Below are 72,089 nucleotides of genomic sequence, written 5' to 3'. Positions count from 1 at the left end.
ATTGTTTTTTCGTAGTGGGTCTTGCTTCCCGTGATGAACCCGGATAAAATCTGATCAGCGAGAGCTGAACGTGCCAGCCCGGCCACTCCATTACAGAGTGACAGAATCTTATTACATACCCCATTGCCGCCTATAACTGGGTTTCCCACCAAGCTCTCTTAAGACACTTTGATTCACAATCACACCGCTGTGAATACAAAAATCACTCACTGAACATTAGTGCTCACATATGCACCTCGGGAGCGGCTACTGCTGCTGCTTTGAATGAGTAATTGTCTTCACAGGGTTTCCTTTGTTTAAATAGAAAATCCTTTCCAGAGTGAGGAGTTAGTGAAGCAAACAGAAACATTAATTTTCTCATCCAACGCTGCAACATGACTGAAAATCTGTGAACGTGTTAAAGTCTCTCGAGTGAAGTGTGCTTGTGTAATAAATATTTGATTGATCCTTTAATAAGTGAAAAGCACTGCTTGGGGAAGACATTCCTGCAGTGTGACTTCAACTGTCAGAGAACACCCTGCAAAAAAAAAAAGAAAAGATGACCTAAATATTTGCCGTTAATTGCATCGCCAGACACTCAGAACCATATTAATTAATACTGGCTTTGGCGGTGCAAGGATTCAAGAATTACTGCTCGTGGTTTTTGATTACTTTTCAGCGACATAAAGAAATAGAGGGAAAAAAAATATCCATCTCCTTTTGATTCTTTGATGCATTGTAAACTTTGATTTATATAAAAAGGTCCATGTTGTTACTCTTTCATTCAAATAAAATTGGAATCCTTTCTGTACCTCTCCCAACTCTGCTTTAGTTCAAGTCCTACAGTTCAGTGAGCGACAAAGCCATGATTTCCCTATCTTTGAATTGTTGGAAAATGTAGCTCCAGCGCTCGACAGCTTCCGTCAGCAAAAAAATGTAACCTTTGAATTGACCTTGCAATTTCATTACAGTCCTTGTTTTAATAATTCATCCTCTCTCTTATATTACCTCAGTAACACATCCAGCAAAGACCATGTGAGATAATTTAGCAAACTTCAAAGAGAGTCTTGGATATGAAGACTCCATGTTGGGGAAATTTGCATATATTGCAAAAACATTTACATATTTTCTGGGACACAAACTAGGAATTAGTCAAAAATTAATAATGTAGCACTGGATACGATTGCAAAATGTTTTTTTCCTATAACTGCTAATGCCCCCCTTTTTGATTGAATGTTTACTACTTCCATTCGGAGTGGCAGAAGCTGGATACGCTTAGCACTGACTGCAGATGCAAATGGTTCAAATGACAGTTGCTTGGAAAGTGGAGCCAAGACAATGCCTTTACCCCTCAGTGGATGGCTGCAACAAAGGTGTGGTGTTGGTGTTTGGTTAGTATTCAGTAGCAGCAGAGAGAGCATATGGTTCAGGGAGGCGGAACTGTGACAGGTGCTTTGTGTGGGACTGGTTGCTATTCCCGATTTGCAGAAGCATGGACTTGGAGAGGCTGAGTCTGTTCTTAAGACTACAGATATGAGTCACACATTTTAAACCGCTGAAAAGCTTTGTGTTTTACGCATAAATCGATGTTAAAATAAGGACTGTTACCAGTTGTCATCATCAGTGCATCCCTGAGAGAACCCACAGGAGCAAAGTCCACAGTTAAAAAAAGGCAATAAATGTCAAGTAAATTTTCCATATGTCTGTTCAAGTGGGAATTCAATACCATGACTCCACTGCCTGGCAGCAAATGAAGCAAAACTCAGTCGCAAAGACTATCTCATGCCGTCTTAATCAAAAACTGTTTCATGAGTTACTGCCACAATTGACGATGATATGTCACCATCGTTACCACTACTTAAGTCATGGATATCTCCTTCAGATGGGAAGCACCTGATTTATTGAACTGCTTCCCTTCTTGGTGCATTTCCAGGTGGGATCTAAGCAGCAAAATCCCTTTTCACACAGAGATTGCGTAATAAATCTGCTGCAGAAAAAAAACAACCCTTCTCTTCACTGCCTTTGTTTTGACTGAACTATTTCAATCATTTTTCCATTAACTTCTTTGTTGCAATCTTGTCTTGATTAAAAAGAACCCTGTTAAAGAATCACTACTGTAGGATGTAGTTCATATCTGCGAAGTGATATTCATCCATGACAACTGATATTCCTGGACTCAATGCATGCTATGACAAAAATTCAAAATAAGAACAGATTTGCTAGCACTGCAGCAGAATAATGACCAGTAAAATAGTGTCCCACACATTCGTCATATTTCAAAAGGAAAAAACAAAAAAACAGCAGCTGAGCAAACACGACCTCCAATCTGGCAAACACAAATGAGCACACAATGTCACAGACTGGCCACAATGGCAGTTTGTCCAGCAGGGAACTGGTGCAGCGGGAGCCAGAATGTAAGACGCACAGAAGCTTCAGCTCTGCCCTGAATGTTATTTTACTTAGAATTATTCCTACACATGCTACGATGGTTTACTTTATTTGATGTAATTTCTCAGTCTTACATTAAAGAAGATGCATGTTTTGGACTCTCTTTGTGCCTTTACCTAAGGTCTCTCTGACAGAAGAATGACTGTGATTTATCTTGTTAATCACTGTACACTGGTTCTAGTTTCAGGGCGGCATGGTGGCTATAACATAGAATGTTAGGGAACTTAATAAAACTCTAAAGCGCATTAAAAACCTCTCCTCTGAAAGCTTTGGTGACACTTTGAGACACTGTCTAGTATCTGGGTACCAAAATGGGCAAGTGATCTGCTCGCATCAGAATTGGGTGAAAATCATTTCCACTTTTGAGTCTTGTGTTACCGTTACTGCAGCAGTGCAAGATGGCAACGATCAAATGAGGGGAGTGACTTACATTATGTGTTGAAATGCCCTTGAGAAAATCAATCTGCATGCACACTATGCTCACATAAGCTAATAACAAAGCAATATGGCAGCCGAGATGTTTTTAGGACATTGCAAAATGCTTTTCCAGAGAGTGGTTCATCACCATCTGGCTCAGTTGAACTGTGAGGTAATTGTTTTGAAGAGGCGGGTTTGTGTAATTAGGGATAAGCAGAAAATAGTTTGTAGGACTTGAATTACGCAACCGTGACCAACAGCACACATTGAGGAACAAATTATTAGCAATTCTGTGAATTGAATCACCATCTCCATCTTTTGAGAGCATAAAAGTCATTTTTTGTATATTAGAAAGATTGTTTTCTAATGGACTAGAATGAGATCATCGTGTTTGCAGAATGATTTGCAAATGTTTCCAGCTCATCGATTTGCACATTTACAGACAATTGTGAGGATGCAAACGCATAATGGAAATATGCACCATGGCTAGAATTCATATTATCAAAGGAAGACTAAAGCTAAAAAATAAAAAATACATACATAATCTAATTATATAATTAAATTATGCTGAGTCAGCATCAGCACATGCACAGAAATAGATCAAATAACAAACAATGTTATTTACTGGATGTTAAAACATGTAGAGATATATTCTTTGCATTGAATGACCAGACTGAACAAATCATGATTGAACTGACATTCCTACATTGACTGTTTTTATATGACTAACTGAGCTCCAGTTTTGACCGGACATGTTACACCCACCTCTCCCTCTCATCAGAATTCACAGCGCGTCTCATGTCCTCAAATGCACTTGATAAGACTTATCCCACTCAAATTTACAGCAGAGGGGAAACTGTTGGATTAAATTGCTCTTAAAAATATCGTTCCCATGGCGAATAAATATTCAATGAAAAGGTTGGTGACCTTTTGAACTATCGGCAACAAAAAACTAATATTTGAGTTTATCTGGAGGCATTAATTGTAAATTTTTGGTTGGAATAACAACAGTACTGTATACAGTATATTCAGCTGCTGTAGCTTTGTGTGTACATCAGTGGTTTTTAGAGAAGCGTGGACCTATTTGGTTTAAATTACTTATGCAAATTACAGAAGGTGTTCTCCGGTCTGTGAGTGGCTGCGGCCGAAGGGGGTGTGGACTACCTGGCAGCGGTTAATGCTGATGGTAAGGAGGGCTGGGTTTAGGGGATTATTGTGTTTATACTGAAGTTGAAGTGATTTGACCAACTACGTCTTATTAGTCCTGCATCCTTTTCCCGACATGCTATTGAAGCATGAAGGCAGGTTACATTCATTTTCATTACCAGCAGACAAATTGTGTTGGAGGGACTTAATCAGATTGGGTGTTCTGTGGTTTCTTAAACAGCATTGCGCTCCATCATTTGGGGGAGTTTTGGATTTGATTACTTGATTGATTAGATCACTTTCTAATTAAATCAACAGAGTAACTACACTTTGGGTAGTTGATAGATACAATTTTATATTTCAATGCATGGACACAAATAATTTGCTCTGGGGTGTGCATAATATGTTTATAACCTCTTCAGAATTCATATATATTCTTAAATGAGCACTTTTGGCCCTGGACTTTATAAATGATTGAAATAGTGATTTTCTGAATACAATTCTAAAAATCATTCTAAAGGTCTTTGTTAGTGAATCGACCATGAACACTGAAAAGCAGGATTCAATGCCGAGGGTTGTTTTCATGATTGGACTGTTGGTTTTTGCCGTCAGACTATTTAATCTTGAGTTTCTCATTAATGTGTGCAGGACATTAACGTTGACATATAGGCTGCGTAGTTTGTTCATCTCAACCTTAATCTCCATGTCTGAGTGAAGGATTATTGTGGGCAGAAAGATTTTATGCTGGTTGGTAAAGCAATATCTACATGTTGTAAGAGAAGAAAACAAGGTGTGAGGATAACATTTATTGAATCAGGCAGTCTCCAGAGATTAAGATTAAGATCTCTTTTTGAAGACAGTGGAAACATGCAAAACTGAGAAAGCACTTCATCCTAGCCATTCCAGTTTAAAATTTAAGATGAAAATCACCCAATGACAAACCTTTTTTTTTTTTTAATCAACCCCACAGTTGTAGAGGCTATTAGCACATGCACAAATTAGAATTTTGAGTTGACGATGGCTCTAGTCTAGAATCTTGATGAACAAACTAAGCCTTACCGAAGTTATTAGGAATAATCCTGATTGGAGAACAATGAATGTCCTGGCAGCTCAAGACATTTAATTTCATCATAATCCATCTAGTAACCGTTTTTGAGATATTTCAGTCTGGACCAAAGTTGCCTAGATCTACCCTGTGACTTGTATTTGCTACTTTCTTTCTGGAAAGTAATTGAAAGAGTGTAAAGATCACAGAAACAATCATGATGTCATAAATCTGCAAAGAGCTGGATGCTGATCTATTGACCTACAAATGCGGGTCAATAGTACTTCTCTAAACATTCTTATGCACAGAATTGACGGGCATGAACGTTACAGTATGACGTCATTCACTTAAAATAGGGATGGCAATTTCACTGTAGAGTAAAAATTCCAGTCACAGTATAAATATTAATCATTATTACTATAACAAAATTGATTGTAATTATCCTTATAGTTTATAAAATGTCTAATAAAAGCCAGGATTTACATTTACACCCATTCATTCATATATACTGTACATTCAAGGCCCCATTTCCTCATCTGGAATGATAACCATTGATAAAATTGCTCAGACACGGGGGGGCTGCGATGGAACCACATGCCACCTGATAAGTAGAAGAGGCTCAACTTCTTGAGCACAATGCAGGCAAACGGAGAGTAAATTTGCAATTTCCTCTGCTGAATAAATGCAGTGAGGTCAGACTCTTGGCCGCTATGAAACAACCCTGGCACATTGCTTCACCCGGCATTCTGCTTTTCAATGTCATGTTTAATGACACACGAAGACTTTAGGTGGAATCAGTTCTCTTCTGGAGGACAATTTTACCCGGTGCTGTAATTTTAAATATATATATAAATGTACTAAATCAGTACACTATGGTTTAATTACAATATTTAATACATACATATTTACAGAACCACAATGTGCTGATTGATGACATTTGCAGATCTTTGTGCTACAGTTGACATTCTGAATGTGCTCGTTTTGCATTTGTATTTTTTTGTAAAATTCCCTGATGCAGCTAAACGATCGAAAGGTCAGGATTCTTTCCCCAAAGGCGTAAAGGCAGCTGTCCACTATTCATTTTGCTTGAGTTATCGCATTGTGTTGCAGAATGCTAATATATCGCTATAATGATGACACCACTGATAAAGTTAGTTTGAAAGAAGGGTAGGAAGATAAAATAAAAACTCGGCAAAATAGAAAGAGTTTTTCTTCTCAAAGGCACCGATGGTTACAACAGCACAAAGATGATTGCCACCAAGATATTTTTTGTGATTAATAATATAATGAAATGCTAGCATATTAATTGTAAGAAGGTTAAATGCCCTATGTGGTGTTGGAATAGTAAACATGGATGTTCCAATAGATTTTTAGCAGTACTGAGTCTGGTAATTTATTGATGATCCTTCAGCAGAGATACCAAGGAAGCAAGAAGAAACACATAAGTGAGAAAAACTAATTAGACAACAGAAATGCAGCACATTTTCATGTTTCATTATCAAACATGCACACACAATGTATGGTACACTGTGTAGCATTGTTCCTGCGCTACCTCCACCCTCTACCTAATGCAGAAATGGATCATCTAAACTAAACAGAGAAGAATCTTCATACTGTAAATATATATATAAAAAACAAATACACTCTGAGAAACTTGAACTTAGTACAAGAGGTGTTGTTTAAAAATGCATAGGCCATTACAGTGAAACATGTTCTTCTGTACTCCTGGCCTTGAAAAAGCAAACAAGTTTTGCTCTGAGGTTAGTGCTGCACTGTCCCTGCAGGAGATAAGAGTTGGTTGCTCAAGCGAATCAATGGCTGCAGCACAATTTCAGCTGACACCGGTTTAGTCCCATCCTATCAAAAAAGATCTATTTGTAAGCCCATGGTTGAGTTTCTGCAAGGCAGTAAAGTGAGCAAAGTGTCAGCGCAGTCACACTCAATCCAAGTGAGAGGGAACAAAGCTCATGACTGATAATGTGAGCAACCAGAACTGACACCATGGTGTGATTGATTGATTGAAATCTGGAGTTGATCCTGAAATGTAATAGTTGTTCATGTCAGCTATAAGAAGACACAGATAGTGAAGAGCAATTTTTGGTATCTGGGTATGCTGATAATATGACTTTTATGTGTGTCATATAGACAAAAAAAGCATTTAGTGCAGGCTTGATGTATTTGACTTGAGTTCTGCTGGTACTTCAGCTGCTGGAGGCAGCCCCAAAATGTTAGTATTATAGTCAGTGTAAAGAGATTCATGTTGACACCTCATGCAAAACAAAGGAGCATGAGGATGTGAATATTCTGTCATTCCTTCATTTGATGTTAACTAGTATGAACACTGAGGAGGTAAATTATAAAAGAGCATATTCTAGGTGGAGGAGAAAAACAAAACCCTTCACTCGAGCTAAACTACATTTTCAAGTTAACCGATTTAGAATATGACAGGCTGAAACAGATTTCTCTTTGGGGGGCTACTACTGCTTATTCATGCACACCTATGACACACAGTTGTCTCAGAGGCTTTAACTCCATGCACACACACATACCGCACATATATATATATATATGCACACCTGATCTCACACTCTCCTCCTGTTGGCCCCTGGCTAGAGAACTAACTGAACACTACTTTTTTTTTTTTTTTTTTTTTTTTTATAACCTCTGACAACCATCCAACCCTTCTCTTATTTGTCCTTATTCAAATCCTGCCGGCTTGATTTGCATATAACCCCATCAGAAATGCTGGATCTGACAGCGGGTGCCAAAAACAGAAGACTCAGGTTCACGTATGAATTTCTTATTAATACATTTTGGATTAAGAGAGAAAAGAGGTTAGGGGGGAGAAAAATATTGAAAGGGGCATGTGTCTGAAGCTCTTTCATCTTCTTCATGTGCTAGCTGCACACTTGTCGTGTGTGCACTGTGTACACACACACTGCTTGATAAATAATGCAGCAGGCACACTGTGTGTGACATACATACTAAAGACATCAGACTTAAACAGCTCCACAAATACCCCAACACAAAGAGATGTTTGGATTTATACACTTATATTTGACATAACACATTTGCCTATTAGCCTGAACTTTGACCCAAGCCACACCTAACAGCCTTATCGTTTAAGCAGCTTCAGAAGTAAAGTCCAAAGCAAAAATGCAAATACAAGAACTCTCTTAGAGAAAATTGCAGCGCTGTCAACCTGTGGTTCCTAATTATTTCAGCGCTGACCTTATCACAACTTCGACATTATTGACGTTGAAGTCTTTTAGCATAAATTAACTTTTTTTGTATTGTGTTAATTGTACACCAATACTAATTCCTCAGTATTATATGCAGTAGTATAATCCACAGCTTTGCTGTATTTTGCTTCAAGATTTATTAAGACTTAGACTTCATAAAAAAAACACTCCTGTATGCATCATAACATAAAAAAAATCACAGCGTTTATTTGAGTAGTGTGGAGCATAAGAACGCCAAGTGCAATGGCCAACAATGAATTAAATCACTTTATTTATTTAATCATTAACCAAAATTATCGACTGATTTAAAGAGGTGGGGAGCTGGTATGAACAGGCCTGGCCTGATCACGCAATCGACAGAGAAACGGTTGTGACGGTGCAAAACAGGATGACATCACCCGTCTTCTTGCAGGCACCACTGGTTCAGGTCTTCTAGTAGCTGGTACAGCTATTAAATCCCCTTCACATAAAACAAGTCATTTTACTGGTACGACCCCAACTGAGATGCCTGTGTGAAAAAAAATACAGTATGCTACCAAGGTTGAACACGGAGTTAATATGTTGTTATTTGGCAACGAAAGAACAAAGTAATGTCTTTCCAGCTCAATGCAAGACTGGAGCCAGTGGAGCTACAGCGTCGATTCCCAAAACAATTACTACCAACTTCAAGTCGAGTCACTCCGCCAACTCTTGTGAGAAGAGAGGGAGCACATACACATGAAAATATTGTATGAGCATCTCCAAAACAAATAAAAAAGAAGCTTTCAGGGTGGAAATTAATATACACAGGCGCGGTCTAAATGTTCTATAACTATATTAGTATTTAGCCTAATTACTTCCTCAAAGCTGATGACAAACTGACGTGCTGGTAATGGAAACTGCAACACACACATGCATATGGATGATATATGGATTTCATATTGTAGATTACAATAGCATGGAATTCATGAGCACGCACGCACACACACACACACACACACACACACTACATGGACACATCTGCATATTTCTTCTCATCCACCTACTTGTCAACATGAAATTAAATAAGTGCATTTTGGACAAGGCACTTGGCACCCACACACTTCCATTTCAGAGCTGCTTTCATAACTCTAGAGCTCAACTCTACCAGCACACTTTGAGCAACCGCCATCAAACGGAGCCCCTTAGTACTCTCGAACACATGGAGGCACATCCCACTCAAACGCATCCCGTCGACCAACGGCCAACCCTAATGGACGCGGCCCTCCTCCTCCGTGCGAGTGCACAGTTAAATATGATTTGCTCAAACTCAGATAAACAATACTGTTATGGAGCAGCGGAAAAGTCTAATATTTCAGTTAAAAAAAAAGATTCTCCATAATTTGATGATTTATAATGTAGTAATAGTAATAACTTCTTTTTATCTGCCTTCTATTTTTTATGATGTGTAAATTGTAGTTGTAATAATTGCTACTTAAAAGGTTTGATCCCCTCTACGGTTAACTGTATGCGGAGAACAATTGAAAGTGTTAAGTGGGCTCCGGAGAGACTCCAGCTGCATCTTTGTTAAATTTGTAGTTTGGATGTTCACAGTTGCAGTTTAAAAATGTGGAAGGGCACCTTGAGCGTCGATGGAGGACCACTTGCCCCAGAGGATGACAGAGACATTTGTCAAACGGGAAACCCCCGTGAATTTCCTGCAGCTATCCGCATGTTTAACCCCCTGTGCTCTCTACCCCCCCCCCCCCCCCCCACCGCCACCACACACACACACACACACACACACACACAGCACCTGCTACTGTAATGCACCAAAGGGATCTCGATCATATGGAATTAGAATGAGGTGGAATGAGAGAGTGAGGTAGACAGAGCCAGGGAGAGGGAGATTATTTAATTAGGGAGGAGACAGGGAAAGGACTGAGTGACATCATTTCAATGTCGCCTCTCACTCCCTCCTCCACTGGTACAGTTCACTGTCAAGAACTCCATCTGTTTGATCCATGAAACACACACACACAATCACTGTCACACATGTCTCCTCAGAACAAATTAATTCACACCCTTCCCGCTCCAAGAGATACGGGTGGTTTAGATACAGTGTCACGTGAAGCCATTCCAATTTTGTTAATTCGCTGTCTCCATTGGCAAAGAGATAAATGTTTTCTTGGCTTCTGATATGAAATCTAGAATTAAGTGGGTTATGTCCATCCAACCATTTGTAATGAATTAACATCCATTAGCGAGGAGACAGCTGGTCACACCCACCTGTCATTGCCATGAGTGGAAATGGAAAAGGAATTTCACAGATGTTTAATTACATATATATATATTTATATTATCTAAAGTTTGTACAAGGTGTACAAGACATCAAGACTGAAATAAACACCTCCCCCAGTATGAAGCTTTAGATCTGCTGGGTGTATATAATCATCATTGTAAAGTTAAAAGATCTCAACTCTTGGTCCGTTTACTTTTGTCCTCTTTCTCAGCTGTTGATGCGAGGGGTCAGCGTCTATCAAATATGTGATTTATTTTGGTTTAAATGATGTGTTCACAGCAGATTGTTCCCCCTTGGAAACAGCTACGCGGGATGTGAAAGGATTTGAGCAAATCCAGAAACAAATACTGGAGAAGCAGGAAATAAAAAATTAAACCAAGAAACACTATTTTGTTCTGTGTCGCAGTCCAACTCCAGCTGTACGGAGCAGAGCAGTCTGTCAACTGTGCTATCACAAGCTGCCCCATGTGGAGTCCTGTGAAAATGAACGAGTCGTGATGGTTGAGACAAGCACATCAACGTGGTAACGCAATCCAACGACACCGAGCTCTGTCCATCAAGTAGATCCCGTTGACATCTCTCGTTTTCACCCTCTTTGCTTCCTCTGTTCCTCTGGAGACTGTACCTGGAAAAACATCATGTGCTGTTCTTTGACTGGCCAATGGCAGATGTGTTTCCTTTGAGCCACAAATCAAGGGAAATATTCTGGTAACTAGTAAATATGTGAAAAAGAAAGAAAATCGGAAATGCATGTTCCACCTTCCATTGCTCGTGTTTTAAAATCTTATATTCATTTTACACAAGTTCTTTGATTCTCAGCGATGATGCGACCTCACTTTAACAGCATAATGTTTCTACACTCGCCATCTTCGTTTAGAAAAAAAAAAAAGCATTTTGTGAAGGGTTGTCAAGTGGTGAAGTGGTGAAGAGCTGCGAGCCAGAATCAAACCCATGGCCACCGAACAAAAGCTTCCGTACACGGAGGGCACTTAAACCGCTGCCCTGGCATACTTGAAATAACTCTGCTTCTGTCGTTATGCATTCAAATACACTTAGTACAAACACACACACCTGGAGCAGTTGGGGGATGGTTGGTGCCTTGCTCAAGGAAGCCTTGGCAGTGCTCTGGAGGTAGACTGGCCCCTTTCCAGTCACCAGTCCACACCCCATATTTTTTATCTGGGCCGAGACTTGAACCGGTGACCCTCGGGTTCCCAACCCCCCCCCCCCCCCCCCCGTCGGGTGACACACGTGGCTATAATGGCCAAAAGCAAATTATTTTTTAATGTTAAAGTCCTGATCTTGTGTCCTATTTATTACATCGCCCAGATCTATAAAACAACTGGAGGACTCTGCAAAAGTGAATCTCCCTGATCATTTGGGGAGAATCCAAATTCTGAGAAATATTCCACCCTCACGTAACAAATAGAAAAAAAAAATAAAAAACATCAACACAAGTCAGCATTATAAGAAAGATGAGCATGAAATTTAAAAAAAGCCAAGACTTCATGCTGTTCATAGGAAATTAGACTGGAGAAAATTTGAAGTACTCTGCAGGAAATAAACAGATGGCTGGGGACTGAACGGAAGGAAGCGCTTTGAAGTTGTGAAACTAGTTTATGGACTAGAACACACTTGATTGTGTGTGTAGTGTGCAGAAATATGAAGGCTGGTGTTAAATATGACTTTAGAGAAAGTGTCCGTCTCTGCAGTCTCTGGCTGGCTGCACAGGAAAGTGTGTCCAGTATATAAATCATTTTCCATGCGTGGAATGTCCTTGCAGTGACACACCTGCTTGAGATCATTCCTTCAAGGCTCGGCTCAGCTGGTCATTTAGCTCAAGGGGGTTGTTCGACACACTGACACACAATATTCATCACAATTACACAGTTGCCTTCATTTTTTAGAGTGCTGTGATCCTGTCATCTTGACTGCAATTTTGTTTTTCCACATTAGCCTTTTTTCACAAATGGGGAGGAACAGAGCTTTTAAGGGAACCTTTTGAGACCATTATAGCAAGGAGGCTGTAACTCAAAATCAGATTAATCAAACATGGTAAAAAAAAAAGACACAAAAGATTGAATCAATCCCAGCGTCTCAGAGATTGTAGCTCTTCTTTCAAGCAGACAAGAATACCAAGCCGCCGGTACCAGTGCTGGCGTGCAGGAGAAAAAGAGGAATTCCACCTCTTCTTTAAGATGTAATAGAGATGGAAAAGAGGTACAGGCTGGAGTATTGAATGGGAAAGTCTGGAGGAGGAATGGGGAGATTAAAGAAAGTAAAAGAAAGCAGTTTAGAAAAATATATATTACAATATTTTGGAGGTTATGTGAGCAAGTTCTTGAGCAGCAGAGGAAAAAACAAAATCAAAAAAAACTTTGATGTATGGATGGCTGAAGCCTAACCCCATCCACCTAGCAATGACACGAGTGTTTCATGAGAAAAGGGCCCCAGTGTTCTTGATGAGGGAACAGTGCGAACCTCTTTTCAAGTCCTCAGATGGTTTTCAGACAGTCAGGGGAGTAGCATTTGCAGGGCTTTATGTAAAATGCCTTTTTTTTTTTTTTTTTACAAATGTCTGAAAAATGTGGAATCACTGCTGAGACAAATATTTTGTCCACAAACATATTTTTCTGTGCCCATCTGCATTTTCCACCCTTGTGGCAGTCTTCAATTCTGTCCCTGGTGTCTTTCGACAGCTCTTTGGTCTTGCCCATGGTAGGCGGCGTCTGACCGGTTGTGGGGTCGACAGGTGTCTTTATGCAGCTAACGACCCCAAACAGGTGCGACCAATTTAGATTAATAAGTGGAGTGCAGGTAGACATTTTAAAGGCGAACTAACACGGTCTCTGAGGGCCAGCAATGAGCATTGTTGCTTATTTGCAGCCGTACCATGCAAATAAATTATTTAAAAATCAAACAATGTGATTTCTGGATTTTGATTTGTTTTAGATTCTGTCTCTCACAGTGGAAATGTACCTATTATATCAATTTCAGAGTCCTAGATCATTTCTAAGTGGGAGAACTGGCAAAATACTTATTTACATGGAGGCTGGAGGCAAGGGACGCAGTGACATGACAGGGGCAGTGCCATGGCAGAAATAATTTAGTTTTCTCGTCCACGGAAATATAATTTCATATTAAACAGCGTGCAGCTCCTTTTAACTGGGCTGAAGAACGCGATGGGCTTAGCGAGGATTAGACGACAAGTGCAAACAAATCTCCTCGGCTGCAGTAACTACAGACGGACCAGAGTGAACCGAGTCTCATCGTCATCATCGTCCATGGACGGACGGACGGCTCCATTTCAAAGCCGTCGCTTCATGTTGAAATTCTAATCAGAGCCGTAGCGACAAGCAGGTTTGAGTCGGCTTTCAAAGATGAGCTCAGCAAATGAAAGCAACTCGAACTGAATGTTATCTCTGCTGATCTGGTCAGGTTTAAATGAGGACCGCAGTCATTCACTCACAACCGCGACCATAATGCCACACCATTATGGACCATAATCGCCTGAATGTAGTTCAAAAGGATTTGCAAGTCTCCATCCACATTCAATTCAACATCCTATTGTGTATAAAAAGAAATGTTGACATGAATAATGTTTTATTTTGAGTATAAATATTTGATCTCTCCCAAACTCGTCCAGGTAGGACGCCTTTGGCATCAGATTTGGAGCATCTGAACAAGAGGAGGAGGAGGCGGCGGAGGAGGAGGAGGAAGCCTGCTACCTGGTTATTAGACAAACAAGATCTCCTTGTGCTAATTGGAGCCAAACAAATGACAGTCCTCCTGCTTTCTGTGAGACTATTGCCAAAGCCTCAGCTGTGTCGTCTCACATCCCTCTGGCCGACCTGATGGCCTGTCCACTGGATGAACTGGGCAGCAGAGAGATGATAAGTAGGCTGCAGTGATGGATGACAAATGCAGGAGGCTCTTTCAATCAATCTGCCATCCGTAGTTCCTCTCTCACCCGCAGGAAGCGGAACTAATGTCGTCGCTGACACAGGTGGGTTCTTGTCACCGTGCATTTGAATGTGTGTTGTACATTTATGCATGAACTTGTTTTTGCTGTTTGAGGGCGTGAGAACGAGGTGTGAATTGGTCCGTTTTTCTGCAGACAGATGTGCGATAATGAATACATGTGTGTCCCGATGTGTTGAAGTTAAGCAGGCAGACTGTGAGCACGTGTTTCCTGGATACCGGCTGACATTTCATCCATCAGACAACATAAACGCTCACTGCAGCGGCTCCTAATCCAAAGCATGTGTGCCGTGTGTTAACATGCTTGATCTTGTGTCTTTTATCATTTACAGACATTTGGACACGTCTCAGGAAAAGCAGATCAAATAAATAATGACGGAATTCCATTTCGCTCTTTCCGAATCATTGTGTTGGTTTTGTGTGTCATGCCGTCATTGTCGACTGGGACGTTTATGTATAAGGAACACCGAGGCTGTGACCAATCAGGGCCTTTCACATGTATGTGCATTAGAACTAATGTATAGGACACTTTTGTTTTCCATCATTCTTCCGTCTCAGTGAAACAACACATTAGAAGTAGTTGTCTGAAATGGAGTTTTCAATTTTAAAATGTTATATTTTTTCATGACCTCATTCTGGATCAGATCCATTAGACATTTTGCATGATAGTGCATATCCGACTTTGATTTTTGGTGAGTAAATCCCTATTGTCCCTGAATTCTATCCAATAGATCCACACCCATAAAGTGCAAATATTTAATCCTGTGTGAGTTTATCTCAGCAGCAATTTGATCCTGGATGGGAAAATCAGCAGAGAGCGTTACTGACTAGCAGCAGAATCACCTGTATACTCAACACTCATCACAAGGCCTCACAAAGACTAACAGACCTCCAAGGTTGCCAAGGCCTGGCTTCAACTCAAGACTGGCGGCTGCACTCAAAACATACAATGCATTTTTCAAGGGCATGAATTTCCCAACACAAAAGCAAGAGTTTTGCTGTTTTTCTTTGCGGGTGAGTCAGCCACAATCGCTTTGTGAGCTATGAGAATATTCTATCGTGCTGAATGCAAGGTTTAGCTGTGCTTCTGCAGCTAATAACCATGCAGTCTTGCAGCAAAGGAAGTCTGTCTGAGACGATCAGTTCTTTTAACATTTCATTAATTTGGGGTTTATTATTTTGGTTTTTTTTTTTAGCCTGCAGTTTCCTTCATCTTTCTTTCTACTCTACAATTTACGACTTCATCACATCTTTGGGGACAAAAGGCAAGGACACAAAAAGAATGCATTTTCCATTGTTTGGAAATCAGCACAAATAAAACTTGCAGGAGGAAAAGCTGGCAGTGACAGCTCTGGCATCTTTGAAGAATTGCTGGGGGGGGAATTCAAGGAACACTGCTGAAGTATAAATCGAGACTGGTTTAGGATGTCTCCAAGCTCTTCGTCATGATAAAATCGCAGGTCTGATCGAATCTCTGGACTATTGTCCCCTCCTGAGCTGCTCATTCTCCTCCATCAACTCATATTCACCATGTTATTACTCAAGATAATCTTGTATTAGCATCTTCATTGCTTGCCATGCTGGTCGGCCTCATTGTGGGCTGCTGTGTCACCTGGGCCAGGAGGCAAATTGATGCAGGTGATTAATGCTCGCTGAATAGAGTTGATCATAAATAAACAAACAACATTTGCTGTCTGTGGAAACAGCGGCTGCCTCCAGCCATATGCTGTGCAAATGATGCTGCTGTTCCATGCGTGTTGGCGTCTGCGTGATTTATGGACATGTTTGTGAGAGACATGGTCAATCTAGTTTGTTTTAATAAATGCACCTTTACTTATTGCACACCTGTTCACAATATGTCAGTGATGCGGATGTGTGAAGGCTGGATTGCTTTCAGATACAACAGATACAACTAAGCATCGATGTTAAAAGATGTTTTAACTTAAAGGGACAGCTGTTATCTGGACTGACAGCACCCTCTACGGGTTAAACGTGAACATTGCTGTCACTCTTTAACATGTATTACTTTGCAAAACAGCATTACCATAAGGCCTCACTAAGTCCTCAGAATTTTTTTTTCTGCCGTCACTACATAACAGCGCGTTCAAAAATGCTGAATCATGCGTTTTGGATTTTATGAAAGGCAAACATATTGTCTTTTGACCTTATAGGAGTGAGTTTTTAGCCTTAAATGAGAGAGATGATCCTTCCCAACCATACCTTCTAAAGACCCCCTTTCTCCCCCGTGACTGCCTTTTCTGGACTCTGCAGAACACCCACCCACCCATCCAAAGCATCTGAATCGCAAAAGCTTCTCACGGCATCCACAGATTCCTGAGAAAGAGCACACCAACCTCTGGCAACCATCCATAAAGGTCTTATTTCATACGTCTTCCATTCTCCAGAATGAGATCACCCTGCTGCGTGGAGAAGGACGACTGTTAATGAGGATACACTAGTGATTGTGTCAAATGTTGCAAACTCAATTCCACGGCACTCGGGCTGTTGTTTACTTTTTCATGAAATTAAACAAACAAAAACGATAGACCTTTCCCCACGGTGACCATCCGCAGATGTTACTTTTAACACGATCCCTGGCTGCGTTCAGGGTAGATGGAGCAGTTCCCAGGGTCTGTTATTACGTCTTCTGGCACACGGGCAGAGCGTTCCAAGAACACGAAATGAAATGGAGTCATTTCATGTAATGAGTTCCACCTGTGCTTTTCCTGCCAATGTTTAAATGCTTGCCATGAATTAGCGGATCAAAAGTAATTTATTACTGCTCGGCTGCAGGATTGGATCTGGTAACACCGTATTGTTAACCTTCTCCAAATCTCCTATAGATACTTGAATGCCATCACATCAACCTCTCGTTCTGTGTTGTGACGTATCAAAACGCCCAAACTTAAGCTGTTTAAATAATAGAAACAAAACATTTTTTTAAAAACTTTATTTAATAGGGAGTCTTGAGCATTAATATCTCATGTCCCCCGACCACCAATGTTTACTTTTATGTGCTTTTCATATCTTACACATCACAAAATAAGACACATATGGCGGCAGATTAATACACGGTCTGTAAGAGAAACAGTTTTTTTTTTCTCCCATGAAGCTTCACCTAACATACCGGTACACACATTTTGCAGTATTCATTTGCTACAGTTCCATACTTTCCTGATGTCAGTCTCGCGCACACACACACACACACACACACACAGCCACACACTTACTACTTTCATACGTACTTAATACTTTTGACGTGGCAAGTTTATATTCTCACACATACTCACGGAAAATATACATCACAAGACAAGCTATAGACCCAATCAGCCAGCAGATCACAGGAATGACATCACTGGAACAGAGGCATCTAGACATGAGAGGACACGAGTAAGCTATCCGTACCGAAATAATAATACAATAAAAATAAACAGGAAGCCCATTTTAATGATGATCGCAAAGTCTGATTTCAAGTGTTTATAGTTTTTGGGCATTAAAAGTTGACTAAATGATATTAATGGTTATGTAATGTACGGATGCATTTGGTCACATCAAAATCTGCAAACAGTTATCATACGAAAATCCTGTTTTTGCTGTTACGGCGTGAAACGAGTCAGATATCCTGAATAAAATCTAATTCAAATGACCACAACTGACAGAATGGTTCTGTGAGCTGTAATTTGATTTACATTTTGTTCGTTATCTTCCTGAAGTGGAGTCAATTTTGACAAACAATGTAATCCTTTTACACATGAGCTGGCTTTTCCCATAAAAATGAAGCATAATTTGATCAGTAACTCTCCAAGTATTACATTTATATGCAAATGCGTTTTAACTTAGAATCAACATTGCTTGGATAAAACAGTATATTTATAGTATAGTACAAGTGTCTGCTTAGAAATGACGCTGCTTAGACTAGAGGCTAACTATTTTTTCATGAAAGGAGAACATTGACATAAAAAAGATTATCAATTGCACATAAAGGTTGGTTAAAATATTTCAATGACATAATAACAATGGCATATATGCCGTTTGTTTTTTTTTTTGGGGGGGGGGGCAATAAAAAAGCTGGCGAGAACATAATAGGCAGATTTGTGCACAAATATATACGTTTTAAAAAAGACCCTTGCGTTTCTTTAGATTCTTTTGCTTCCAGTTTGGCATGGCGTTGAACTCAACTCTGTTCATCTCGAGAAGTCTCTGGAAAAAAACATGGAAGAGGACAACGACTGTCAGTTAACATCTGGCACAGCTGTTACTTTTAGTATTGCATTTTTATTAAGTCATTTATAAAATGTCCTTTGGTTACACTGACAAAAGGGCCCCACCTTAAAGTCCTCTTCAGACAGGTAATCCTCCAGGCGTAGAGGGTCCACTCCTTCTGGTGGTGGTTTCCTGGTCAGCTCCTCGATGCTATATTCTTGCTTACTGAGTTTAGACAGCACCTCCTTCACTAGCATCACCTTGTTTTTGGAGCTCTCAGCCTGTTTACAAGGCAATACAAATTAGGCAAACAAACACAAACCTAAAATGCTGTAGTTCACACAATACTAAAAATATGTCCAAATGCTATTTATGGAAGAAATGTTGTCGCATTTCTCCTCAGAATTCTTCCTTCACTTAGAACGTAATGTTATTCTGCTTGCCAGGCAGGGAGATAACACCTTATCTGACAGATCTGGTTGAGTGAGATGATTTGGATTCTTTCTGCCGACTGATCTTGTCTCCCCGAACTTCAAACGCGGTCTTACGCCATAGAAACACAGACGTGAGAATGAACAACAAAAGAAATCTGACCTGTGAAGTGATACTAGGTTCCTTCACCCAGTATGGGAAGATGTTGGTGAAGGTAAGAGGCTCGCAGCCTGCTAGCACCAGATAGGCCAGAGGGGGGCGCCGAGGGTTCTTCTCTAGAAACCATTGCAAAAAACGCTTTTGAGTTTAAAACTAAATCAGTATTTCTAGACTATTTCAGTTATTCTTAGATAGGTGTTGATCAACAACCATTAGATGATTTAATAGTCTTATAATTGTTTTAATGTGAACAAAGACAGTAAAAGAGAGGACTGATTAAAAAAATCAGCGTTAATCCCTGTGAGCTCCGACCTTTGCAGTACTGCAGCACCGTCTCCATGGCACACTTCCTCTCATTGTTCCAGCGTATCTTTGCAGAGCCAGTGCACTGGGTGTCTTCAGGCTGCCAGCCTTGCCACAGATACACCTCCATCCGGTTATCCAGCAGGAACAGGGCTGGGAAAGCCACAGCAGGAGCATTAGCTACCGTCTTACAGTAGTTATGGGACGGTCATCGTCCCGTCTCACTGAATATTCATATCGATAATGTTTTCTGCAGATACAAATCATGTGATACGTAATTCTAATGACCATTTCTAATGTACACAATTTAAACTGTATCATCGCTGCTTTTTGTGGGACCTGGCTGTTGTGCAGAGTAGAGGTTCTCTTGCAGGAATGGCATCGCCATGATTCCCTCCGTCACCCTGGCAGGACAAAACTTCTCCTCCCACTCAAACACGCCAGAGCTGGCTGTCAACCGGAAAAGCCGGGGGGTGTAGTTGTACTTCCCTGGATCTGGATAAGGAAAGCACGCACACACCCCTCAGCTCTGCATTTGATTACATCACACAAGATCTTAAAGGGATCTTCAGAAGTAGTGACAGTAGAGAGGGGGGTGTTGGTACCGAATACCTCCTCATCAAGTAGTGATTCTTTTTTCTCTTATATTTACAGTCATCCGCTGTTTATCACAGGTGTTAAGTTCCAGGACCCCACGCAACAAAATAACCAAAATGTAAATATTTGTATATACCGCAAAATACTGCAATATATGAATACATATGGGCAAGAAAACCTTGCAATAGTGAATCCTCTGAAAGTGAAACGCGATATAGCGAGGGGCGACTGTGGAGATCCATCATTCTTTGCTTTAATGTGACATCTATAAGCCCATTTGTAAATCTTTCTTTCTCCTCATGCTGATAATCGTGCGTGTGTGTGAGAGAGAGAGAGAGAGCTTACCTTGCAGCATACAGTCATAGGCCTTCTTGTCCTGCAGACCCAAAGCCTTCACGAAGACTGTGGGCTCAGATCCTTCCTCCACCTCCTCCACCTTTATGCTGCTTAGACCCAACTCTGAGGGACACCTTGAAGATACAAACACAGAAACTTGTAAACGCCCACATTACCCACGTGATAAATAGACCACCCACTAGTCATCTACTTATCCCTCCCTGCCTGAGGGAATTACCTTTGTGTTACTTTGTCAGCAGCTCTTTTGGCAACCTGTCTGGCTCCTGTGTGGGTTTTACAGCCATGCCACAAGAATAGATGACATTTCTGAGCATTAAGGAGCACCAGACAGGCACGCGAGCGCAGACTGGCGCGCTGGCAGACTACCTCCACCAGCGAGGCCTCCCTCTCCACTTCACCACGGACACAGAACAACCTCCAACCACCTGGAGAAAAGAGGAATGCTTGAAAGGTGGAGGCTAGAGAGGCTGCTGTTGTTGCCTATTTGCTAAATGTGATTCAGTATTTTAGCTCTTAAATAAATTGCACCTGTGTTTCTGTCCTCTCTGCTCCCCTTGTGGATCACCAAACCTCCCTGGAAAAGCTGAAGGAAGCACGGCGGCTCTTTCCCCTCACTCACTAACACCTGTACAGCCAATCAGAATCAAACACACTGATGGATATACCAATGAGTAGAATTTTATTTTGCTAATAGAAATACATTGATTGGATGAGGCTGTGATGAATTATTTCTCACTTGTGATCCCCTGTGGCTGCCCAGCTCCACTGTCATCAGAGCTGAGGTTCCTTTCTCACTGATGCTGGACTGCCTGCCTTGCCAGAAAAAACATGCCGTCCTCTCTCTTCCTGGAGCCCCGGCACTCAGCTCGCCGGGTCTCTGCCGCTTGCCCACTGACAAACACAGAACCACAGGAATGAAACCAGGCGGGTACAGTCACAGCTTCCGTTCCTCTGTTCTGCAGAACTTCAAAACGCTAATCATCTCAGGTCTTGACATTTCAACCTCCCACAGTGTCAATATGGGACTTACCAAGTGTGGTGATGGAGTACGTCCAGCGGATGATGTAGGCGTCGCCGTTGTGAAGTTGACCCAGACTCTCTTCCGGTAGCTTCTCCTCACCGTGCTCTTTAATGTGCCAGGCATCTACAGCCACTGTCGTCAGCTCTGCCTGCCTGCCGTCATCTGCCCTCACCACACCGTGGCCCCGTTGGACGTCCACCCCCTCCAGAAGGGTCTTCACCGGCTCTGGCTCACTGTCCAGCAGGTCCTTGGCGTCACACGGCTGCAGGTCCAAGTCAAACGGGGAGTGCTCCATGGAGTAGATTGGGCTCTGCAGTGATTTATCAAACTGTTAGAGGAGAACATTTCTTAATGGAAGCCGCCAACCCCCCCCCCCCCCCCCCCCCCACACACACACACACACACACACACAATCAATATACCTCAGGCAAACTATTACAATCGAGTAGTGCACAAACACACATTCAGCTGAAGCTATTTTTGGGTCAGTCTTATCGAATCTACCTTGACTTCCTCAGCTTGACTCGCTTCCTCCTTTTTCCTCTCGGCCCAGTCCAAGAATTTCTCTTTGAACAGGGCCGTCTCATTGTGCTCGGACAGCCGGCCAAACAGAGTCCAGCCCGGACGATGCTCTCCCTGCCTGCAAATCACGCACATAGGAATCATTTAAAAATCCCCCCTGCAGCTGCACTGGCAAGAAGAAACCACTAGAGCCTACAATAACACAACCCACTTACAAACTGGACAGCCATGCTCACTTTATATCACATATAACAATGGTATTACTCACAGAGGCACATCCTTATTGGTGCAGGAGGCATCTAAAGGGTTGACCCTGCAGTTGCCGTAGTCATAGCTTCCACTGTACAGCTGCTTTCCCAGTTTCACAGCAACCTTTCTATCACCCAAGGGCACGTCTTTCCCATGCCATACGTAAACTTCACTGCCAAAGTCAAACACTAAGACCTGGGATGAAGCGTTGTCAGAAGACAGAGGACAGATAAACGTCAACTCCAACATTTAAATGATTATGTTTCAGCTTTCTACCAATGATCCAGTATTATTTTTGTTTTAGCATGTGAGGTCATTGTTCCGGTGGCGGTATTACCTCTTTGGAATTGAGCAAGGAGACACTTGGGATGGCTGCCCAGGCATCTTCATGAGGCACCAGTTTGTCTCCGTGGAGTCTGTACACACCATTAGAGTCTAAAATGCCACTCTCATACAGTTCATCCTCCTCTGGCTCCCCGGCTCCTGTCACACACACACACACACACACACAGCAGAACAAAAGAGCAGGGCGTGTTGCCGGGTTTCAGGGAGGCCCTGAGATCACAGACAATTCCTCAATCGCACATAAAGTGTGTATGAACCTCTGTATTGGGTCTTTCCTCCCAAAAGGCTCCAGAACTCTTTAGCCCATCTGTTTTCAGTATTGATACCCTCCTCCAGCACCGTCACCTGGGAGGCCTTACACCCGAGGTCCCTCTTGGCCTGAACGTAGGACGCCATCTCTGATGCCTGATGGAAACATACTTCACATGTCACGACTGTATCTGATCGTACCCGTCTTAACATTTGGACAGAAAGAAGGGTCTTCTTGAAACAACTCCGTCTGTGTGTGTGTGTGTGTGTGGGGGGGCTACCTTTGCTTTCTCAATGATATTGGCAAACTCTCCACTCCACATGAAGCAGTGCTTTGGCGTTATGAGAAGGAAGCAGTCCCCGCTGTTTAGAGAGTGGGTCGCGGGCTCCATCAGGCGGACCTGGACATGCCTTCGACCTGTGGACCAAAGAGTTTAGAGCCTTAATCCGGGACAATTTTGCTTTGTAAACCTAAGATTCTTTAAAGAATGAAAGATTCAGAAACCCACTTACAGCTGGTCAAGGTGGAATGTCACTTTCTCCTGAACAGCCACTAAGTAGTTTTATTTTTCGTTTAATCTGGTGCAGGCTACAGAAGAACTGTTGAACACGTTCTTCATTTGGAGGACGCGTGTAGCAAGACAGAAACTATTTGTAAAAGGACGGATGCATTATTTTTAAATTCAAAAGGCTAGAATTCAGAAGCACCAACACAACACTTCTGCCAGTCTACCCCAGGCCAGCTGTGGCTACAATAGTAGCTTCACCACCACCAAGCATGGAGTGAATGAATAATGCACAATGCAAAGCATCTTTGGGTGTCTAGAAAAGCGGGGTGCCCAAATTCTTCCATGGAGGGCCGAGACACTCCAGGTTTCCTTTCCATCCATCTCTCCAGCAGCTGATCTCACTCATGAGATCCTTCTCTCAAGTTGAAGGTGTTGATAATTAAAATCACCTGCTTTAGTAACCGGGTGGAAGGAAAACCTACAGAGTCTCGGCCCGTCTGGGGCACCCCTGCGCTATATAAATCCAATGCATTATTATTATTAACAATGTACCAGGGATAAAAACATGGAAATGCAGGCACATCTTTGCAGCCACCTTTGCACACTGCTAGTGGATCACAAAAGATGATTAATAAGTGATGCTGATGCTTGACTGAATTCATTTTAATACGTGCACACACACAGTTTCTGTGCTTTCAGATTTGCATTTTAATGAAAGGTTGACCATGAGCATGGGCAGCAGTATGCTCTCTCCATCACACCTGCATTCAACCGCTTTGTATATAAAACAGGTTGCGTTCCTGACCTTTGATACGGATGAGCATGAGCTTGTTGTAAGGCAGCGTGCTGTTGTTGGTCACGACGTCGGTGGATTTGACACTGCGCAGGTTGATCTTGCGGAAGTTTTCCTTGCTTGCGAGACCTGCCAAGGCCACATCAGCCAGGTTTGTTCTGGAGTGTTTTGCCACTTTGAGGGAGAGAAAATAAGAGATCAGAGACTGTGTTTTTAATGATTATCTTTCTATGCTAATTAGGTCAAATAAATCATGATCAGATTTATAATATAGATTATCAGAGACATTTCATGTTTAAACTCTAAGAGGCTCAAAAGTACAGTAAATGAAGGCATCATACCTTCTGAATAGATAATCAATAGCTATGCACAACTTTTACTTCCATGCAATACATTTATTGTGCATAGACGTAAATGGCCAGCTCACTGTCACCTTTCTGTAGAACCCAGATTTATTAATGACAATGACATACACACGTAACCATATTTATAAGGCCTCAGTCTTACTCCTCTCAACTTGGATCCTCTTGGTCTCCACGGAGGCTACGTTAAGCCTTTGCTCGGTGTAGACCTGGCGGATGTCGTTACGAGCAGCCAGAGCACGCAGAGGATTCCGGGAGCCCTGATTCCTTCTGGCTGGACGCACAGCTCGCTTGTGTTCTGCTACCAATGAGGTGAGCCTGAAGACCAGAAACGCACAAAATAAAGGGGAGGTGTTTTGTTTTTAATTAACGCAAACAAGGAACTTAAATTACAAGTTAGTCGTTTCCCTTATCATGGGGGGTCTTTGTTTCTGATGTCGTTCAGGAGAGGCACATGCCATAATAAAGAATAATAATTTGTCTTTAACGTTGCACGAAAAATGACTTTTGTTTTGTCATTCTAAGTTAAAATGATTTTCAAACACCTGATTAAATATGTGGATTTGAAAGTCGAAATTAATGTTAACAATAGATAGAACATTATCGGTGGCAAAACAGTACATTTCCACTGATAAGGTGTGCAAACATTTGTTAGGAAGGTTGGATAAAAATGTCTTTCTTCGCATTGTGATTATTCTAAACTGACTTTGGTGTGTCTGCTTGGATCTGGCTGAGGTCTTCCTCTGTAAGAATCAAACTGGAGTCTTGGAGTGAAACAGGGGAGATTGCTTTGTAGAAGTTGCCGAACGTCTCCTCGTCATCCAGGGTCATCACCTCCTTCTCCGTCTCCGCCGTCACCTCGATAGTGGACGTCTTGCTTTTGCTCCCTCCTGAGCAGAAGGAATGTTAGATATAACATTTGTGTTGGATCAAAGTCACAGTTAGGTGATGCTTGTAGAGAAGGCGCTTAACAACGTAACAAACGGGGGGAATGTACCTTTATTGTGGAGCTTGTCGAGGAAAGACTCAAGTTTATCGAGCCTTTTATCTCCTTCCACTTTGACATCAGATTTTGTTGTGATTTCTGTCAAACAACACCAAAACAAATACCCAATTACTTGTAACTTAACACACTATTACTTTTTTGGGGGGGAAGGGGGTCAAAAACTATAAATATTCAAATGAAATCTGTGGGATTCTTTGCTAAATAACATCTTGTTGGCACACTTTTATAAGTGCCACATTCATGAATCCATACATATAAAACACTGACAATAGTTGTTTGTCGAGGGAGTTGGGCGGGAGTGTAAGCTACCGTCGTGTGGCTTCACAGGCGTGACATCAGCCCTCTTGAGAGGGGACTCCTTTCCGGTTTCTGACACAAGACCTGGATAAACACACAAAGGAAATGAAGGCTGCAACTATTACTCACTAATGTGTTCTCTATTTATTGACTCATTATTCTCTCATAAATAAACGAATAAATACTTTATATCTTCTTAACATACCTTTTCTGGCCATGCGCCCAGCCACAGTGAACTGGACGGAGTCATTTGCTGCTCCACTGCCTTTATTCTTCCACTGCTCCTCCTTGTCTTTAAGGATCTTCATCCTTTGTGCCAGGGGCGTTTTGTCTCCCACTTCTACACTGGACTTCTAAACATTACACACACACACACACGACTAAAGATACAGCGAGGTGATAGCTTGATGACGTGAACGGAGGTTGATGGTGAAGGAACATAATGATGCTACCTCTTTTTAAGGAATTCATTTATCAAAGCTAAATGTTTTAGAATTGCTCGAGGTGGCTGGGAGTTTTTCACAAAAGCAAGTATTTCCAGATGTTTTCACTGTGCTGCTCAAACATTATGTTTGGGCCTGATGATAAAACACCGAAATCGCTGTTAAAACACTGAAGTTCTCCATCACACATTTCTCCTTCCATAATTTATTCCCGCTGCCATTTCTTCACCTGAACTCCAGCGTTATACATTAATCAAAGGAGGTTTACTGGCACCTTTGGTCCCACTGGACCCTTAAACCTGTTACTATAATTAATGATATGCCACGCTTAAAAGTTTGAAGCATTTTATGGGCCTTGCTTGGGTTTTTCCTGGCTGCCACCCCTTATTCCTTTGCTAATAATGAGTGTGCACTGCCATGAGTGGTGACTTCCTTTTTACAGTCAAAGACAGAATTATCTCCCCACAGGATGAACCCGCACAGTAAATAAGAATAGAGAAAGCATTTACAGTATACTGCAGACCAGTGCGCACAGCAGAGGAATGAAGTGCAAGACACATTTAGCGTCCCAAATCCGAACAGATTGGACACGCTAATGTTGTTTGAGGAGGATCTGCTGATACTCACAGTATCATCTTTGCAGTAAGCCCTGAGGAGACAACCGCATGATTTGTGATTTAAATTCTATTTTATACGCCCTGACCTCTGGGTTCTTGATTCATTACTGGGAAATGCAACAGCAATCAGATAATACGTATACTGAACCTGGAGATTTGATAAAATTGTAGACATTCCACATCTTCACCAGTACCCTTCTGGTGCTAGCTCATGGCGGTTCCATTACACAAATGCTTGGTTTCATTAAAGGCTACTAATATGACACATCCTCCGACATGCAGAGATGTCTCTGCACATTTTCTGATGGTCTGAAGGATTACCGGGAGCAATTTCTTGCACCATTAAACTATTAATACTCACACATACCACTCTTAATTGCTTCTACGTTACCTTACATTAAAAAAAAAAAAAAGAGAAACCCCCCCCCCCTTACATTACTGTATCTTTGCACAATAATGCGTATTCATGCATGCAAAGTACAGCTTAGCAAACACACATGATAAAAAGAAGACTGAGACAGCCCCTCCAGCTGGAAGCCCATCTCTGGACTCAATCAGAGAAGGGAAATACCTTGGCCTAACTGGACCCCAGAGAGAGGAGAGGAAAGGAAGGGATGTAGGCCTCAAGCCCCCACAGGAAACGGTTTTTCACAGCGCTGCCTTACTGTATGGCACAGGCAGCGCCTCAGCCAAACCACTGACACAGATATCGACCAACTGAGGACCAGAAAACCACATTCAAGTAGCAATAGCGCGTGTTGACATCTTGGATTTTTCTGCCTGCAGTAATACTGGGAGGGTGCGAAACGCTCTCCATGGCACAGACTGAGAATAATAATAATACCATTATTCCAGGATCATGCAAAGAGGCATGCAAAGAACATACGTTTGCACACACTCACCTGAAGCAACAAAGTTGAAAGAGGAAAAGGGTGGAGTCCTCAGGTAAGGACAGAGGAAGCTGGAGGGGGGAAAGGCGAAGGGAAGAAGAGGAAGGGAAATTATCAGAGGAGTTTGGAGGAGAAAAAGCATTGAGGTCTAATACAGCTGGAGGCGCAGCTAATGAATATACTGAAGAGGATGTCCTTTTTAGGGGGGGGGGGGCAGAGAGAGAGAGAAAGGAAAAGGTGAAACACACTGTGCAGGTGGAGAGCGCAAACACCATAAACTGAAAGCAATGCATGTGAGAATCGCTCCATTTTTTTGAGGGAATGAAACTCAAATCAGGATTTAGTGGAAATGAAGGGAAGCAAAAGCTTGATTCTTTAAACTGTATAAACTCTCTTTAAACTACGCTGTAAGATTTTAAAGCTTTTAACACACTTGAATTATCAACTCATCCTTCCCTCAGACACATCTTCTGGGAACAAAACACACCGAGGAACATTCCAATCATTCAGCTCAATCGACTGGATCGTCCGCGTCCAATGACCAATCACATGAATATCTCCGCTATATCTACTAACTGCAAACTTGATTACTTCTTCATGTAGGTACCATTTATCATCCACTAATGATCTGCTGCAAAGAGGCAGACAGGCCTCTACGTTGATTTTACGACAAGGCCTCATATTAATGCAGCCGTGGCGTAAAGAGCAGTTTAGCAGGCTTAACAGGAAACAGCTGGAGCCAGCTGAAGTTGACCATGGCCTCGACAGTGCATGCGACATTCCCTGGTCTCCCACATATCAACCAGCAACATCTGCTCTGGCTTGGTGGTGCAGGAGATGACACGGCACACCTCAAACACTTAAAAGCGTTGGCTTCTCCTCAAGAGAGAAATGCAAATGTTACAAATATAATCGCATGCAAGTTAATGCCCCATAGCTAATAGCTTCATGTCATCGAGGGCAATAATTTAGTCAGAGCATGTATTATGATGTCAGTGTCCCAGCGGTGAATGGCAGGAGCTGTATTGCACGGACCAATTCAGTAATGGCAGACTCAAAGACATTGTGGACACCAGTTAGGAGTTATTTCAGTTCCTTACAGGTTTTGAACTAAATTATTATGGATTTTGTGGCGATTCATCATAATTAAGACGCACCACACAAATCTGAAATGGCCTAAGTTTTCAGTATTTAGCTGACTTAGGATTTCCGTTGCTTCGGACGTCTTTACGTCTGGGAAACATGGCTTTTTCCAGAGTTTAGAGTGGATTTATTCTAAGGTTAGGTCATGCTTGGAAGCAGGACCAAACCAGAAATCCCCAATGAGGATAATTGATCTTGACAGACAATCACGCTGAGAGACAGCCTGCGTGAATAAACATGACATCACTTCAATCTTCGAGTGCAGCTGATTGTTTTTGAAGACATTTCTCGTGGCACACACAAGTGTTTTTCCACCGCTACAGCACCATTCCCTACTCAAGGTGGTTGTAACAGTGTGTGTGTGGTGTTGTTTTTGCCCTTCAAAAGGCAGTAAGGGTGGGCTATGACCACTTCGAAATATGTCAGTAATTTTAACATGCATCTATTAAACGCTGAAAACTGTACAAACCCAATACTCCGGTTTTTTTTATGCCCCTATATACTGTACATTTGAGAACTATTAAAACGTTTCTCATGGAGTAGCTTTTTTATTCACTTATTTTTTTTACTTTGAGTGCAAAGAGAAAGGAAGCAGGCTGTGTCGTGAACATTCTTGTAGGTGTTTGGTCAGGTTTTGTGTGGGGGTGGAGGGAGGGTATGTCTTTCTGTCTTGTTGGGAGGCGAGCTAAGCCCTGGATCTGGAGCTTAAGCATCACCACTCCAAAATCTGCTGCACCCCCAAGCAATACAAACCTCACACTGTCTTGGCAGCAAAGCAAAGGAATAAGCTGATTCAGCAGAAGGGAGAAATGTGCTGCCAAATAACACACGCACAAAAAAAAAACCCTGAGAATCCTCATGATATGTTGGCATGTGCTATTTACTGCCCGTTCATACACCAGGGAACACAGACACACACAAAATTTACTTGACTTAGAGTCTTCTTGATCCTTTAATCATGCTGGCCAACCGCTGACTAAACCACAAATTTCAATTTGCTCAAGTAAACTCTGACCTTTTTCTTCCAGGAGTTTTCAGCATCTTGGAGCTGACTGAAACGATCAGCCAGTGATGTGTGGCTGTGCCCAGATGGCCCGGCCTTCCTCGGTCTGTCCTTTGGCTCATATTCACTTGTGAGCTCTGCCAGTCTGAGGAGAAAAACAACAACAATCGTTTAATCAATTAAATGAACTTAATAGTTAAATGTATTAGCTGGCATATAATAAAAAAATGGTGCCATTAAAAAGCAGTTTTAGAATGATGCCTCTGAGTTTGCCACACTGTTACTGAATTCATCCAGTAACAGTGACCCATCTGAAGATCAAAGATCAAGATCAAACCCACCACCATCCTCCTGCATTGAATATATTCATCACAGAAGTATAATAAGTACATTTAAGAAGTGCAAAGGTGGATTTTATCATTCAGTGCTGGTTAGGATTAGTTTGTTTTCCCGTTTCACTGTCAGATTCAACCTCTAACAAACACGATTATAACAGCATCTGACAGCCTGAATGACGGCGATGACTTCAGTACCACAGCGCATGCACAGGTGTAAATTAAATAAAATAATAGAAAACATGTTCTTGAAATTACTTTCCTTTGCATTGAAACAAGGCATTACATACAGACTTAAATACTCATTACAATGCATACTGCGTAATGTTGAATACTTCTCGTGACCTCTGTTTGACTGAGGAGCCTTGGCTTCCATCGAGGCTGCTCTCCAGTTCTTCAGCATCTTCTGATATCGTGGACGTCTGCTCCGGGCTGTCATCGGGCGAGGGACTCTGCATCTCCTCAGAACTGCCTCTGCTGCTACTGCTGCTCTCCTCATCCCGCTGTCCGTCAATGCCAAAGCACCTTCCATCTGTGAAGTCGTCGGTTAATGACTCATCCTCTATGTCATTTTCTCCGCTCTCTTCATCAGTTTGCTCCTCCAGCTCCTCCTCGCTCTCAGGGTGGCTCAGTGTGATGCTGCTTTGTCGGGCCAAAGCACACTCAGATGTGGAGCTCTCGCTGTGGTCCGACTCCACGCTGGTGGAGCGGCCTTTCTTTAGGATCCCCTTAATGCCTCGAGTTCCTGAGTCTTGGCGCTGCAGTGAAGCAGGCTGGAAGGGAGGAGATGGAGGTGGGGAGTCATCTTTGCTCTTGCTAATAGGGATAGTTTTTGCAGGCTGCTGTAGAGAAGGAGAAAGAGAAAACCAATTTAAACACAGCTATAATATAAATAGTATCTGGAAAAGATAACTGCCTTTCCAATACCATATGAAGGGTATTTTATGGGCTTCCATTGGAGCATTTAACTCTAACTAGACAAAGATGTCCCTTTGCAGTTCCCAAATAAACAATGAAAACCCCATTATTGCTTGTTTTAGAATTACAAATAAATGAAAACATAGTCACATTCTTCTGCCCAAACTACGCTTTCAGTGACCAACTGCTCTTATCAAGAAACCCAGGGTTACTGGGTGTCAGCTCAACAGCCTGATGGGGTTATGACATATAAATAAATAAATCTGAATGAGTTGTGTCATGAAAAAGTAAAAAGAGTGGTGAATAAAAAGAGAGAGATCAAAAAAGAAATAAATGTTAATTGGTGAAACGAACAGAGTAAAAAAGAAACGTCAGCAAAGACTGACTGGGATTGATTCTTTGTCAATAAATCAACAAGTTTTGTTTTAGTCTTACACGTTTGCTCTGGCTTCCCATAAAACTAAAAAAAAAGAGTCAACAGAAAGCATATGTGACATTGACTAATGCTGTTAATGTGCAACAAAACGTGAACAGCTTAAAAATGAGTTGCTTCAAAATACAATTATTACTCAAACAATTACCCATACGAACACACATTTTTGCATGTGTTCACTATCTTTTTGCCGAGATGATGCAACGGCAGCTGGACGACCTTTTGACCGGTCAAAAGTCAGGACGGAGTGCAGACAGAGGAGATGAAGGGAGCGTAGGAGCAGAATGCTTACCAGGTGGTTCTCAAAAGAGAAACAGCTGTGTAGAGTGTCTGATGTATATAGTGTGTATACGTGCTTCCATTGAGGACAGACTGCTGCTGCTTGAGAAATGACAATACCTGCACCAGTAATCCCGAAGTGATTATTACAACTGATGCAGGAGCGCAGGTTTTAACATGTCACATTAAAGCAAAGAATGACTGTGATGATTGACAATAACATGCAAAAAATGTATCTATAGATGTAAGAGCGATAAGAATCAAGTGCATAAAGATCTTGGGCGATGCAATCAAATGCAGAGCTGAAGCATGCGTGTGTGTATGTGTGTGTGTGTGTGTGTGTGTGCGCTCATGTTTGGTGTAAATGTATATGAGTGACATGAACTATAATCTACATGTCAAGTTAAAAAAAACAAAAGCGTAAAGGAAACCAGACAGAGAGGTAAGAGGAGCCAAAGTTAAGGTGAGTAAGAGTTCTGGAATTACATTGCATGCTGTGGAAAAAAAAATCAGAATTGCAGCGATCAAAAAATAAAATCTTTCCAAACACAATTAAGAGTTTTATACTTGAGGCTTTGGGTTTGATGTTAACTTTAGCAATATGTAATCTTTATAAAACATTAACTTTTGCATAAATTGAGAACGGGCAGCACGGTGGTAAGCGGTGTTGCTCGTTCGCCCCGTGTCTGTGTGGGTTCTCCGGCTTCCTCCCACAACCAAAAACATGCACATTTCCATAGGTGGGAGTGTGTGCGTGGATGATTGCCCATCTGTGTGTGGCCCTGTGGCCCTGCAGGGTGTACCCTGCCTCTCGCCCCTGCTGGGATAGGATCCAGCATTACCCGTGACCCGGTAACAGACAAAGGGGTTAAGAAGATGAATGAAAGAATAAATATATTTAGAATGAATAATGACCTTATCCTCCAAAATGGAAGTGCTTTCATCTGTGGCCTCTTCATCCTTTGACTTGCTTATATCACTTTTATGGAGTCTGAAATATGAAAGAAAAAGCTGGATGAAGGATGAAGATGGTGGAAACAGACAGAGAGGAACTTTAAACTGCATGAAATAAAAAAAAACAACCTACACCAACTAAGAAATATCATGTGTCTGCATTGCCTCCTCAACATTATTAACAACAAACTGATGATTCACTCTCTGCCAGGAAGGTTTATCTCACCCATGTCCATCATTTGGTTCTACACAGAGATAAACTACTATTACTACGACTGTACTTTCGTTTTGTCCCGTCAGGGGTCGCCACAGCAAGTCAACCTCCTCCACTTCACCCTGTCCTTTGCATCGTCCTCCCAAACACAATCCCCATAAATATCCAAGAAAGGGCAAGGCAGGATCCAGGCAAGCGAGACAGACATGCGAGAATGCTCGACCTTGACGGAGGCGTGTTTCGTGAACTTGCTTACCTGGTTGAGGATTCTTCTTCCTCTCCAGCGCTGTTCATTAGCCGATACGTCAGCCTACCATGGGCTCTTTTGCTGCTGCTTTCATCATCCGACTCGTCCGGGTCCTACAGACATTATAAGGTTGGTTTCACCCCAGAGGTCAGATTATGTTTGAAAGAATTCACAAACTCAAAAAGAAAACAAATGCTAACCAAGTAGTGCACCAGCGATTAGGAGCTATGCGGTCCACCCACTCTGAGTACTTACAGTAAAATCTAAAACAGAGACAGATGATTTCTCCCAATACTGCATTTTCCACATTAAAGCAAGATGCAAGATGTCCTCATGGGACCTGTTATGGCTTGTTTTTATTTTTTTGTGTACCATCTTCAAAAAGCTGAAAGACTCCCCCTGGACATATTAACTTATAAAAATCTAGACTAACAATAATTTCATAAAAAGCACATACAAATAAATTTGAATAGAAACAGATTGATTTCCAAAACACATTCCTGCATGACTGTGTGGAAACTTTTGCCAGTAATGTGGCCTTGATGACATGAAGAGGACCACCACCTGCAAGCGTAGCAACTGAAATCAATATTGTCTTCTCAGAAACAAACAAACAAAAAAAACTTATAAAATTAGACATCTCTTAAAGACACTTGTTTACTGTAAAGATGAAACCTTCTATTCATTGATAAGATGTTTTTAAATATTCAGGAAATTCATTCATCAAATCAATCACAAATAAGACATTTTTATTGGCTCCATCTGCGCTGAAGAGCAGACATTCGCTAACCCTTCTATTCTCCTGCAGGAGTCGTGGACTCACTGCCGTTCAGCTGGAACTGGGCAGGAGAATTGAGTGATAAGAGAAGAGTGATGACGGCAGAGATATAGTCTTCATTGCTCTTAACTTTCAAGGCAGACATCTTAAAATAATAGAGATATGGGTCAGATCAAAGGAAGGAGAGGATAAACCAAAAGTAGAACGCTGGCCTGGCTTGGTTTCCCACCAGGTTTTCGGTCAGATAAATTTGCTGCCATCTGGGTTCACTTGGCCAACCTTGGCACTTCCCCTGATCTTTAGTTAGAACTATTTACAACCAATACTATAAAAGCAAGTCGCTGCTGAAACCTAAGCAGTCTGGGAAAGTGCGATAATTTTTGTATTTTAAGTATACATCTGTGCATAGGAGTATATCTCCCATGAGATTAGAGGTATTATCAGGATTTTGGTCCTGATCGAACCTCTTAGTTCTCCAGACCTCTTTCCCCACCTCATTTTTTAAGACCTCCAGTGAAAAAGTGGCTTCATATATTTGGCAACGTTTCCATACAGGTGCAGGATAGCTCAGTGCAGTATGCAACAACTGTATACATTTGTTATTGATGGAGTAAACTCCCAGGCAGAGTTGAAGCTTACAACAGCTGCAAGGGAAAGGACTCGGGGTAAATCAGCAAGGGACATGAAAAAAATATATATCTGGAGTGTAGGAAAATGCACCTGTGACATCATATTAAATTGATGTTTTAAAGTTTGGGTTTGATTTAGTGTGTCTACCCTTTGGAGTGCCGGTTATTTTCCAATAAACATATAAAAAACTGCACTAATAATATCACAAACAAAGGGAACTAATTAAAAGCAAAAAAACAACAACAACATCTGGATAAAAAGGCTAAAAAGCCAATCTTAAATTATCGCACCTTAAGAACTGACATCTTGGAAGCCCTCTTGGCAGAATCCACAGGCTTTTCATCAGCTGAAAACCAGACACACACACACACACACACACACAGGAAGCTGATAATAAATTCAATGGTGAAGAGATGTTTGCTTTCAGAGTGCTTCCTGTGAAATAAGAAATTACAAGAAGAGATCAACACATTTTACAGAACTGTAAAATTTATGTCTGACTACACAGATACCCCCTTAGCAGAAATAAACTGCAACGTCTAACAGAGATGAAAGTAAACACATCGATATCGACTATGTTCAGTTTGAAGAAACCAATAGCCAGATGCACAAGTATAACACTTTAAAGCAGATACGTGTGTGAAATTGTTGAGGCGATGCAGACCGATCCTACCCCATTAAGTAACAAAGTACCGACAAAGGTAACAAAAACAAAAAGGAAACTTTATTAGGCATATGCAGTGAAACAGTCAGAAAACAAAATTCAAGGAAGGATCTATAAAGTCTCAGGGTTACACTGACTTTCCATTTTTTTAATGTAATCTTTATTTAAGCAGGTAAGTTAATTGAGAATTAATTATCTTTTACAATAATGACCTGGACCTAAGTTGCATGTTTTTTAGTGGTGAGAGGGAGCCGGAGAACCCGGAGAGAACCCACGCAGACACGGGGAGAACATGCAAACACCTCACTGAAAGGCCCCAAGTCAGATTTGAACCTGTGACCTTCTTGCTGTGAGGCAACGGCGCTATCCACTGTGCAGTTTACAGCTGCTGAGAGAATATTGAATTGTACTTTGGGCTTTCCGTGCCAGCAGTCTGCTCATTTGTGATTTGTAATTAACAATTTTAGCGTGAATGTGCTGTGATCTGAATCAATTTAATTTGTACAATGCTTTTTTTTTGTCTGTATTGCTGCATTGGGCCAGTGGAGTGAAACTCTTCATGTGAACCAAAGAGGCATTTTGGAGCCGTGAATCCTCTGAATGAATGAGTGAAGCCTTTACGGTGAGAAAATGGAAAAGAAAGAATGAGTGAGATTCTCCATATTGAACGAGTGTTGGAGGAATTTCTCATGGGACTATAGTTACATCCATTTGTCAGCTGTCTCACTCAAAACAGATGGAAGACGATGATCTCTTAATTTGAACAAAAGAACGTCATTAAATCTTATGGACTTCCAAAACAACACAAACTTCTTAAGTCAGCACACTCAAATTCACTCTCCCACTCAGTTTTTTTTATTACCCAAGTGGATGGGACATTTCAAGCCAAGATTTTCCATCCCCCCCCCACCCAAGAAAGCAAGGGAGCATGCAAAATTCTGTGAAACTCCCATTTTCCAATTGAAACAAAAATGTTCTGCTGAGGTCATAATACGAATCTGATTTATGTATCCAAGATCTCCTGCTGTCCAGGACTTGGTGTGATTTAGTTCAGGTGATGCAACATTACGCTTTGCAGACGGGCGACTCCACTCTGACTGCACTCCTTTTTTAAATTTTTTTGACTCCAATCCAATATTTTTTTACATCATCCATCCAACATCCAGGTCAGCACCAGAGAGGGTGGAAAAAAAAATAACTCAAGAGATGAAAAAACCCTCCACTTCAGATTACTGAGTTTTGCACAAGTGCTGTCATCCATCTGCTCCACCAGTTACAGCTGCTGAGAGAACGGCGCTGGGCTTTCAGCTTTCAGTGCCAGCAGTCTGTTCATTTGTGATTTGTAGCTAATGATTTTAGCATGGCCGTGCTGTGATCTGAGTCAATTTAATACGTACAATGCTTTTCTTTTCTTTCTTGTCTGTAATGCTGCATTGTGCGACAGCCAGTGGAGTTTAGGAAACTCTTCATGTGACCCAAAGAGGCATTTTTGAGCAGTGAATCATCTGCCAGCGTTGACAGGAACACACACACCTATTAAAGATGAACACCGACTGACCTTTGTTCCTCTTTCTGTATGTTTGGGTCTCATTATAATTTTAAATTCTCTGTCATCCGGTCAGAGAGTTTTATCAGCTAATCTTCAATCTCTGACAGTTAATCAACTAAAACCTGGTAAATGGTGACATTTATAGAACATTTTTATCTGTGGAGCTTTACAAGGTCTATCCAAAAATTCATGGTGTGCTAGACTTACGATCAAAAGCAATTTGAGGACACCTTGACATGGTGGGAGGAGGAGGCGAGGATTAAGCTGCCAAGACTGAGAATAGAGGACAAACTGCTCGCTCCTGTGAGCCAGAGCCAAGCTGTAGACATGGAATTCGGCATTGTGTGAATGACAGGAAAATATATCCTGCCAGACTACATCTACGAAGGCTGAGATAGTGTTTGAACAACAGCTTTGCACACGTGTGCCGTAAGGATGGATGCTATTCAAGGGGCTGAGTCATATTCAGACTGCGATAGTCATTAAAAGTTGCAGCAATGTGGAAAACGAACTAAATAGCTGTTGCATTGACCTACTTAAACTGATTTGTTTAAGGGGGCCAGGTCTGACCGGGTGTTTCTCTGGTCATCTTTGCATTTGCACAATTGTAGTGACACCTGCATGTACTACCATTTGGCAATGATTGATGCAGTAATCTGTAGTACTGATACTATTTCGTTGGTACATTTAAAAGCACAGCGTTCTGTCCCATAAAACGAGCCAACCAATTTGACATATTACACAAACCTGACTTTACAGTTCTGAAATAAAAACCGCAAATTTAGAACAGACACCTCCCTATATATTACCTCTCTCTGTCACTGTCATTTTTTTTCTTCTTTTGTACAGCAGGTCACATAAACACACACAAGATACCCAAATCAAAAGGCAGGCAAATGCAGACAGGCAGGCCAACAATGAGGTAAGTAGCTGGAGGCCAATAATGCAGCCAGACAGACTCTGTGGACACAGCCAGCAGCATATGTATGAAAGCAGCCATTTCCTTCTCTCTATAGCAGCAGACTCCAAAATTAGTTTGTAATGCGATCCGGCTGAATGCAACTTCTAGTCTAATCGTATATGATCAAACATTTGCTCAGAAACACACACAAATGTAAATACACACCCACAAGATCAAGATATCAGAGCCTGGTTTTTTGGACAAAGGCGACCACGAAACATTCACTTTAAATTACACAATGAAAAAAACCAGAGGCAGCGACATGTATAAACCATGTCAGTAATCTAAAGTCTTCAGTGAGCTCAGTCTTCCCTGAACACCGAGTAATAGAAAGATCCTGAATGGGTTCAGTGATGAAGCAGTCTGTGGAACAAAACACGATCTGAGTGCAGTGAAAGTGGAGAGTTCGTCTTACCCTTTGGCTCCTCTGTATCATCACTTTCCATCAGCCTAGGGGAGACAGAGACAAATGAGGTCACTCTCCAGCATACTGGAGTGATGACAGACACTGCTTGTCAGCTCCAGTTAATACTTGAGATTGAAAATGAGAATTTTACTTGCAGAATTATAGGAAGGAAATGTAAACAGAAGCCATATAAAAAAGAGGCAATAAACCAACAACAAACACTGCAGATAGATTAGATTATATTTACTCAAGCAGGTGTTCCAGTCTCATATTGGCAGCGATGAACGGCAATGTCTGTGCAACTTCTGAAAATGGCTATTGATCTCTGCGGAATACCATTAAATATGGATGGGGACAGCAGCTGTCCGCGGAAAAGCAGTGACAATGCAACAGGAAGAGGAGAGGCGACTCCTTCTATAACAATAGAGAACCATGTTGGACATCTGGGTGGGGGTCAAAGGGCAACGGAGAAGGGGTCCAAGCTGCCTCCCATACTCGGAACACAAGCAAGTACGTTGTAAAGGCTCACAATAAACCAGATGAATCTGCTGAATGTTTGAACACAAGGGGATAGATTTCATGGGTTGAAGGATTTGACTACTGGGGCACATGTCAAGACTGAACGAGTGTCACTGGCTCATTGTCACCTGGGCTTAATTCATTATTCATGCAATTTCATGACTTTATACTGACAAAAGCAAAAAAAAAAAATCAGTCTGTACAACATCAGAAGGCAAAAATGTCTGAGCGTAAAGTGAAAATCTAGACATCAGACTGTAGAGGGAAAAAAATCATGTTAAAAGTGGGTGTGACTGATGGTTTCAAAATTATAGACACCGTCAGACACCCCCCCACTTCTGATGTCAGTAAGTTGTTTCCAAAATTATGTAACCATCTGACAGGCACTTTAGCATTTAACTAAGAACTGCAGTTCTGTAGACTTTTCTTGGGACTGTTAACATATTTGAGTCCCAAACATTGCTTAAAATGAATTCTTTAAACGGTACGTTATTATGACAAAAGCGGGGCGTTGGTTTGGCGAGTATGTAAGTTGTAAAAGTTTTGGGCTGGAATGACGCAACACAGATTTGTGATATAATGGGGAGTGTAAAAATGTCGTGGCAAAGAATTTAGAGCATGAAAATATACAGAGCAGTTCGAGAAGCAAGATCACGAAAGGATATGGGAGCATCAACAATTTAAGTCAAGCAATAGAAGGAAACCAGTGTAATAAACAGGAGAACTTGACATCCTCCTCTGCGACAGTGTTCAATGACACATCGACCACTCCCACTATTCGCTGCCAGCTGATTGGGAGGGGCCGCCTGCGTCAGTCGTTTCCTGCCATAAAAGCTCAGCATGCTAGAAGAGTGCAGTCCAGCGGGCGGACGAGGGTACAGCAAAACAGGCAGACTAATGAGGGACGCTGAAGGGAGAAAAGTTAAAGCAACATTCTAAACGAGGACGGAGAGTCATTAATCACATGCAGAAAACCTCCTCACTTTTACCCTGTTAAAATGGCAAACACACAAAGTCAGGCAGTGAAACAGAGAAAGAAGATAAAGTACAAGAAGAGAAGGGATATAATCAGTGAAAGATCTATTTTTAATGTCTTTCTCTAGAAGTAAAGTATAGTGTCATGGCACAGTAGTTTGTGTTCATACGACTGTGCTTCTTTTTAAATTAGCCTTAGGTAACCAGAGAGCTGATGAAATGGGCAGGCAAGGAGAGAGTTACGATGTATAAATATTGTAGCAAGTTTTTCTTTTTGGAATGCCACCCAACAACTGCATATTTAGAAGGGAAGTATTCTTGTTTAGGGCAGATAAACATGTTGATGGTCTCATTATCATTGAACCAGCTGAGTCCCAGTTTCCTTTATGCTATTCCTGGAACAGACACAGCCGTTCTGCTGTCATAAACGCTCAGTGAATATAGCATGTGTAATGTCTGATCATTAATTACCTTACAGTCAGCATAAGAATTTAGAATTCAGAGTCGTCTGTACGATTATCAAGCACTATTTAAGAATTATGATTTGATAAGGCATGTGGAGAAAGCTCTGACAAGATGGTTGTTTTCGGTCAATGGCAGAAGCTTCGATATCTCCACCTCCGTCTAGCGTCTGCAAATGGGCTTGCACGCAAGTTTGCACAGTGAACGTCATAACAAAACGACCAAATGAAAAGGCATGTGAGACAAACACAAACAATTCAACCGACTTTAATGCACTCTGTAATTCAAGATTCAAAAACTATTTAGATAAATGTTGCAAAATCCATATTGGCAATGAAATGCAAAACTGACCCTTCAACAAAGTTCAATAATTCACTTTGGTATCACATCATTAAAAAAAAAAGCTTCAAGCAGAACACTTAATAATGATAATAATAATAAAAGATCCAAATATATTACAAGATAAGACCTGCCTTTCCATATTGGACACAATAAATGATCCACAAAACAACCCATGAGTCACCATCTTGCTTCACTTAGTGCAGGGCATGAAAACTCAAACACAGCTCTGATCCAACCCCAATAATCACCCATCTCTGGCAGCATCTCAAAACTCTGTCAAACGCAGTTCTTCTCTCTTTTTTTGTCATTCCCTCAGGCTGTTTTTCCAAGAACAGACACGTCTTATGTGTGTACACATTAAAACGTTCATCTTGATTACAGCTGAAAAATCCCCAAACTCATGACCCCTACAGTCTCAGAAGGAAATTCCTGGCAACTAATAAAATAAAATAAAAACCTCCACGTCAATCTGACAATATCTGTTTGTTATTTTCAAGTGTTCAACATGTGATTTTCTGTATATCACTTGTAAAGTGAACCAAAATTCACAGCACATACGTGCAAAATAAATGATAGTGCGCTGCTTTGCTTACATGGCCAATTTTGGAAATGTTGGCTGCCATGTTTACACTCAGAAGATGTTTGCACAGAAGACAGCACTAAATGTTCTCCAAACCTGCCTACTTGTCGCCGCCTCTTTGCTCATTAGGGCTCAGCAGGACCTTTTAAAGTAATGTAATATTATTATTTATCCAAGCTGCCTGTCTACAAATCAAGAGCAGCCTTCACAGAGACATGGATGCACATGGATCTTTTGCAGTTACGGGATTGAACCAGTCAGCAGTCTATATCAACAATACACGATGGCTGCATTTGAAAGTCGTGAGAGTCCCCCCCCCCCCCCCCTCACCCCACCAAGGATAAGTTGATGTTGCTTTGAGAACAATATGATCGGTCTCACATGAATTTGTGCCTATGCTGCTGAAACACTCACCTGAAATGAGTGGACGTCTTTGTGGAGGATAATGTTGCATCTGTTTTGAGGCGAGTGGTAACCTCCTTTTCTGGGGCCTGCTCATTAGTGCGCTCCACAGGCTCCGCTGCTTTATTCCTGAGGCCTCTCCTGGTATAGGAGTGCTCTGATCCATTATCCCCATGCATTTGCTTCTCCTTGGTCTCTGAAGATACATTGTCAGATGTGTCGCCAGTTTTCCTGTCCCTGCGGACATACTTAGAGGTGAAGTCGTCAGAACTGCCGTAGCGCTCAGCAAGCTCCCTCCTCCTCTCCGCCTTGTAGCGAGCAATTCGCTCGGCCTTGGTCTCTGGAGCCGAGCTCTGCAAGGTGCCAATTGAATCCATTCCGCTGCTCAGTGGAGTTTAAGGTTTAAATGAGGAGTATTCCAAGTTGCCACTTCAAATGTTGTATATAAACCTTCCCACTGACTTTCTTGTCAGCAATGTCTCACTCCATCAACTTTGTCTCAGTGCTGCGAAGAAGAAAGGAAGATATTAGTGGGAAAACATGATTGTGGAATTAAATTTAAGATGACAGACTCGTAGCTTTCATTAGACACTGGAATCCAAGCCCCACTGTGAGACCGCCATCAACCAGCAATCACCGCAATGAGACGCAGGGCTCACTGGGAATTACATCAACTAACATCTTCTTCTCATTTTCTTGCTTGGATAGTTGAAGCTGTCAATCCAGGATAATCGCCTCTTGGGTTATTTGATGCAGAACGTGTGCCTACAAGTGTTATTGCTGTCAAGATTCTCAAAATCATCCACAATGCACATTCATAGCTTCTCAGCTTTTGACTCTTCATTACACAGAGTTCATTTTTGTGTATTTTTTTGGAGAGGATAGATTGTGCTCATTTTGTTCCATTAAGTTTTCACAGAGCAGCAAAACCACAAATGGCCTGGCTGCAGAGGTCTGACAATCGTGCTTACGGTACTTAAATGCATCCCAAGTTGACAACAGCAATACAAATCAAGCGTGTGTGGTTTCTGATTTCTGCACTCCAAACACTAGAGGTTTTCCTTAGCCATCTGTCAAAGCACAAGTATGTTTTACAATGCTTCAGGGCATATATCAGAGGACAGCCAAGGAGAAGGAAAACAAAAAGGTGAAAAGAAGGAGTACATTTATGTTTAAAAGGCGCAAGGGAATAACGTAACCCCCCTGGTATTCCTCAAATCACAGGCTATAATGAAATTCAGCACATTGGCCTTCACATTTATGGCAGAGGTAGAGGTACTGTGGAAATATGAATGGGAGTTTTATGTCTGGACAATTTTAGTCATCGGAACATCAGGAATTCAGAAGACAAGCGATCAGTGGGTCAGCTCAGGAATGAAAAGAGGCGAGTCGGATCATGAATCATGACAAATTGCTGTGCACCCCTTGCGACCCCTGGCCACCTACTTGGCTATAAAACCACCAAAGTATGAGCGTCTCACTTTAAAAAAAACCCACACACACTTCTCTTCAACATCAAATCATGTCAGTGAATGTGAGCAGGTGTGTGTCAGTCTTCACCTTGACCGTTCCAGTCCCCTGTCCACTTAACAGTGCTTTGCTAAACATAGCCTCCAATGTGTAGATTTGAAATTAGTCTGACCCTAAGGTGCATCAGTCGATTATGACGATATCAAGTTCCCTGAATTGTTGCCTAATAATTATAATCTCCTAGACACCCAACTGTAGAGTTGGAGCCTTCATCTCCACAGCTACCGGTATTATTTATGCAAGTTGTAGCATTAAAAAAGCATTATTATTTCAAGATCAAGTCTGTTTTGTCAGTAAAATCCACAAATGTAACGTTGAAAATACCATAACATGCCTGCAAAATGGGGCACCAGTGCATTTTAAGCTCCTCTGGCCTTCATGGACAAACGGTGATTTTGCTCAACAAAAACCCAAGTTGACTTTAGGGTTTGAACTGAATGCCACTCCAAAGCCTTTAGATCCCCTTAAGAGGGCAAAAAGATCTGAAGTATAAAAGTTGATTCCAGTTATATGCACTCACCCACATAATTCACCTCGGTCACTACCTATAAAAGGAGCGCTACACGGTACGATAAAGCTTGTCCATGGAGACTGAGAACATCGAGGCTGCTTTGTTTGGGAGGTGCCTGTGTTATTTTAAGCAACAAGGGAGATTGAACACTGTAGTGAGTCATACGTGAAAAATCAGCATCTATCAGCAAATGTGAATTCATCCAAGAATACTTGTTTTCCAAAACAATCCGCGTGCCTTAAAATATTTAGGAATATTTCTTTGGAAATACACGAGTGAGTAGAAAATTGGTGAGCAGAATGACACCAGATTGGTTCCTGATCACGATGATAAAAGTGATTTTGAAGTAAGGCATCACCCTTTACATTTGTTTTGACATCGACAAGGATAAGCGACCATGTACTGCCTGTCCTGAAGGCACCGAGTGTCACATGTTTTAAAACTGAGGGATTTGCTGATAGACAGAATACGTTTCTATTTTATTTTTTTAAATCAATGCACAGCTTTTGCTCGACTAACAGAAGTACACCCCGCCTTGTTCGCTGTGCAGCTTCCCAGTTCTACATGTTGATTCATATCATTTCTGCTCCTCTAGGGCATACAAATGAATAGAGTCCTTTGTTTCTGATCCCTCGCGTTCTCAGACCTATTGTTGACCAGTTATTATCTTTGAAAGGACGATCTTTTGCAACAAAGGTCAAATGAGGCACTCAAAGAACACGTTTGATCCTCCTTCGTAAATACTGCTTAATCAGATGTTACTCATGAGCCTGGTAAATTTCCAAATCTCTCGAGCGATATCATGGGTAAGGAAAACTTCAAATGGGTTCAACACTTGCCCTTTGCTTTGTCAGAATAAGTACAATCATCTCCTCTTATTAGTGTGGTCCCATTGTAAGAGCTTGCGTGACTGCTTTACTTTAGGTTACATAATATTTGTTCCAGACCCACTAATAAAGCACAAATTAAGATGTCGCAGCAACCGAGACAACTTCAGAGACATTTTCAAGAGCGTGGGAAGACTTGTTGCCCTTTATACCTAGGTCATGAATCCTGAAGTTCAGGCGCAGTCGTGGAGGCAAAGCATGTAATGAGGCTTTTTCTTTTTTAGGGTTAATGAAAACATGGCAGAACTGGAAGAGGCAACGTGATAAGCTGGTCACTTAAGTGGTCAGTGCTCTGTGCAAACAGGCCCTCTTCAGCAAATATTTAAAGTCAATCGACAAACACTGTGTCTTTAAGTTTTAGCAGAGAACCCACAACCTTCAGGAGCCATTAATTTAATGACAGGCACAGCGCAGATGGGCCAAATAGAGTGTGCAACCAAAGGCAGAAATAATCCTGCACAAATGTCTCCAATTTTCAACACTGATTCATTTCAGATTCAGTGGAATTAGTGAGGATTTCAGCAAATGCATTCATTCATCACCGACACTTTGTAATGGGACATATAAACCTCTGTAAACGTTCCGGCTATTGCGTCAGAAAAACATCAGAAAGACTTTAAGGCATAAACTTTCCTTTACTGTAAAAAGAGTGAAGGACAAAAAAAAGACTCTCCCTGATGGACGAGAGTGGAAACTTTTCTCCACTGAGAAAACCAGGTGGCAGAGCATGGCTTGCAAAGGCAGCAGACAGGAACAACATTCTCCAACTGGTACAACACTAGAGAATTTTTAGGCAAGTTCAAAGGCCATGATGGAGCAAAACAAGATGGTTGTACCTTCAGAGCTGAGGTTATGGGCAATTTCACTGCACAGGATGGCTAGATGACAAACAAATGTGTTGTTTACCTTGTTTTTTATTCCCAGAGATTATAGACCATTTACTGATCTAGTATGAAGCAAAAGTTGTCGGAGGTGACAGCAATAATTAGACAAAACTACACAGGAAAAATAATTAATTAATTATAAAACAAAGGTATTTCCCTTCAAATCTTCTAAATCAATAACCGCCCCTCTTCAACATATCGTATTTTGAGCATTGCTTCTCGCTGATTGATTCAACCAAACATGCATCATAAAACATCTGGGGTGGTTCCAGAAGGTGTCACGGTTTTGTAAGCCCCCCCACATACTACAGTTAATCATAGCATGGCCAATGTGTTTCTCATCAAAAAGCCATCTCTTCACAGTTAATGCCGTATAGGTGCGGAGCCTCAAACAGCTGGCTGCAGATGTTTTGAAATTGTAGAGGCTCGCAAAATTTCAACATGATGCAAGGAAAAAAAGGGGACAAAGGGGATGAAGCAAAAGGGAAATGCAGAGGAAGGAGGAAGATGGTACAGGAGGATGAGGAGGAAAAAAAGTGGGTTCAAAGGAGGAGAGGGAGAGTGGATGGAACAGGAGAATTCAGAGAACTGAAGAGGTCAAGAGAGCAGGGGAAAGACGACGGAAGGACTGAAGACAGAACAGGCTTTTGTGGGGGTGGATGCGATGGCTTTGTGGGGCATGTGTCTCCAGGGTGCCAAGGGGCCCCTGTCCGGTGGGAGGGAGGATTGGATCGGCCGCTGCTGTAATAGAGGAGGAGAATGGGGTAAAAAGAGGCTCCGAGTCTCTAATCCATCCCTCGCTGCCCCTCCCTCTCTTTCTCACAGACACAAACTCCCTCAAATCCCTCTTACCAGAAGTCTGACTGCAGCCAGTCACCCGCAAGGCAGTTGACACAACAACCCCCCCGGGCACATGCTTTGGAAAAGTATCCGACACTGTAAAAACTATACTAACCCACTTGAGGCGGGGCTTCCATTATCAGCAGAAAAAGCAATGCATTCCCCACTTGAAGTCTTTATCAAATGAGACAACATAAGCAGAAGGCTTTCAAACTCAATAAGGCAATGAGAGTTAACGGCAGATCATTTGTGCGTTTTTAAATTCACTTCCTATTTTTATTTTTTTTACAGGCTATAGGCTTTTGTCCCAGCCTTCTGGGCTTTTTATTTGCTGCATTCAACTGAGTCATTAAAATGTGGCATAGGGGAAAGCAAACAAACAAATTCAGACACACACACACTGCAGAGAACAAGGACATGTAGCTGAAGAATCACAAAACACAGGCCAACATAAATACACACTGGCTCCAAAAAGGCTGCAAGGGTGGAAGCGTGAGTGTAGGGTTGTGGTGGTGTGGGGTATGAATACAAACTCACACATACACAACACACAATGTGGGCCAGATTCAAACACCCACGCTGGTTTTATGAGCCAGATGTCCTGCAGTACTTACAACTGAAGCACCTATAGCCTCATTCCAGTCGATAGCTTTTGTTGCAGGCTGACATATACGACGAGCATTACTCAACTCCAACAACACCTCAAGAGCATTAAATCTGCCAACATTTAAGGTAAAGAATAACAAAACGTACAATTTCAGAGGAGTTCACGACCACAAGCTGTGGCAGCTATTTAAAAGCTACGGTAAAGGTCATTCTGAGTAGAACTGATGTTGTCTTTGAATATGTTTTCTTCTTCTTTCATGTTTATACTAAATCCTGAGGCCATTATCTACCACAAAAAAGTACAATAAAACTAAATATAAGAAAGAAAAGATTACAAGTTACTAAAAAAATAAATCACTTTTTCCCCACTCAAAATAACTGAGTTACAGGTGGAGGATAGATATTCCCTTCATAATAAGATCATGTGAGGAATCTTCCTCATGCATAACAGACACAATGAATGCTGATGATAGACATGCAAATTATCGAGTATATATTATTAAGTCAGAATCTAATAAGCAGAGTAGTTGTGTTACAGATCTGAAATATATGCATCAAGGGTCAGAACTCCAGTTTTAGTAGGTAACTTATTATGCATGTTTTAAAACTCATCCTATATAGTATGCAATAATGTCAATACAATGTCCTTCTCCCATCAGGAACAGCCTTTGAGAAAATCAAGTGATGCATGCAGTTACAGGCCAGATGGACACCACTCCTATACTTGTGGCAAGATTAATGACAAATATACTGTACGCTGTGTCTGTAGAGTTGTTTTGACTCTGAAGTATAATCAGTTCCACAAAGTCCTTAATACTAAACATACCAAAGTTTTTTCTCATGGTTCACAAATGCAGTACTGTCTCTCCCACTAAGCCACCTAATGTGATGTTTTTTTATTCTTGTCAACAACGGCATGGACTTCATTACCAGAATGGCCGCCTGTAAAGTACAGACAAGATTAAGCACAGACCGTGATGTGAGTGGGGTGGGGGTGGGGGGCAATGGGGTGGAATAATCCTGCTTTTGGGTTTTTCCCTCAGCAGTTTGGTGTCCACTGCGCAGAGAAGACACCAGCTGGAATGCTACTGAGCAGGGGGTGGAGTGGTTAAGGGTGTCTCCTCTGCTGATGGGGGATGGGATATGACAAAGACTGAGTATTAACAGTAGTGGCATTAACCATTTAATGCCAACTTAATCTTTATTGTGGAAAAATAGAGGTCATTAGTCTTTCCCTGATCAACAAATAGGTATTTCTATGAAATGTCTAAAATATTGATGAATTATTATGTTGATAACTGAGGCAGAAAGAATCTTATTCAAAGTCTGCAACTTCATATTAAGGTTGAAACTTTTACCAAACCATCAGCGGTGCAGCATTCTGTAATCTATGTCATTACACTGTAACTACACCAAGTAACATCACTAGGATGACCATTAGTGAAGCACAATGATGTAGACAAATTATATAAATTGACCATTTCATGGTGAAACAAAAGGAAAACATTGTGGCTGTAAAAATGAAATTGTCTCACCACCAAAGAGTGACATCTGCAGTTCCATGAGTAACCGAACAGAAGGTATCAAGCCTACGAGCAGTAGATCAGACGCCTTAGCATGAATAACATGTGCAAGTAAGCCCATATGTTTGGTGGTTGAAATGTAGGCTAGTGAATCATGGCTGCACTTGATGGCTCGCCAAGTCAAGAATCATGTCAAACTATAAGAAATGTTACATTAAAGGCAAATACTCCAGGCATCGCACTGTCTGGCGATGCCTGGAGTATTATTTAAACACTTTCGTGCAAACTGTACACTGCTTTTTTGGGGTTCTTTTGCAAATGATTGTGTGTTGAAACACAATGTTTTAATTATATCACTGCACAGGGTTTAAATCGGTTTTGTTCATTAAATGCTTCATTGCATAATCCGTCATCTCACACTGGCAGAAAGGCAACGCGACCCTGGCTGACACTCATTTAAGAGGTTCTCTCTAAATTCAATTGTTCTGATTCTAAACACTCTCTGTTTGACATTCTAAGGCCTTGATTTGATTTACAAATGGTGACAGATGGAAATAACCTGGCATTGAGAAGAAACAAAGACACGTCGGACTTTCTTCCAGTTGGAAATTATTTGCAAAAATCATAACATTGCACATATTTAAGACATCAGTGATGTGGAAACAGTCCACTCCAACTGTTATCTAGGTTTATAAATATGTCTTAGTGGAGATTACCCTGAGGGTAACCCCTAGCACTCTTCCCTGTGGAGTTCCTATTGCTCATTTTGTCACATCCCTTCTGCTTTGTGTAAATATTAGTGCTGCAGAACATCTTGGCTGGGCAGCCGGCATCAAACCCTGCTCAGAGGGGAGAAGAGACGGACTGAAAGAAATCTGGTGACCGACAGTTAATCTGTGGCGTATCAATTAAATAGGTATTAATTAATACATACAATACAAAAACAAAGATGCTACTGTAAAAAACTGTTTCCCTCACGTTGTGTAAAATATCTTAGCGTATTACAGCTCTTAGATCAGGTCATAGGGCCTCTGCTTGCTTTGAATTGAGTAACCATAAACCCACAAATATCAATGTAAAATGATTAAGCTTCAATAAACGAAAGTGAGAAATGGTGACTTCTACAAAACGGATATAAAAGTAAATGTTAATTTTGAACTAAACTGAAGCAATCTCGGTGTAAATGCGTACTTATTTTGGGCCATTCCCGCTCAGAAGCTTGTTAACAGTCTTAATGATCCATTTAAATCCAAATTACAATCTCAATTTAACAAGAACACTGGAAGGTACATTCACAAAACTGAATCTCAGACGTCTTCCTCCGTGATAGACGGCTGGTAAAACAGCAGTGCAGCACACAAGATAAAAGGTCGGTGAGATGCCATTAAATTATCAGTTTTGAAAGAATGAAGAGTCCCTTTAGGAGCGGTCTGCATCACACCACTCTACTCTAAGTGGATTTTGTTTTAAATATTCCAATTCTTGTAATAATTCTTAAGAATTAAAAATGTATTAGCTCTTTTAAAGCATAGATTGCATTATTGTGCAACTATGCCATCATTTACATTAGTGTCACAAACCCCACTTAAAATGAAAGGAATATAATTTCATCAAAAATATTTACTTGGACAACATATCGCCTAGCAAAAGTCATTATTGTTACAGGCCGATCAGTGATGCAGGAAATGAAACTGCATCCAGACGTTTACCACAACTCTCTCTGAAGAGCCAGCAGGCGTCCTCAACATCCATCCTTCCAAAAGTCCTCTAGTCAGAGTATCAACATCCCTGCAGGGGCAATGCAATGCTGCTGCCAGACTGACACAAGGCGTTCAGGTGAATTACCGCCACCACAGAGCACAGACGTCTGCACCAACAACAATGGAGCGGTCTCTGTCTCTTTGTTTGGGCCTCTTTATATGGTCTAAAAGGCAAGGTAGGTAAAGGGTAAGTGGGAGAAGCTTAACAAGAGCCCACTCTCTGCTGGGACACGTTCTCCCCCCCCCAGCTGCTCTGTGCAGGTCAGATATCATTTAGTGGCAATGGCAATTTATACCTCAAGCTTCTGTTATTTCCCATGCAGTCACAATAATACAAGGCTGCAAGCTGTGGGATGGAGCAAAACGAGCAAGTACTGTCCTGCTCGATGCGTGACACTCACACGCTGAGTATTACTTATCAATGCCCGCATCAGATTTCCTTCTCCGTGTTGCTCAACACCACCTGGCTGAGAAAGGTCTTGGAAAACCTGTTGTGACACAGACCGCTGGGATGACATACAGCGGGAAAATTACAGTTCGGCAATCCTCAAATACCATAGCCCTTGGACATTTTCACTTCAATGGGTTTCATTGTGTTGAAATGTTGAGAAAAAAGCGACAGCTGCTCTATAAATGATTTATGTCTGTTTTGAATAAATTATAGCACTACTATAGGAAGAGAGTTAATGTAATCTTCGAGGGACCATTTATGCAGAAATTCTAAAGATATAACATTATAAAACGTATAATTACTCTCACTAACACTAAATTATTGTCGACAGACAAAATCATAGTCACGGGACAAATGATAAATCCAGCCGAAGTCCTATGAAAGCAAGAAATGAAAGCAATACACACTGAATAAACAGACTACAAAGAGCCCAGCATATTTCAAGGAAACAAAGCTCCTGTCATCTCAATGGGCACATTTCCTCAGCTGTTTGCAAGTATTTGCATAGCCCTGCAAAGTGTGTACCAGATAAACATGACTTTGACTCCAGTCTATGTTTTGCCAACTTACACGACATGCTCTGCAGTGACATTGTTGTTTAACAAATAATTTATATATTGATAGAAGGCATATTCTTATCACTTTGTTTTCATGTCTTTTTTTTTTTATTATTTTATCAATGGGGTGTCAAATCAGGCAAAACTAGCTGCCTTTGGACGTGCTGCAACTTCAAAAAAAAGTTTAATTTCACATTTTTGTATTGCATAAATAAGTCCCTAATTGGTGGTTTGCCTGTAGATGTACAGTGGAGGGTAAGGAGTTATACAATGTCCATAGCGCTGATACGTTATTTGAAATCATTTTGAAAATGTGCTTTCTTCTTCTTATGACTTTTGGTGAGTGAATTTAATGCACATTTTGCAAGATATCATTTTTACCAAAAAAGCCTTTATTATAGGTAAATGGAAGAATCCAGAATATTTATTTATTTTACAAATATTTTATTTTATTTTACAAACAGACAAACATACGCCGTCAGAGACACAACCTCCTTGGCGGAGGTAAAAGAGCCGCCCCCCCCCCCCCGCCTGCTGTCACCGAGAAAACCGGGCTAATGCTTCAGGAAGAGCAGCAACTAATGCAATGACAGCATTTCGACACGAAGTCATGTCCTTTCATGCAACATCAAACGATAAACAAATGCGCACTTCCTTACTAAAGACGCGCTTCATGGTAAAGCGCCAGCCGACAAACAATGAAATGACAATACAATGTAGCCAATTATTACAAAGTTACAACACAATCCGTCAAGCATTCAACGTACCTGTGGTCTCTTACGGGGGGGGGGGGGGCGCGCTGCAAACAGTCGCGGAGTCTCAGCTGTGCAAACAGAAGCGCGCACGCTGATGTAAACACGTTCAGCTAAGACGATGTTTGGACCGCAGTGCTCGCGTCGCCAGGATGCACGAGCGACAAGGACGAGTCCCCGAGGAGATGTAAATAAATGGACACTTGTGGAAACGCTCCTCGAGAACGACTGTCTTTATTCGGTCTCCATTGAGAATGAGGGGCGACGCCGCTGCGTCCTGTCCGTCCCGTGCGTTGCGTTCACGGCGCACGAGCGGCGGCGGAGCCGAGTCCGCAGGTCCGGCGGCTTCAAACGTTTTCTTCGTCTCTGATTGGCCCACGCTCGGCGTGGTGGTGCGTTCAATAGCAAATGGTAAACGCCCGTTCTTACGTCGTGGCGTCCAAATTTTAAAGCGCTTCTTTGAAGAACGCAAAAAAAAAAACAAAAAAAAAGTTAACAAGCGGAAGTAAAAATAAAAAAAATGCACGCGCAATGTGTATGTGTGTGTGTTGTGTTTTCTTCCTCTAAAAGCGTGGAGAAGTATCCACCTGATTATATTTTGACACCGCTCCTATAAATATCATTGTCTGTAACCTATATCAACATTACCTGAGAACAATTCATTCTATTAAAATATGCGGTTGTTGAAGTGAGGCGGTGACAATTTGTTGCAATAAAGGTGAAGTCTGAAGCTGCGGCGCTTCAGTCGTGCATTCTTAAGGCCACAGCGCCCCCTGCTGTTAATAATGCTGCAGCTTTGGATAAGAGACATGGTCCCTCGGGGCTTTATTGTAGACTGCTCCGTTTTCCAGATACAGTACTAAGTCTTAGATGATTGTAGACAATGTTTCCTCAAATCTTTCATGTGTCTGAGCAAACACACACACTCCCTGAGCAGTCCCCTGGACCACTGTAGGCAACATCATAATAATACATTTTATTTTAAACACACTTTACATTTGAAATCAAATCACGAAGTTTAAAAAAAAAATAACATAAATCACTTGTTGCAAACTCCTCCTATAATGAACCTGCTACACATATTAAATTGCACATATAGACATTTCTTGCATTGTTTGCATGTGTTGGTTTTCTCATGAAAAATAATAATGACTAATTAAAATCACCCATCACATTGATAGCATGATGGCAAAAGACTGCCCCCTACCACCACCAACCACACATCATTTCATATGAACATACATTCCTTCGCTGGAATGCTGAATTCAGCAAATTACAAATGATATGTGATGAATGTGTATACAAATAGAATTTCATCTTTATGTAGTTTATTTATTTGTCCCTCTGTTTGCAAACCTGTATTATGTGTGTATTTTACAGTTTCCAGTTCATATTTGAAACCCATTTCCTTTGTTGGTATCCGGTCAGTAACATTTCTCCTTTGTCATCACTCAATCCACTTTCAGATCAGTTTGGTAACACCAAGCCCACCTGTAAAACACATGTTCCTTCTTATTACCAAGTAATTACTAGCAGGTATAAAAATCATTCTCACTGAACCAACAGAGCGTCTTACTGTATGATAATGTGAACTTAAGCAGCTTCTTTCACCTTCACATCCCTCCAGAGTTCTGTGTGTTTGTTAAGAACCCTTACAAGCAGTGTTTATGAGATCAATGCCAGCTAGAGGAATGTGTGAAGGACTTTGAATGGAAAAAATTACAATACTGCATCTTGAAAGATGAAGATATTCGATATTCAGTACCTTGTCTTGGCTCATATTAGGACACATCCAGTTGTACAGGTAGTAATGGAGACCTGTGTCACTGGCGCTGAACTTGAGCCTCTCCAGGAAATCGTTGTTATCCATTACATCAAGAGCAAGGAAGATGTCAAAGCGTTTCTGTCAGTGAGGGGAAAACTATTAATTTCCATATCCATTAAAATCTGTGAGCATTAAAATATCCAGACAGACAACCGCACACACACACACACACTCATACACTGCAGACAATTTTGAGTAATCAATTCAAGCAAATTGCTTGTTTTTGAAGGTGGGAGGAGCCCGGAGAAAACGCACACAGACACGGGGAGAACATACAAACTCCGCAAATATAGGATTTGAACCCGGTACCTTCTTGCTGTGATATGACAGTGCCAATTCTTAAATTACAGGCATTAAAAAAAAACAAAAAAAACTGAACAGACTTACAGCTTTAGCCAGGACCAGCATGTCCTCCATGAGATCAACCAGGTCTGTGGCAGTGGAAGCAATGTAAAAAAGATGAGCTGCTCTCAAGTCCTTGTGGACAAGGTGATTCAGCACCCTGCTGGACATGCTGTAGAAGCTCACCGCATCTGTCAGTGTGCCGTCCTCTCCCTGTGTGCGCAGTGGGGGAGTTGAATGCACTCCTGACTACTGCTGCATTATCTGAGAGTAACTGATGTAAATGACTGACCTCCACGACGTAGGTGTCAATCACGTCCTCTCTCGATAAGAGCCAGTGCTCTACTTCCTGCAAAGACCACATGGGGCTGAGGTGAAACCTGCTGAGGCTGGCCTGGAGCAGCACATGAATCCCAGCAACGTCTTTTTTTGTCATAGGGCGCAGACCTTTTGTTTTTGTCGCCTTTTGAGAGAGAGAAGTCAGGCATAGCAGGACAGTAAAATAAAATAAAATCACACAGTGCAAAATGGAATGCTGTTATTCATAGTGAATTGAATCAATAGACTTTTTACTGGAAAAACCTTCAGAAAGTCAGTTGAAATCTATTTGATGTGTTCAGAAAATGTCTCACTCTAATGGCATTATTGTGTTTTGTTTTACCTCATGGTGGCAGCACAAACTCACCTCGGGCAGGCGGTTGACTTTGGTAGCTCGACGCAGATTCGCGCTCTGTCTCAGACCCGGGTAGTTCACCTCCGCCAGCTTTCGGAAATTAAGAGGACGATTCCAGTATCTAAGAGAATTAGTTTGTTTCAGTGAAAAAGGAGAAGATTTTTTCCTAATTTTTGTTTTAACATAAAACACAAAACAAAACGATGACTGCTGCTACTTAGGGGAAAAGAGAGCCAAAGGACAGGGTGCAGTGGAGAAAGTTGATTTGCTGTGGTGACCTCTGATGGGACAAACTGGAAGTAGTAGTCGTAGATGCTAGAACCTGCAGGAGCTCAGTGGTGTTGGCAGCACGCCAGTAGTTGTGAAGACGGCCTGGTAGAGACCCTGTTGGTGGACTCGTCTGGTCAGCTCTCGGATCAGAACTGGAGTCATTCGCTTGCGGCGTAGCTTCTTATGAACGCACAAGAATTTGACCTGGACCATTCTTTTCTTCCTGCGAAACATGTTTTCAACATTTGCCTTGAGATTGTAGTATGAAAATTGCTGCAGTTCAGTTTTAAAGCGTTGTGAATACTAATATTACTCTTTAGACTTCACATAAAAGCATATATTTGCATATTTATGAGCTACTCACGTCTCATATATGAGGGCATCTGTGGGAATAGCAGCAATGAAGCCAACAAGCTTGTTATTAGAGTCTACTCGCATACCACAGTGCCATTGGGGCAACCAGTTTGGAGGCTTTAAAGCCCTAAGAGGAAAAGAATGACATGGTTGCTTAATAACAGTGAATATAGAGGTAGTTAAAGTAAACTCCAAATACCAATATAAAAAAAAATGAACATGAGATGTCTGCCCTAAATGAATACGACAGCTTTTGTTAACCTCAAGGAAAAGAAAGAATCAATTTCCTGGAATGCTAATATTAAGTATTCCTTTCAAAGTAAATGCTATTACATTTGATGCAAGAGTTCCCTGAAGGTGGAGATGACATTTATTCAGCTCACAGAGGAGGAGGTTGTGTTTTTGTCCGTCTGTCTGTTCACTTTGTTTGTTTGTTAGCAAGATTACAGAAACAAACTTCTGTATGGATGTTGATTAAAAAAATCTGAAATGGGACTTGGCCCAACTTAGATCCCATTAAATTTTGAGAGTGCTCTGGATACCCGTCTTTTTCGGAAAAATCATATATGCATTCAATTCACTCACCAAACATCACAGTCATAAAGAGGTCCGATATGCACTGTCATGCAAAATGTCTTCTGGATCTGATCCAAAACGAGGTCAGGAAAGATGTGACATTTTAACATTGAGAGCTCCATTTACGAATTCAAAAATCAGCAAAAAATACATATCGACTCCAGATCACCATAAAAAAGTGCAGACCTCCGCCAAGCAGCTCATTCCCTTCCTAACTTGATTTACACCAGGTAACTAGCTTCAGGCTCCTTGTTTTCTACGATTTTAAATCACTCTGGGAGATAATCTATTCAAAGCTGCCTGGATGATGCATTTTGACTCATAATTACGTCAAGTCTTTTCATCTGTCTGCCACAGAGCAAACACACATAGTTCTCAAAACATTGATCTATTGTCACTCCGTCAAAGCACAATCAGCTATTTGTCTTCAATGGATGAATTACAGATGTTCCATCCATTCATCACATGTGAATACATGCACGGGGGCCGCTTTAAGCTTACCATTGCAGATACTCTGGAGAGAAGTAAAATCTGATAGTGTTGTCATCCTCTTCTGTGTAGTTCTCATTTAGTAGAGTGCATAGCTCCCTCAGCTGCAATAACAGATGGGAAAGCATTGACTTTGCCTGGATTGAGTCAATTTCTCCCACTTGACACTTTTGCAAAACACAGAACACTTCCTTCTTTTTTAAAAGAGTAGAGTTTGACAGGGGTGTGTGATGCAGTTGCTAATGAGGCCGCTTGCAGTAAGTAACTTACCACCGCTGGGTCACTCAGGTCCAATGTGTCCCAGGAGAAACCTTGTTGCAGCGAGTAGGGCTCCTTACGGACGCTGGCTTCACACTCAACTATTTGGCCGCACGTCACAATGCCATCGGCTCCACCATCTGCATTGTAAATGGTATGTATTTTATTGCTTCACAAACCATTTCAGATTTTAAATGCACAGGCCTGCATTTTCTGGCAGAGAGAGTCAAATGAGAAGATTGCCATACATTTCATGAGATGATCATAGAAGGTATGAATATCATTTGGCTCTGTCAGAGATAAGTCCCGAAGTCTAGATGTGTTTCAGTTGTGGGTGTTAAGTTATTGAATGGGCTAAACGATTAATTTAAACATTGTGTTTCTCTAACAGGATTTAAAACACTGTTTAAGAATAAAGATTATAAGTGATTACCACAATGTGTAGAATAGAGAGATATTATTTTTTTGTCTGAATTGTACTAAACTGCTGTGTATGATTTTTATTGGCTAACTGGATTTAGTGGATAAGCTGATTACGTTTATTAGCATATGGACTAGCATTGCCTCAGCCTTTTCCTTTTTGTTTACCGTAAATTGATTTCTTTCTATTCTGGATATGCATTGATTTAAGTGAACTGATGCCTCACTCAATCAATCAATCAAATCAACCATTCATTCATTCATAATAAGTTGTGAGTCAGTCCCAATAACTGCTAGAACAGGAACAGCTTCTTACCCAGTCTACGGACAGGTTGAGTGTCCCAGAAGCGATATGTGTGGCTTTTGGCCTGCTGCAGGGTCTGAGGAAGACTTGGGCCCAGGGTAGAGAGGTGGAGGGCTTTTTGAATCTCCTGCTGCTTCTTCTCTGGTAGAGAGCCCAGCTAAAACAGGACAAGACGGACACGCACGATTTAATGTATAATGTTTGCCAATGAGATTGACGTTTGACTTTCACATCGCAGCATGACAGCTATATGTTGACCATACAGACCATAAGACACATGTATCCGTTCCATGTGTGATATACACATTCTGTTCAGGAGATTAATACCTTAATCAGGAAAAATGTGTCATACTGTATATGTATATATATGAATAAAGTTTTAATGGAGCTTGAACAACATCATCTATGTTATAAAAAATTAATGACCAGCGGTTCGGATATCAAAAGCATAGTTCCCGTAGATCCCCTCCAGCAATTTGCACTAAGCAGTGCATCCACAGACAAGTTTAAGAGCGGTCACACTGTCACAGTGCAGCTTCATCGCAGTACGTACTCACATTAAATTCAACAGACACATACCATGGCAAATGGGTCCTTGGGTCCCACTGGTCTCCAGGCATCCTGCTTCTGCTTCTTTTTCTCACTTTTTAGATTCCCTCTCTCATCTTCTGTCAGCTTGGATTCTCTAAAAGACATCATTATGCACCAACGTTGATGGACACTGTTAGGGTCTATTTTACACATGAAAAATGAGAGCTGAAAATACCATTAAACTCACGAGGTTGAATCAGCCATTGTGGACAAGTGCAACGTCTCGATGCTGAGGGTGAATTGAGCTGTTTTTTTTGACACACTTGTGGCTTTCAGGTCTTATCTTATCTAGCAGTGAGGGGAGGACAGTGGCCGCCTCTGCAACCCAACCCAATGCCCACCCAGCCGTTAGATAAGGGCGAGCAACACTGGCAACTAAATATGGCTTCCCACATGTAAGACAGCGGCTGACAAGAGCAGATTTAAGCTTAGAGCAGCTTGATCCGGTGTGTAGAATTAATTTATTGAAGGTTTCTAATCGCAGAGTTCACGCAGTCTATTTTTCTCTCATACATTTTCATCCCTCGTGGACCTGATGCAATGTATATTAATCAGCAGTTTGATCACACAAAAGACATATTGTCCAGTAGTTCCATACAAAAAAACCAAGTAACCTTTGCATTTATAGAGTGACTGTTATTGCACAGTCATGCAATTAAAAAAATTATTTCATAGCATACTGGGATTGCAGCGGGGAGGCGTTTCAATTTTTTATTGTTGCCCTTCTGTAATGATCTATAGGTAACGGATACAAAAGTCACAATGTGAATGTCTGCTGTAGAAGTATTGCTTTGATTGAATGTATTCTTTGTCAAAGGCAGGCCTGTAATCAGTGACAATCAGACTTTGAACAGTAAGATAGAACAACTGCAACAAAGTGCAAAAACAATCTTTGTCACTGTACAGATCAAATTCAACTCACCAGCTGATCATTGGCTCATCATCAATAGTTACTACTTCAAAGTCAGTTGTGCAATACAAGCCTGTGCTCACAACCTACTGATGATTCACAGCACCGCTGCTCGAGATGATTTAGTGCCTTTACAACCTGCATATACTGAACAGCACCCTCGAATGCCCAATGCGCCTCTTGCACCGTTTGTTTTATGGTCCAATTTCCTTCATAATCTTTTAAAGGTTTCTTCATATTTCCAATATGCATGTAAAATAGATGCAGTCTGCGCCTGTAAAGTGCCTGGAGCGGTTGCAGTCTGTTTTTCATTAGAATGGTACCCTGAATGCTGAATGCCAATAGGAGAAGGATGCCGCTAACACCTGTCAACTCTCCAGGTAAAGGAGTGGAGATTGTGCAGTCCCATAAGTAGTGAGCAAATCTGATTAACGAGGAAGCGCCATATGTGTTGGGATACAGAAAGGATGACTTAACTGGTGATGCGGGCGGCTCAGCCGGACGCCCCCGAAGGCGAGTGAGGCAAGCAACGAACATGAATTTTAATTTTATTTATTGTTTTGTTTATTGACATTCATTCTTGTTTTTATTATTTAGACTCAATTGCATCTCAAAAGCAGATTAAACATATGTGGAAGTTATTCATTTCTTGCAATTTGCTTATTCCCAAGAGAAAGTGATGAAAAAGCTGAGCTCCTATGACAGATTCATTTTGACTCATCTGTTTCCTGTGATTCTTGATGGTTTTCTACGGCATTTAATATATTATAAAATACAAGCTATTTAAATATCTCCACTGCTTCCACTTCCTTTTCAGAAGACATTCTGCTGCAGAGTCAGTTGCTTCACCTTGTTAAAACCTTTTAGATAAATCTTTGCATTTCAGGTGTAATGACTCCGGATCCCATATTCATAGCATTTGCATTTTACATGAGCGTGGTGGAGGCATAGACATTACTATATCAATCAGAACCATTCAAATTGTCAGAGACAAATGTATTATTTGTTGCTTCATTTCACAAATTATGTTTCTTTTTATTATATTTAATAGGACCAAATATCTAGTCACGTCATTTTGCACAGATACTTGTTTTTAAAATGTCTGTAACGTAATTTACACAATTCAATTACTTAAGTAAGTAACATAAGTGTGACCTGTAGATGGCACAAAAACACCTGCAATAAAAAACTCACAAGCACTAACCAATTGAACACACAAACGTGCACACACACACACACACACACACACGCACACAAGCAAACACAAACAAAATGCAGAGCTGCAATCTGTTGCTGCCTGCTCGGGGCGAATAAGGTCAACCAGGCAAAGGTATATTTACTGAGTGTTCTGTGTATGTGGACGTTGTTGTTTAATGTTTGTGTGTGTTCTTCAGTACACTGAACAAGCAGACTATATTCACACTGACACAGGGACTCACACATGCACACACGCGCACACAAACACACACACTGTCAGACCCATTAATAATCTGTAAATAGATCTTTGCTGTTGTGATCTCTCCGTTGAACAAGACCCTCCTCACTTTGGCTCCCTTTCTTTTCTTCTTACCCCGTCTCCCTCTTCTGTCTGTCTGCATCTCTGTTGTTTTCCATATCGGATGAATGAGCGCCAAACTTTGCATCCCTGTTTCTCTCTTCTGAGTCTCGTCTTTAAATCCTCTGACTCACTGTCTCTCAGATTTCTCTTTCAGCCTGTTTTTTCTTGCCTTGTCTCATTCCGTGTCACTTGTACATTTAACTGATTTCTTCATGACAGCCTTGACAGTCAAACAAATATATCGTACATATTTCTAATTAGTGCATAGGAATATATAACAATTAATATCTAAATAATAATTGGATTAGCTCATACTTGTAAGGCTTTTTTTTCTGCCTCTTTCTTCCTATATTTTGTTCTTTTAGTTTCAGAAACATGATGAACGGCATAAATGTAATGATAGCAAAAGTAAAGAAGCATCTTATAGCCTGACTCAGTAATGTTATGCAGCAATCCCTATGTAGACACATTAACAACTAGAAAAGAACTCGGAGAGCACAGACCTCCACCAAGCAGCTCATTCCCCTCATAATTAGATGTACACCATCCACATGGCGGAGGTTATCACCACCTGATGGAGTCTCTTCTGAATTACATGTTTGAATTAATTAATTTAAGACTACGTATCAAACTTTAAAGTAGCACCAAGCTGTAACTAGTTCAAACCAAGCACCTACTCTGGTTCTTCAAATAATTGCGTTCAGGTTGAGCTGCAAATTTTCACAAATGTCGTCACTTAATGCATTTTGGAGTCTTTCAGTGTCAGTGTAAAAATAGACTTTTCTTATTGTAAAAAGTTTACCTTCCATCCCACACAGCTGTCACTCATCCTGATGGGCTGTTTACCTTGACAAAGGTGCCGAACCTGCTGCTAAATTAACCTGCTCGATCCAGAGGTGAAGGCAACCCAGACAAAGTGGGGACTTTCACATAATCATAGACTTAAATCAATAAATAATATATCCATTGTTTAAAAAAACACAAACCTTTTTTGACATTAAATAATTAACATTACAAAAAAGCTAACCTGTGTGATCAACTCCCGGATAGTTTTTAATTGTATTTTTTAATTAGGTGCCAAACCAGAACTCTGTGGTGCATTCAGAGAGGGCAACAGCAATATCTTTCATCTGTATAGACCTCAGTCCCTGATCAAACTTACCATCCTGTCATTTGGCCTGGATGCTGCCAACAACACCCCCTTTAATCTTGCAATTGCAAGGCCTTTGTTTGGTGATGTTATTTGGCCATGTTGCCAGGCCTGACGAGGTGACGGTGCAACAGTATCTTCATTCTTTAATAGCTCAGGACTAAAACTTTATCTGCATGACAAATTTCTTTGTAGACTCTCAAGTCTAGCGCTCATTGTTGAAAAACCCCCAATTCATCACCAACAAGTTCAATCGGTCAACAAGAAATATCGTGTTCTGTTTCCAAAAGTACACTTTTCACTTTCAATACTTGCAAAACAGCCAGTTTTTCTTTTCTTTTCTTTCTTTTTTTGTCTATATGTCTGTACATCAGCTTAACTTTTTGACCTTAAAATTTTATTTCAGTTGAGACAAGCAAGACGAATATAAGTCAGTTCAATGACTCTGGATCTTAACTGCGCCAACAAATCAACTTAAAAGCTGCTTTTGTCTCTTTATTGCAAATTTACTCTTGAGGTACATTTGCTTTGATTGATTCATGACAGAAATGTCTTACGTTTCTACTTGAAAGAGGAACCCCGCCATTGTCCGCTCAATATTAAGCTACAATTAGCAACCAGAAAGAATAAAAAGCCGATCTGTGTAATAAAATAAACCTTTGATTACCTCTAAAGTTCACAAATTGTTATATTAGTTAATAATGTTACATTTGTGCACTAAGCTGTGGTAACTGCTGGCTTAATATTTTATAACTGTCTGTGAGGATAGTAAAGTAAATAACATGTAATTATGGTCAGAATAACAAACTCAAATGAAAGTCTCTCCATGATATTTTCACCATTAACCATCTGCAGAAACCTATAGTTATAGGCTTCATAAATGCAACTAGACTCCCCCCCCCGAACCCAATTATATTCGGTGCAAGAAAAGTCTTTTGGGTGTAGTCCATGGCGCCTTCCAAATTTAATCAATCAAGTATATTATTCTAGCAGCCAAAATAATTATATGCTTTCATAAATGGCCACAGTAACACAAACACAAGCTAACTTTAATCCTCTAAGTCTGTTACTTAAAAAAAGTTTATTTCCTCTTTCCGAGTTTCAGCACAAATCAATGTGACAGAAGGTAGAATAGAGATATGAAGTTACTAAACGAGAAGGGGATTTGGTGCAAAGTGGAATCAATGAAAAAAAAATGAGCTGTGTTGTTAGGGAGGTCTCAGCTTGGGGTACCACCCAAACACTGCTTGGAAAATTCTGACACAATCGATCCAGCTGTGTTTGTCATGTATAATTTTTACAACCACATTGCATACTTGTGTTCATAAAGGCATCTACTTGCACTTTAGGCCCGAAGTTCAATTGCGGGAAACGTGTCTTCGTGTGAGAACGATGGAATAGGGATGTTTCCGACAGATGGACAGACACCTCAAAGATGAAATCCTTAACTGTGTACCCGGTTTCATCATCACACTCCACATTCAGAGCACACAGATGTCTTTGCTCTGTTTCCCTCCTTGACTAGCGGCAACAGGGAGAGAGAAAATGAGACGGGTGGAGACAGGAGAAGCACAGACACATGAGCAGTTTTTGACATCTACAAAGACAAAGAGATGCCTTTCAACCTCTGTTGACAGAGACAAAGAGAGGAAGAACTAGACATGTAGTACCACTCAACTCAATATCACCACAAACCAAGAAAACAGCATGCATCATTCAGTTTTGAATGTACATAACTAAACATTTAAGGCTTGACAATACACAGTTTTTGTTCATACAAATGTTTAATTTAGAAGAATATTTTAACTCCGTAAAAATTCATTTGCACAAACATTGTAACGAGTCAGTAACGACCACATGAGGATTCTTTATGTTATATATTTGTTGTTTTGTCTTAAAGATAGCAAATATCAGCTAGCTATGGTTTAGCTTGGTTGGGAACAAAATACGTTATTTTCAAAAGAAAATATTTGTTCATTTCCAACTGTGATAATTTCATTGTTTTTAAAAGTATTTCAACAGGACTGCGACGAGATGCAAGTGAATATTATTATTATTATTCATACAGCCACCCATTTTCTTGTAGACAAGATGATTGCAATCATACAACACCTTATTTGCTTTGCGGGTTACAGGTCGGCTGGTGCTGTGGGCGAGGTGCGGGGTACACCCCGGGATGAGATGCCAGCTCATCGCGGAGCAACGTGCAAGACAAACAACCATGTATGCTCATACTCACACCTACGGACAATTTGGTGCGATAAATAAACCAATTTGGTGCGACAAATACACCTGCATGTCTGGAGGTGGGAGGAAACCGGCGAACCCAGCGAGAACTCACATGGACACGGAGAGAACATGCAAACTCCTCACAGAAAGGAATCAAACCAGGAACCTCTTTACTGTGAGAGTCAACAGCACTACCCAATGTACCTCTATGCCTACATGAATATTCATCAGTTGCATTTTCTTTCCAACAAAGACATGAATTTGATATATTTTGTTTGTGGCTGGCCAAGACCCTGATAATCAGTTCTGATTGGGCAACAAATTAGGTGAGGTGAGCTGGTCCAACCCGAATAGTATATGTGCTTATTTCCAAATAGATTGTTCACATCTGCTGTTACTTGCTGGAATAAGTGCTTCTCTTCTGAATGAAAATTACAAGAATGAAGAAATATATGCAGACAGACAAATGCTGCTGAAGTCAGCATTTGTCAAAAACTTCAGAAAGGTTGCAAGAAGGTTACATATTGAGAAACGAAAAACTATTCATTCTGATATATTCATAGTCAAGAAGCTGAATGAGGGTGCCACTCTTATTAGAGGAGGGGTAGGGGCTTCATTTCTGGGTCCACCAAGGGTCTAGGATCATCACTGCTGGCTCCCAGGGGAAGGGCAATGACAGGACATAGTGAACATATTACATTAATGTCAGCCCACACAGAACGCACACTTAATGCACACAGTGAAGGGAAATAACATTGTAATCCTCAAACACAATAGAAACACCTGAAGCATACACATTCATTTACACATATAGCTAATGGATTCATATAAACAGGTCAGAAAGAGACAGAAAAAACAGGTAAGAGACATAGTGAGAGGAAACATGCAAAAACACTGGATTTTTGCCAGAAGCTTCCCGAGGGACAACAATACAGGAATTTCAAACCTCAAATTTCCCTCAAGCTTTGTTACGCTCACATATCCTCGGCATGAAATGACTCACCATTGTGAATCCAGGGTAAAGCTACGATCCCCAATTGACTTTATCCATTATATCCACTTCCCTCAATCATATGGGGCTCAGGGGATTTGCTGCAGCATGATCTCTCGAGATGTTCATTGCTAATTCAAGGTGCAATTTGAGAAAAAAAATGTTAGCATGCAGCGTCAAAGGAAAGACAACAATAAGGTGCCAGTTTGCTCCAGGCGGCACGACCTGAGTCGTAATATATCTGCATGATTTGAACACATTTTGCTGAGTGAAACATACAAAAAAATTATAATCATACTTTCATTCTGTACGATGGCAAACAAAACAATCATGTATACCGAGTCGACTCAGGCAGCCAACCTGGGGTGCAACTTCGGATTTCTAGCAGTGACACGACTGGTTTTCTCACCATGGGATAAAATAGTTTGTGGCGATTGTTTTTCAAAGCGTGTACTTCTGTGGGAAAAGTATCAGTAAATTGTGTAAAACACTCTTTCAAACTTTAGATCATTAATGCCATTTTCTGCAGTCTAGGTGTTAATGCAGAGAAGTGTTTTTTTCTTCCTCTCCTCCTCCTCCTCCTCTTCTTTGTATTTGTTCTCCTGAGAGCTTAATTACACAGCTTCTTCGCGCACACACCCACGCACACAAAGTGTATTTTTAACCACCTTACTGTTGAATTTTGTGTAAAATTCACTGGTTACATCCACTCTCCTACTTAATTTCTCTGGGATGATCCAAAGGATACAATTCACGCCAAGTATTGCTGGCAGACGATTCAAAACTCATCACTGTTCCAGCACCTGTGCGGCAAAGCACTTTTGTATGGATCTGTCAGCTTTGAAATTTAACCAACATCTAGACACTTAAATGGGAAGAAACTAGGAGGATAATGTGCAGCTCTGCTGATGATAGCCCATAACCATGCGTGAGATTTACATGTAGCGTGGGGATGCTGGGCATAAAATGGTGTAATTATATACCAAGAGACAGATGCACAACAATTGTAGATGACTTGAGATTTATAGGAGATGCCAGGCTTTGCTACAAATAATGTTGGAAAATGTATATGTCTCCGGTTCCAGAGAGGACTTGCAAAAAAAAAAAAGTACGACTGAATAATATAGAAACAAAAGGCCTGTTTGTCACACAGGGAATTTTTTCCCCTGACACTACAAAAACTGTTTCTTAGAATCAATCAGCCTGAGTTATTGCTAGATAATCCATTTTGTATGGTTTCCCCAGGAGCGCAATTCACTGAAGCCCGAGAAATAATGCAAATACAGAAAGCACAACCAAAGTCAGAAACACTCCAAGAAGTACAGATGCCAACAGAAAAGTGTTTTCGCTGAAAATAAAAAACAAAACAAGAGCACATGCGGGACGTGTTTGTAGCTGTTGGACTGTTCCTGGATCTGCTTGTGAGTTCCACACTCTGTTGTGTGTTCTGTATTCAGTTGTGTTATTCCTGTACTGGTTTTTCGGTTTTCTCACTTTGCTCCTGGTTTCTGTATTATGTCACTGTGACCTCGTAACGTCCTCTGCAGAAGAACAGTTTAATGAAGTACTGAAGTACTGCGCCTGACATGATGAATCCTATCCTGAAGTGTGAGCACTGAATATATAGAAGGCTACCAATTTAAGAAGGTTTATTTGACAGCATTTTTTTGAGGGAAAAAGAAATAGTTAATTATTTAATGAGTTTGAGTTTTGGCTTTTTGGAAGTTTCCAGCCCGTGCCCACTCAGTGCTTTTTTCACTGAGCGTTTTGTGTTGAGCACTATTAAAGAACTTATGGAGCATCTTGCCTCTGTCTGCGCATCCTGGGGTTTGTTCTGTTGCTAGGACACGATATGTGTTTGCCAATGTATGAATACCTGTGATAATTATATTAACCACAACGTAGCTTATCTACTGATGACTACATGATTTAACTTTATCCCTGAAAAATTACAGGCAGTAATAAACTACAGGACCTGAGTGTTGAAGTTTAACATAATTATCTGGCCTCATTACACTACATCAAATTAAGTGGGACATGTCATGTCAGATGTAGTGTAAGATCAGAGATTGCTTTTTCCATACAGATCAGCATCTGGTTAGAGTGCGTTGAGCTGGAAGAGACAAGCACTATCAATCATTTTCCACTGCAAAAACCAGCCAAATGTGAGCTGAGTTAAAAGTGCACAGACTTCAAAACTTGAACTCATAGTCATGGTTACTGCACCCTATCTGTGGGTGTCATCAATTTATAGAACATTGAACGTAGTATTGAAAAAGAAGAGATACATCCTAGATGGGTCATGATATGGCGGTGTAACAAAAAAATCTATCTCGGACTTGCATTGAATTTCTTACCGCCCTGTCATTTTCCAACACCAGGGATATTAAGACTTTTCCTGGCAGAATTATTCATGCTCCAAACTTAAGCTTGCCAAAAGAGAGAGAATGTCATTATTGGTGCACACAAAGCTCTCTCCGGGGAAATTAGGTGTTCATTGCTATGTTAGAGTTGAAATTGAGAAGACCAGAGGGTTGCAGTGACCACAGTAAAATATGAAATGACATAATTAGTTCACAAATTGGTTTAGCACGTAGAAGCAAAGATGATCAAAAAAAGATTTTGTCAGAAAGAAAGAAATGCAGTCGGACAGAAAGCCTTGTGAATCAGCTTCAGCCGTAATCCATGTCCCTCTTTAAATTTATAACATATCATCACTCATCTTTTTGGGCTTCAGAAATGCACTTATCTATTCTGGTCTCCAGGAAATTACATAGACATCTTTACAAAAAGCAAATAGCAAAGAAAATCCTTGTAGAAAACTTCAACATAGCAAAGAATCCCTTTTACACTTTATGAAGTGAAGACAGTTTAATACATATCATTTAAATGCTTTTCTTCCCTCTGCAAGTTTATCATGAAGATCACTTAAAGTTCTCTAAACTTCTAAACATAGTAATAGGGAAGTGGAAGTTATTCTGGACACGGTCTAAAAAGAAAAGTGCACCCACAAAAATCCCCCACTATCACAAACAGCTGAGAGGAGGTCTATTCATTAATGATTTTTGCCTGGAGTGGCCTTTTAATCCTTTACAACCAGCAGAGGACATTCCATTAAGACATTTATTACAAATGTCACCACATCTGCTGGGTGTGCGTAAATGTGTGTACATACATATGTGTATTGTGGTGCAGTAGTCGGTAGCGTGTGTTGCCTCACGGCAAGAAGGTCTGTGTTGAAACCCGCCTGAGGACCTAGGTCAGGATTTGGACATGCAGGTACTCTGGCTTCCTCCCACAGTAAGAACTCATCAAATGAGTCAAGCGCTTTCCTATTCATGGTGTTTGTAGCCCTAAATATATTTATGTAGCCTCATCCAATCAGCTTCAGGCACATGGCATCTATTCTCTTATAATTGTTTATGATAGGATATAGAATATTTTTTTTACAAAGGTGTATAATTTACTGTGTTACATATCAATGAAGCTATCAGTTGATATAAAAGCTGAAATAAAAAAAGCTAAACTAGCAGCATATTATGGGCCGTTCCCTGAGAATGCTTATATCCAACCACCATAGTGTCTCTTTGCCTACACCCAGGCATATTGTCAGATAGCAAACACACATGCATGTGAGTGCACCACTAATGTTTGCTATTCATTGATGACTGAATGCCTGGCAACAAGGTTAATGTGAGATGCACACTGTCACCACAAAGAAGCTCGAGTAAAGAGAAGATACTCAACAAGAACAAAGGAAAAACCTGCCAGGAAAGCGGAACGTAAAATGACAAATTGCACTAAGAGATGAGAGGAATGAAATAAAGAGATAGAGGCAGAACAAGTTGGAGGGGCGGGCCATCCATGTTTGCATTCACTTATGCTTTTGAAACAGATGGTACAGTTGAAGAAATCTATAGACTCATCTTTTAACTTCAAGGCAAACTGACTCGTTTCACATGTTCTACTTTGATTGTGTTGCCTCTAGACATCAGGATACCTAAATACACACAAAATACACACAAATATACACACTCAAATGTTACAGTCATAGTCCAGAGATAGATCTACTTTTTACCTTTGATCCTGTCTGTCTGCCCCTCCTATCCAAACGTCCTCCAAGTTTGAATATTTGGATTTTCTTTTTCTTCCCAGTCAACTTCATTTCTGGCAGCTTTCCATTTTCATGGGACCTGTGTAGTATTGATTGATTGTCCTTTTAACTGTATATGCTATACTATCATATTTTGTACCGCAGTCACGACGGTGAAAGAGAAGGATGTGTTCAAACTGTGTGAATGTGTGATTGTGTATGTGAATGATAAATGTGACTGTTTATGGTTGAATGGGTGACGTCGTCAATGAGAACGAAATATGCCACATTCAGAGAGGTGGGAAGTGCAGTTCTGCCTTTGTGCTTGATATGATGCACTATTTATTGTGAGTGAAACAGTGTGACTAAATCTGTAACACAAATGTGAAATGGCAGAACTGCATGATGTAGAATGATGAATGATAATGCTGATGAGTCACGTCAGATCATTTTTCTGCAGTACCTCAATTCACTCCCTTCTAAGACGTTTGTTTTTTAGTCTTGTTTAAGATGTCCTTTAAATCTCTCTGACTTTCACTGTGCATTTCCAACTTCCCCCCTGCATCCTTCTATTCCCGTCCACATTAATCTCTATTCACTGAATTACATCCAGATTTATAGATGAGAATCAGCAGTGTTACAAACAGCACTGACTAATTTCCCTCAATGCAAGCACTATTATTCAACAATCAATAGGATACTTTAAATTATTAAGTGGATCTAAGTGTGCAGTTTGCATTGGCAGTGCTTGGTACTCATTGATAGTCTAACATTGTCTGTGTGTATTTCTGTGTGAATGTGAATCTCCCTAAAAAAACAGAGACACACAGATTCCAATATAAAGAATTGCTATAAGATTACTAGCACTTGTTTCCTCAAGTCCTATTGTGGACAAGCATGTTTTTTTTATTACAGCCAAATCTAATAAAATTGAAGTATTTAGACACTATCCTTATGACAAAAAAAGCTAAAAATGAATTTACAAGCTTTGAAGAATTTCTTCTTTTTAGCACTAGACAATTTCTCAGTTTGTTTATTGCCCCAATAATTAATTTGCAATACAGCACAATGTCCATTTTGTTTATTCTGGTTCATTTCTGAGTAAAAAAAGAAAGAAAAGAAGATAAAGCACGGTATTCTTTTGGGCCTGGCTAACTTGTGCTTGACAAATCACTACCAAGCTGAGTGTCCTTGGCTTTTCAGTGACACCCATCCCTCTCCTTGTCAGCTCCTCCCTGTCATCCATCACCTCTGTCTCCAGAAAATGAAGACGTCAACCCCAGTCGCCGAGCTCATAGACGATGTTACATTGACAGTCTATGTGCAACACACTTGCATGCAGAGCAATATAAATATGGATATTGCTTGTTAGTTATGTTATAGCATTGTCAACATTATAAAATCTAATGACATAAGGGTAAGTTCCACACATTGATTAGGAGCGGTAAAATTATCTTGTATTATCTCCCCTCCCTGCCATGCATTTTCTGCAGGCATACAAACCTGTGTTATTGACTTATTTTTTGTCGGGTCTACTCTAGAATCAGCCAAACCAATGTTTGTTTGTTACAATGCATAAAACAAGTCTGATAGATCTAATTGAAAGTGTCTGTCAAGTGTTTGTTATTTCAAGCCTTTGAAATCCTATAATGTGAGCACAGTCATGCCTACAATCCCAGAAAATCAAGCTGAAAAGCGTGAACAGCATGGTTTGTACAGGTGCAAGATCTTAATCATGAGGTCTTTGATATTTTGCAAATTCTCAAATTGAAGTGAGACATGATGTGAAAATAAGAGGGGAAGCAATTTTCTGACTGATTGCTCAACCGCTGTAGTAATGGGGCATAATTAATTAAAAACTGTTAAAGTGCCATTACCCATTTGTTGTCCATATTTCTAATGTTTTAATGGACATCAAACAAATGGACAACAAATGGGTAATGGCACTTAAACAGCATTGTAATTTACAGTTAGTGACAAAATAATCTTGTATTTTTGTCTTTTGTGTGCATTGAAACATCATTTTACATCACTAAAAACAAAAATTAAGATGGACAACTTGCACAAATTGGTGGGCCTGGTCTTATTTGCCCCACCACCCAGAAATCCTTACCTGATCATTATCACCCATAGAGTCTGAAATATTTAATTGATAAAAGACCCGGAATTTTGTCAGGTGTGAGTGTGTGAAGCAACTCTCATATTGGAGAGTGTCTATAGCTATGGATGCTCATTCATGTGCACCAAATGGCCCCATTGTAGTCCAGTGTGAGTGCAGGCAGCGTTTTCATAGATCTTTATTGTAATAATCAATAGGTACATTAACCATACAGTTTATGTAGCAGCAATACGTGAATGGTTAGTAATGTTTCACAGTCCTTGTCAGAGTTTATTGTAGATGGAAGTGAGTCAGCACCTTATATGTGCTACAATGAGCGATTAACAGCACGGCAGGTAGGCTTCTCCCAGTGCTATTGTTTCCAACACAGAAAGTTCAGTTTTAGTGCTTCTGAATCCAATGGCAGAATTAATGAAATAATATTTAACCATAAAGCAAATGAGTGTCCAGGTGTTTAATAGAATAATTAAGGCAGCAGTAGTGGTGCATGCCTAATGTCCGTCCTGCTCACTTCTTTAATGTTGTTCACTTGTTTAATGTTGGAGTGCCTCCAGAACTGTATTCAACTAAAATAAATTCAGAGTCGTGTGTTTAATCGTTTAGTCAATTTGCATGATCTTGTTCTCGGTGGATAGGTAGATCTACAAGAATATTTAATTGGAGGTTTTTCTGTTTGAACTCCAACAGTTTGTTCTTGGTACACAATCAAGATCTGTGTGTTTTCTGAACGTGAATATAGTTTGGATCCAAAGTTTGTTGATTTGCCGTTCAGGAACTGCCTGGATCCATTTAGAATCGAAATAGAATAGAAGGCCTTTATAGTCATTGCATAGTGGATATATAACGAGATTTCTGGGCGTGCTTGCCATCATCCTCTCATCAATGCAGATTCCCATGTCTGGCTGGAAGATAAAGATGCAAGCATTCACAAGCATCAGCAGATGCAGAGCGTTTAGATTCAGAACAGCCA

The 72,089-nt window shown here is 40.9% G+C and overlaps 2 protein-coding genes across 2 annotated transcripts; both read right to left on the bottom strand.

Moving 5' to 3' along the window:
- Window positions 1-17,509: 17,509 nt before the first annotated feature.
- LOC137914482 (supervillin-like) lies at window positions 17,510-42,043 on the bottom strand. The gene is made up of 28 exons (XM_068758020.1): window positions 41,679-42,043; window positions 38,396-38,430; window positions 35,097-35,152; window positions 33,408-33,511; window positions 32,899-32,974; window positions 30,699-31,195; window positions 30,031-30,163; window positions 26,128-26,275; window positions 25,935-26,006; window positions 25,617-25,703; window positions 25,326-25,509; window positions 24,765-24,937; window positions 24,270-24,431; window positions 23,237-23,373; window positions 22,964-23,111; window positions 22,699-22,844; window positions 22,381-22,556; window positions 22,095-22,230; window positions 21,600-21,900; window positions 21,306-21,460; window positions 21,098-21,194; window positions 20,787-20,994; window positions 20,558-20,682; window positions 19,955-20,110; window positions 19,625-19,768; window positions 19,316-19,428; window positions 18,847-19,002; window positions 17,510-18,718 (listed from the first exon to the last, which is right to left on the bottom strand). The coding sequence occupies exons 1-28, from the start codon at window positions 42,041-42,043 to the stop codon at window positions 18,632-18,634; spliced, it is 4,377 nt and encodes a 1,458-aa protein (XP_068614121.1). The 3' UTR covers window positions 17,510-18,631.
- Window positions 42,044-52,989: 10,946 nt separating this feature from the next.
- On the bottom strand, window positions 52,990-58,273 carry LOC137914489 (glycylpeptide N-tetradecanoyltransferase 1-like). Its single transcript, XM_068758027.1, has 12 exons — window positions 58,257-58,273; window positions 58,058-58,163; window positions 57,491-57,635; window positions 56,767-56,894; window positions 56,509-56,600; window positions 55,442-55,558; window positions 55,130-55,300; window positions 54,820-54,928; window positions 54,427-54,597; window positions 54,180-54,347; window positions 53,733-53,870; window positions 52,990-53,458 (listed from the first exon to the last, which is right to left on the bottom strand). The coding sequence occupies exons 1-12, from the start codon at window positions 58,271-58,273 to the stop codon at window positions 53,435-53,437; spliced, it is 1,386 nt and encodes a 461-aa protein (XP_068614128.1). The 3' UTR covers window positions 52,990-53,434.
- Window positions 58,274-72,089: the final 13,816 nt, after the last annotated feature.

This window comes from Brachionichthys hirsutus, unplaced genomic scaffold (assembly GCF_040956055.1).
Source record: "Brachionichthys hirsutus isolate HB-005 unplaced genomic scaffold, CSIRO-AGI_Bhir_v1 contig_863, whole genome shotgun sequence".
Classification (NCBI taxonomy): domain Eukaryota; kingdom Metazoa; phylum Chordata; class Actinopteri; order Lophiiformes; family Brachionichthyidae; genus Brachionichthys; species Brachionichthys hirsutus.
This window is presented reverse-complemented; position numbering and strand designations above follow the sequence as displayed.

Bases quoted from the DNA above. Each gene is read 5' to 3' on its own strand.
- LOC137914482 (XM_068758020.1), bottom strand. From the start codon at position 42,043: ATGGATTCAATTGGCACCTTGCAGAGCTCGGCTCCAGAGACCAAGGCC. The intron at 22,557-22,698 runs GTAATACCGCCA...GCTTCATCCCAG, and splicing joins CCTTGCTCAATTCCAAAGAG to GTCTTAGTGTTTGACTTTGG. The intron at 21,901-22,094 runs GTAGATTCGATA...AAATCACTGCAG, and splicing joins GTCAAGCTGAGGAAGTCAAG to AGCCCAATCTACTCCATGGA.
- LOC137914489 (XM_068758027.1), bottom strand. The intron at 55,559-56,508 runs GTAAGCTTAAAG...TTTTCCTCTTAG, and splicing joins TCTCCAGAGTATCTGCAATG to GGCTTTAAAGCCTCCAAACT. The intron at 54,929-55,129 runs GTTCTAGCATCT...TAATTCTCTTAG, and splicing joins ACACCACTGAGCTCCTGCAG to ATACTGGAATCGTCCTCTTA.